General features: G+C 52.0%; 1 protein-coding gene and 2 long non-coding RNA genes across 3 annotated transcripts; 2 read left to right on the top strand and 1 right to left on the bottom strand.

Moving 5' to 3' along the window:
• Window positions 1–21,398: 21,398 nt before the first annotated feature.
• On the top strand, window positions 21,399–23,035 carry LOC135290007 (uncharacterized). The gene is made up of 3 exons (XR_010352765.1): window positions 21,399–21,499; window positions 22,030–22,116; window positions 22,967–23,035. It is a non-coding gene; the product is annotated as an uncharacterized LOC135290007 (long non-coding RNA).
• A 1,466-nt stretch (window positions 23,036–24,501) lies between these two features.
• LOC135290458 (uncharacterized) lies at window positions 24,502–27,835 on the bottom strand. Its single transcript, XM_064404376.1, has 5 exons — window positions 27,771–27,835; window positions 27,567–27,659; window positions 26,789–26,914; window positions 26,275–26,425; window positions 24,502–26,134 (listed from the first exon to the last, which is right to left on the bottom strand). Exons 1-5 carry the CDS (start codon window positions 27,796–27,798, stop codon window positions 25,822–25,824), a joined length of 711 nt encoding a protein of 236 aa, XP_064260446.1. The 5' UTR covers window positions 27,799–27,835; the 3' UTR covers window positions 24,502–25,821.
• A 17,584-nt stretch (window positions 27,836–45,419) lies between these two features.
• Window positions 45,420–46,382, top strand: LOC135290880 (uncharacterized). The gene is made up of 4 exons (XR_010353703.1): window positions 45,420–45,493; window positions 45,582–45,662; window positions 45,750–45,851; window positions 46,281–46,382. It is a non-coding gene; the product is annotated as an uncharacterized LOC135290880 (long non-coding RNA).
• The last annotated feature ends 23,537 nt before the right edge of the window (window positions 46,383–69,919 follow it).

Genomic DNA, 69,919 nt, shown 5'->3' with positions numbered 1-69,919 from the left:
GGAAGACAAAGCTCTGTTCTGTCAGACTTGTCTCCCAGGTGTGCTGTTGCTTCCACAACACCTTGTGCTGGGATAACCGCAGTGAACGGGGCAAAGAAGAACTCTGCTAGGGGGACTTGGTGTTGATCTGTGCATTATATGTGTTACCAGGTAGCATAAGACTCGGTTTATTACATTGCATAATGCCTCTCTGACTCCTGCATATTGATTTCATTTTACACCCTCCTCAATTTTCTCCATGACTTTAATTCCTACTTTACTCTGTATTCTCATTGTTCTCCAATGCACCCCTCAGGACGGCCGTTTCAGATTCCTTCTTTTGCTTTTCACAACAGATCCCAAGTAAGACCGTGGCACAGTGTGTGGAGTACTACTACTGCTGGAAAAAAGAGCAGAAACTTGCCAGCAGCACTCTTGCTCAGGTGAGTGGGAAGAAAATCCAGACATGCCAGCAGGGTCAAGAAACTGGCAGAAGGGCACAAACCCTGCGGCAAGCCATGCCAGACACCGCTTTGCCTGGCTCCCTTGGTCCCACGCAGCAGGAGAGGCGCAGCAGGTGCTGCCCGGGGCTTTCTTGTGCTGCTGCCCTGAAATACAGAATTGTGGAGCATAACCTTGACCAAACGAAGCAGCACCGCCACCAAAATGGGCTTTGACTCTCTACAAATCGGTTTCTCAAAGGCTGGCACCCTCAGATTCCTATCAGACCCTTCATTCCCCACTGCTTGCTAACATCAGCCATCTGGGCTGCCTTCATGGAGATGCTGCCAAATTTTAGAGACCTTTTGTAGCACCCCAGCGTATCCTCAAGAAGGAGCTGCCGGTGCTATGGCACCTTTAATACTTTCCTTACCAGCAAACAGCAATTTGCTTCACAGAGAGAGACAGAGAGAGGGAGAGAGAGAGATTATTTTGGGTAGCAGAAAATGGGTAATCATGTGTCTTCACTAGTGTGATTGAATGTACAATCCATGCCCTAGACATGTGGGGAGGAAAACCAGAGATAAATAGATGTTAGGCAGAGAGGTAGAAATAAGACATGTAGAACTAGAGATAGGCACGTATTTATCCCACCCCCTTAGAGCTGTAGGAAAGGGGAGTATTTTCCTCCAAGTGCTGGGTTGGCAGCCTGCCGCAGCCCACTGCCATATCCAGCCCTTTTCTCAGCTCTTCGGGGTTTGGAAGAAATTGCTTAGGCCGATAGATTTTTGGGGTGGACGCTGTGAGCGTCTCAGCTTTCTGAGAGGAAGGAAGCACTGATAAGGATTCTTTGATTTCCAGACTGCGGGCAAACGGAAGAGGAGGAAAAGCCCTCCCAGGAAGGAGACTGGGGAGACAGGGAAGAGAAGCCGCAAGCGGGCTGGCAGCGCGGAGTGTCCCTGCTGCCAACCGCGCCAGCCGCCCCAGCCGGCGGGAGGCCCCTTTCCGTGCGGGCAGTGCCAACGGTGCGCAAGCTCCTCCTCCTTCTGCTCCCAGCTGCCCCTTTGGCCTAAAGCACGCTGACCCTTTCCAAAGGCACCACAGGGCAAGCTGAGGCCACTTGCAGGATGGCCCCTGGCAGCCCTGCTCAAGCTTACAGCCCACTTGACACCCAAACAGCTTCGTTCAAACCCAGCATTCCCAGTGAAACCTTGCCATGCCCCAACAAGACACAGCTGATACAAGCAGGAACACATGCATCAAAGCTTGCTTTGATGCTGCTGATCCAATTAAACCTAGGATGAAGCAAAAGGAGGAAGACATTTCAAAGAATTGAAACCAGAAAGATCAGACTCATGGTGCTGATCAATTTAATAAATACGTAACAGCCTGAAAAGATGGAAATTCATCCAAAAAGGGAGATCTCGGCGCTTGGCTTAATGGTGTGTATGAAGTTAACAATGCATGGTTTGTTTCCTGTCTTCCAGGGAGTTTGAAACCATCAAGGAAAGGAACAAGCACAGGAGAAGACATCGCCCACGCAAGGATGCACAGCCTCTCCCCAAGAAGAAAAGGCCAAATTAGCCCTGCATTTGCCCCAGGCTAGCAAGAGTTAGGCGTCAAGGGGACTAGATAGAAATAAGATTGTTTTTCAAGTTTTTAGGATTCTTTATTCTTCTTTTAGTTTACCTGTTAGGAATCTCTCTGTTTATTAGTTAAGATACTAATATTAGTTAAGATTAGTATTTTAAAGATGTATTAGTATTTTAAAGATGTATTAGTAGTGTTAGATTTAGCAATAAATGTAAAAGGTTTGGTGTTTGTTATGCTTCAACTTTCCCCTTTTTGTCTTTGTTGAGGCATGATCTGTCTATATCATTAAACCAAAGTTTGTTCCATTTTGCCTTCTTGTCTGTATTAAATTCCTGGAGGCAGTATTCCTTACATTTCCTTGGTGTTGGAAACACGGCATTTGCCCTGAGAGAGCAATGGGGGCACATGAGTCCCCCCCAGGCCCAGCCCCTGGCTCAGCTGGCAGCACTTCCAGAGGCGTGTCCCCATTACTGCCAATGAAATCATGGTGGAGCTTCCTCCTTTGACTCCTGAACATCTCAGCTGGGAGTGGCTGGGGAGGCTTTGCTGAATTCAGTGCACAGGATCTAAAGGAGTGCTCTTGTCTCACTGTACTTGCTGGGATAAAAGTAGGGGCTTGAGGCCTTTTTGTTGCCCAGCAACATAACTTTGTTTCATTTTGGGGGACAGATGGACTTGAGCACCTTGGAGGACTTTTCTAACCTCTCTGATTCTAGAAAAGAAATATCCACATGCACCACAAAGACACCAGGAGTTCAGATTCAGTTTTTCTTTAAAGGACCAGGCTCTGAGCCTCCAGTCATGTCCTTAGCTAAAGCAGAGCGGCTGTGAACCTGATCCTCTCCCTTCTCACAGCTTTGGTATTTGCGCCAAAGAAGAATCCAAGTCACTCTTTTACCGAGCCCAGCAAATGGCTCTGCCTAGCAAGGCTTTGGCAGCAGGGGCTGTGGAGGATGGCGAGGGGGCGAGGCAGGGGGGAATGGCCAGGCTGCTTCTGGGAAGCGACCAAAGCTTGCCCTTGCCTGCTGGAGCCAGTGCAGGTGGGATCTGGAGCCTACAAAGTATCTGCCTTGCAGTGGGCCCCGTTCAAGATGTTTTCCCAGCAGGTGGCTGGTGTGGGTGTGAACTGGTTTAGGACAAATTAGGGAAAAAATCTCCAAAGGAGCCCCTTATAGGAAACAAAGCCCTCCGCACCTTCCCCCCTCCCCACCACTGGGTTCGGGAAGAATTTCTTCAGAGGGGAAGTGGAAAAACTTGTTTATTAAAGAACAACAAAAAAACACTCCCAGCACAAGAGAAATAGCCCGAGATGGCAACAGATGTTTCACCAGTCCAAGGGGTCGAGCCGTTTCTCTCTTCGCTGCGGATGGTACGAAGCTTCTCTTGCAGACCCCGGACAGAGCCCCTTGCCCGGCGCCGGTCCGATATCTTCGGGGGGGAAAAAGGTGGGGGGGGGAAAGGGAAGGAAGGGAACAACAGAAACCGGGGAAAGGAGAAAAAAAAAAAAATGGCGAAAAAACAAGCGAGCTAAAAAAGCAAGAAAAAAAAGAAAGAGAAGCAAAGCTAGAAGAGCAAGCAAGCAGCCAGCCGGCCAAGCAAGCATGCAAAAAGCCGAGCCCCAAGGCAGGGGGGGGGGAAGGACAAAAACGATAGACACAACAAACGGAGCAGGGGACAGAAACCACGATTTGGGATAATAAGCATGAAAATGTCCTGTCCCCACGACATTCCACCCCTTATCCCATATCGTGAACATGTTATTGAACAACGTAAACTTTCTTCTCACTTGCTCCAACCTTCCACACTTACACGTTTTCTTTCATTCTTACTTGCTCAGACCTTCGACACTTTCATATTTCCTTCTGTTTCATGTCTGTATGATCTAATGTACAGACAATGGTGGTCACGCTTAACAAACAATGATATCATCCCACAATCAGATCTCCCTGAGGTACGCAACGGGTTGTCCCATCTTTCTGCATTATCCACCAGGTATAACCTGGTCCTTGAGCAAAGACAATCCCACGAATGGGTTTGCCTGTACTCGAGGCAGGATTAATCCATACTGTCTTCCCCAACAAACCTCTGACATGGGCCACTGGGACTTTATCTCCATCTACTATATTGAGGGACTCAGACTGGGCAGGACCTGCTCGGTTGGTGGAACCTCGAGTGTTAACTAACCAGGTGGCCCTGGCTAAATGCTGCTCCCAGTTCTTGAGAGACCCCCCACCCAATGCCTTCAAGGTGGTCTTTAACAATCCATTGCATCTCTCCACTTTACCTGCAGCTGGTGCATGGTAGGGGATGTGGTATACCCACTCAATGCCATGTTCCCTAGCCCAGGTGTTAATAAGATTATTTTTAAAATGAGTCCCATTGTCTGACTCAATCCTCTCAGGGGTACCATGCCTCCAAAGGACCTGCTTTTCCAGGCCCAGGATGGTGTTACGGGCGGTAGCACGAGACACAGGGTAGGTTTCCAACCATCCTGTGGTGGCTTCTACCATTGTGAGCACGTAGCGCTTGCCTTGGCGGGTTTGAGGCAGTGTGATGTAATCAATCTGCCAGGCCTCCCCATACTTGTATTTGGACCACCGCCCACCATACCATAGGGGCTTCACTCGCTTGGCCTGTTTGATGGCAGCACACGTCTCACAGTCATGGATAACCTGAGAAACACTGTCCATGGTTAAATCCACCCCTCGGTCTCGTGCCCACTTGTAGGTGGCATCTCTACCCTGATGGCCTGAGGCATCATGGGCCCATCGAGCTAGGAATAACTCTCCCTTGTGTTCCCAATCTAGGTCTATCTTTGACACCCCTATCCTTGCAGCCTGATCTACCTGATGATTGTTTTGCTGCTCTTCATTAGCTCTGCTTCTGGGGACATGGGCATCTACGTGGCGAACCTTCACAGGTAGTTTCTCTAACCTGGTGGCAATATCTTTCCATTCTTCAGCAGCCCAAATTGGCTTTCCTCTACGCTGCCAGTTAGCCCCTTTCCATCTCTCCAGCCAGCCCCACAGCGCATTGGCTACCATCCACGAATCAGTGTAGAGGTAGAGCTTTGGCCACTTCTCTCTTTCAGCAATGTCCAGAGCCAGCTGAACGGCCTTAAGTTCAGCGAGTTGGCTTGATCCACCCTCTCCTTCAGTGGCTTCTGCGACCTGTCGGGTGGGGCTCCATACAGCTGCTTTCCACTTCCGTTTCATTCCCACAATGCGGCAAGAACCATCAGTAAAAAGAGCATACCGTGTTTCTTCTGCCGGCAGTTGGTTGTATGGTGGTGCTTCTTCCGCTCGTGTCACTTCTTGTTCTTCTTCATCAGCGAGACCAAAATTCTCACCTTCAGGCCAGTTTGTAATTACTTCCAGAATCCCAGGTCGATTCAGGTTTCCAATACGGGCGCGCTGTGTGATGAGAGCAATCCACTTGCTCCATGTTGCACTGGTGGCATGGTGGGTAGAGGGAGTCTTTCCTCTGAACATCCACCCCAGCACTGGTAGTCGGGGTGCCAGGAGGAGTTGTGCCTCTGTGCCAATCACCTCCGAGGCGGCTTGGACTCCTTCATAGGCTGCCAAAATTTCCTTCTCTGTAGGAGTGTAGCTGGCTTCAGACCCTCTATAGCTTCGACTCCAGAATCCTAATGGTCGGCCTCGAGTCTCACCAGGCACCTTCTGCCAAAGGCTCCAGGACAGGCCATGGTTCCCGGCTGCAGTGTAGAGCACGTTCTTCACATCTGGTCCTGTCCTGACTGGGCCAAGGGCTACAGCATGAGCAATCTCCTGCTTGATCTGGGCAAAGGCTTGCTGCTGTTCAGGGCCCCAGTGGAAATCATTCTTCTTGCGGGTGACCAGGTAGAGAGGGCTCACAATCTGGCTATACTCCGGAATGTGCATTCTCCAAAACCCTATGGCGCCTAGGAAAGCTTGTGTTTCCTTTTTGCTGGTTGGTGGGGACATAGCTGTGATCTTATTGATGACATCGGTGGGAATCTGACGCCGTCCATCTTGCCACTTCACTCCAAGGAACTGGATCTCTCGAGCAGGTCCCTTGACTTTGCTCTTCTTGATGGCAAAGCCGGCTTTCAGGAGAATCTGGATTATTTTCTCTCCTTTCTCAAACACTTCTGTTGCCGTTTTCCCCCACACAATGATATCATCGATGTATTGCAGATGTTCTGGAGCCTCACCCTCCTCTAATGCAGTTTGGATCAGTCCATGGCAGATAGTGGGACTGTGTTTCCACCCCTGGGGCAGTCGGTTCCAGGTGTACTGCACGCCCCTCCAGGTGAAAGCAAACTGAGGCCTGCATTCTGCTGCCAGAGGAATGGAGAAAAATGCATTAGCAATATCAATAGTGGCATACCACTTCGCTGCCTTGGACTCCAGCTCGTACTGGAGTTCCAGCATGTCCGGCACAGCAGCGCTCAGTGGTGGTGTCACTTCATTCAAGGCACGATAGTCCACCGTCAATCTCCATTCCCCTTCAGATTTACGCACAGGCCAGATGGGGCTGTTGAAGGGTGAGTGGGTTTTGCTAACCACCCCTTGGCTCTCCAGCTCACGAATCATTTTGTGGATGGGGATCACGGCATCTCGATTCGTTCTATACTGCCGGCGATGCACTGTCGAGGTCGCAATTGGCACGAGCTGCTCTTCTACCCTCAGGAGTCCTACTGCAGATGGGTTTTCTGTCAGTCCAGGCAAGGTGTTCAATTGCTTAACATTCTCTGCCTCTACAGCAGCTATGCCAAAAGCCCATCTGAGTCCCTTTGGGTCTTTGTAATAACCGTTCCGGAGGAAGTCTATGCCCAGAATACACGGAGCCCCTGGGCCAGTCACAATGGGATGTTTCTTCCACTCCTTCCCAGTCAGGCTCACCTCAGCTTCCACCAGGGTCAGTTGTTGTGATCCCCCTGTCACACCAGCAATGGAAACAGGTTCGGCCCCCACATGTCCCGATGGTATTAGAGTACACTGTACACCAGTATCCACTAAAGCGTCATATTTTTGTGGTTCTGATGTGCCAGGCCATCGGATCCACACCGTCCAAAAGATACGGTTTTCCCATGCCTCTACCCGGCTAGAGGCAGGGCCCCTCTACGCCTGTTTATCCTTCTTTCCTGGGGCATATGTCTTGGAGGTTCCCTCAAGGGGATCAGACATGTCATCATCATCATCATACCTGGCTGTTCGGCTACGGGCAACTGGGGCTGCTTTCCTTTTCTTACCTTCCTTCAATTCACGCACTCGTTGTGCCAGAGCAGCAGTAGGCTTCCCATCCCATTTCCTCATGTTTTCTCCAGACTCACGTAAGAAGAACCACAACTCAGCTCGTGGGGTGTACCTTCTCTCCCCAACAAGGGAACGTCTGCGTTGGGTACCAGGGCCTCTAATTTGTACAGCTGAAATTTGGAGGAGGTCTTCCTTAATCTCTTCCCTGAGTTTCTTGCTGCTTTTCTCTATTTTGTCTTCTAGTTCCTGCAGTCGTGTTTCCACAGCTGCAATTCTGGCATGAGTCGGGCCATGTACAGCATCCGCATATGCCCGAAGTTTCTTCGCCATATCGAGTACAGTCTCATATACCTCCTCCCGCTTCATTATTGCTAGCGCAGAAGCATATTCAGGTGGCCCAAGTCGCACCAGTTTCCTCCACATTACAGGTGTGCATGGTACAAAGTCTGGATTCCTAGTTGTTACATCGTCTGAAAAAATGATCTCCACCACTGCCATCTCCCTTAGGCGTTGGATCCCCTGTTCTATGGTCTTCCATCGTGTCTGCTGAACATAGAGGTCATCGGCACACAGATATCTCTGTGCCACGCTGTCCAGGACCCGTTCCCAGAGGCTGTGAGGGCTAGCCCCCCTCATCATGCCTTGGTCGATGACGGGATCATGTGACAGGGATCCCAAATGCCTCGCTTCAGTGCCATCCAGAATGGTAGCCTCCCCTGCCGCATCCCAAAGGCGGACCAGCCAACTAATTATAGATTCATCGGGCTGTCGCCGATAATCCTTCCTTAGGCCTCGAAGGTCCTTCAGGGAGAAGGAATCAATAGTGGCCTCTGATCTTGTGCCAGTTGCTCTGACTCCTGATTTTATGTCAGGAGGTGTTGAGGGTCCTTCTCCTGCATCGTAATCATCATCATCCTCCACTGGTCGGTCAGTCTTGTCTGTGCACTTTCCACTTCTTGTACTAGTAGCAACAGCCCTTGGCTGAGGCTCACTGTCTGATTTAACTGCTGGCTTCGAGCCTGGGGTGTTAGCTGCAGCCTGAGTAACTGGGATAGCTGCTGATTTATCTCCCTGCCCCCCTGCCTCTGTCTGCTGCCCTACAGTATCTAGCAGGGTACGATAAGCATATGCCAGGGCCCAGCTCACTGCAAGGATCCTTTTCTCCTTAGGGTTATCCTGGCATTTCCCTTTCAGGTACTTCGCCACCTCAGCCGGGTTCTGAATTTGTTCAGATGGAAAGTCCCAGTCTACCGGATCAGAAAACTCCTTTAAAATTTGGCCCATATCCTCCCATTTCCCACACCACTCAGGACTTTTTACCCTTGGTTGTACCCCTAAATCAGGGGTCTCACCAGCCCCTCTAGAAATTGCAGCCTTCATCTTATATAAACTGCAGACAGTATAGAGCAAGGTTGTTAAATTAAATAACAGAAAGATGGTGTCCTTGGCAGTCAGGGAGAACTGAACATTTTCTAATAGAAATGTAAACAATTCGGAGGAGGAAAAGGAAAGCAAAGGCTGAATAACCTCCTCCCCCATAACAAATTTAACACACAGCCGCAACCACGAATTATACATTCCTGGAACCGATAACAACATTTTTATAAGCCCCTTGCAAAGTATCACACTCAAGCCCAGCCCGATGAATATTCTGGTTACTGCCCTTCTGCTACAAAAGCTACGTATTAGGGACAATACTGGAGCTATTTCTGGATAAGAAAATAACCCCAGTGACCATAAAGCTATGAAAACTTCAAAGAACTCTAATGACCAGAGATAGAGGCAGGCTTTCACTCCAAATGACATTACAACTTTAAAAGGAGACATACCAATATTCCCACAAACAGTTAAAGCCAAAAATATTATTAGAGTAAAGCTTTTTCCACTTCGTCCGGTATCCCCGTACGGGCCACCAAATTATTTGAACTGGTTTAGGACAAATTAGGGAAAAAATCTCCAAAGGAGCCCCTTATAGGAAACAAAACCCTCCGCACCTTCCCCCCTCCCCACCACTGGGTTCGGGAAGAATTTCTTCAGAGGGGAAGTGGAAAAAGCTTGTTTATTAAAGAACAACAAAAAAACACTCCCAGCACAAGAGAAATAGCCCGAGATGGCAACAGATGTTTCACCAGTCCAAGGGGTCGAGCCGTTTCTCTCTTCGCTGCGGAGGGTACGAAGCTTCTCTTGCAGACCCCGGACAGAGCCCCTTGCCCGGCGCCGGTCCGATATCTTCGGGGGGGAAAAAGGTGGGGGGGGGAAAGGGAAGGAAGGGAACAACAGAAACCGGGGAAAGGAGAAAAAAAAAAAATGGCGAAAAAACAAGCGAGCTAAAAAAGCAAGAAAAAAAAGAAAGAGAAGCAAAGCTAGAAGAGCAAGCAAGCAGCCAGCCGGCCAAGCAAGCATGCAAAAAGCCGAGCCCCAAGGCAGGGGGGGGGGAAGGACAAAAACGATAGACACAACAAACGGAGCAGGGGACAGAAACCACGATTTGGGATAATAAGCATGAAAATGTCCTGTCCCCACGACAGGGTGTAACATGCAGGCTGGGAAGGAAGCAAGATTTGCTTTTGCTTAAACCTTAGGCAGGAAAGCAGTACAAGTGGCTGGGTTTTGCCATATCTGGCACCTAATATTCCAACAAAGGTGAAGGCCATTAGTGTGGAAAAGAAATTCTCTTGGTGTTCCTTCCTTAGAGGAATGCCAGAGTAGTAGAGATGAACATTCCCCCTTCTTCAAGGGAGCTGGAAGAGAGACCTAGAAATTCTGCATGACCTGTTGACTACAGCAATGCTGGTGCACTGCCCCAGTGTGTGTGGCCCCATCAGCTCCCCTGCGAAACATCCCGTTTCTCCAAGTTTCAGGGAAGGAGTGTTGAGGTGAGAGACCAGCTCAGCTGGCCAAAGGAGGGAAAACATCAAGTGACATTATTGAGCACCAGACAATTGAGAAAGGGGGCAGGATGAATGCCGCCACTTGGAGAGAAAGCTTTGCACTTGGTTCTGCACGGAACAATTTGCAAGCTCTAGCTCCTCTCAGAGCCAGAGGAGAACATGTTTCTGCAGTGCAGGAAATGTGGAATGGGCCCTTGGACAGAGCCAGCTCCTGTGCCTGGTCAGCTGCAGGCACCTTACAGCGAAGCACAGAGGAGAGCCAGAGCTGTCCCAGCTCTGCTTTTCCATGTCCAGAGGACTGAGGGGAAAAGCCCCAATGGGGAGCTCCTCAGAGCAAACTTGCAGCAGAAGAAGTAGAAGGGGCAAAGTTGGCCTGTCCCTGTTTCTGTCCCATGGTTCCCCTGGGGTTCTGCATGGAATGTTGGGCTGTGCCCGTAGCAACTGCCCTTGTCTGCTGCTCCTGCGGCCGTTGGTGGAACACTGGTGGAGCAGCGCTGGAGCAGCAGCTGCAGCATCTGCTCCTGGGCTGTCCCTCAGCAGCCACCTTCTGCACTCAGCGCCACAGCTGGCCTCTGCAGCGACATCCTCATCTCCTCGTCTGCCGCCAGGCATCCCCACAGCACTTTGGCACTGTGCAAGGTAAGAAAATCCCCGTGGGCCCCAAAGCACTCACAGAACGGCAGGAGGCTCCAGCTGGCTCTGCCACCAACCACCACAGACACAGCGTGTGGTCACTTTCCCCAGATGAGGTTGCACATGAAAGCAGGCTGCAACTTCTCCAGGAATAATGCTGCCTCCAGGGGAAATACAGGCCTTTCCATAGAGGACGTAGGGAGCTGTCACGGTGCACTTGTAGATTCTCCTTTACTGATCGCCTGATTAGAAGTTCGTGGCACCCATTTAAGTCCTAAAACTACGTTGTGGTGACCCCAAAACCAACTGGTCATTCCGAAGGAATTCAGGGGTTCAGTGTCCACAAATCCTGTTATGCCCTCACTCTGGTCACACCTGCTGCAAAGCTTCAAAAACCAGAAGGATGGGACTTCTCCTCTGGGATGCCTGCCCATCAGAGCATGCAAGGAGTTTGCTGGGCTTGTCCTGCAATACTGGCTTTCATCCTCCAAAATGATCTGGTTGCAGCAATTCTTTTGTACTCACATACTTACATCACTTCCAGACACTGGAACAATATTCTATTTTCATAGTTTTTTTAATTTTTTCCCACCTGCCTTGCATCTCTTTTCCAGAGAGATATTGCTCTAGATTTGTCTGTGTTGTTCAATGTGTGTAGGGCTGGCTCTGCCTCACGGTCAGAGGCAGCTGTGAGATGCCCTCTTGAGTGGTGCTTCTCAGGAACACAATCACAGTATCACAGCATTTTCTGGGCTGGAAGGGACTCCCAAAGATCATGGAGCCCAGCACCTGGGTCTGCTCAGGACAGCCTTAAGAATCCCAGCCTGTGCCCAAGAGCAGTGTCCAAAGACTTTCGGAGCTCTCTCAGCCTTGGTGCTGGGAGCCCTTCCCTGGGGAGGCAGTTCCAGTGCCCAAGCCCCCTCTGGCTGAAGAACCTTTTCCTTCCATCCAACCCAAGCCTGCAGTAGTGCATCTTCCATGCTTTTCTCTTGGCTCTTCTCACTGGCCCCAAGACTCACGGCACTCTAGTGCCTGCCCTTCAGCTTTCCTTCTTCAGGAAGCTGCAGACTGCTAGAGGGACCTGCCTCAGACATTCCAAGTGAAAAACACAGCAATGACACCTAATGGAGAGGAGCTGGGACAGAGGAGCTTGGGGTTTTTCAGTGGTGAGGATGAGAAGCAAGGCTACCGACACATCTTGGCAGAATGAGTTTCATCTGGAGCGTTGTTTTGATCTCTTTCAGGTGGAAAGGAGAGGCACAATGAAAAGGAAAGCAAGAGTCCTCACTAAGCCGTGAGTTTTGGCCTAGGGTTAAAGGACAGCAAACTTGAGGAATGGCGAGCAGGACAACTGCTCTTTCAGAGTCAGGGTGGGATTGGTCCAAGGCTGTGGCTGCACACCAGGTGTCTCTTGACCACTTGCCTTTCTTACGTCCACCTCCTTCTTCCTCTAGACACATCAATGTTGGCAGTGACTTTCAGGCCGAGCTCCCTGAGCTGCAGACCGGGCCGCCAAGTGAGGATGAAGAGCCTGCAACCCTGGTCTGGAAGCCCTTGGAGGAAGATGACCCTGACCTGGAAAAACCGGACAGAGGTAGCTGTCTAGCTTTCCTTCCACTCCTGAGATAGTCAGGCATGTAAAATTCTGGTTTTTGGGTAAAAAGGCAGCTTTTGGCAGGCTCTGCTTCTCTCCTTGTCATGCCCATCTTCCCTTGTGGAAGTGGTAGGGGTAAGGACAATCCTCTGCTTCTGCAGCCGAGCAGGAAAAAGAGCAACTGTGCTGCTCTCCAAATGGTTCAGAGGCATGTGCCACTGGAAGAGCGGAGATTGGCCCCCACTCCTTATGCCAAAAGCTGCTTGGAAGGGAGAGGCAGCACTAGGTGGGCCCTAGCTTCAGCTGCCCCTTGCTTTGCTCTCCCTTTCGTGCTCTCCAAGCTGCAGGCTTTAGCTCTTGTGCTTTCCTTCTGCCTTGTATGGAAAGCCTTCCACTTTGCTGGCTCAAGACTGACTTTGGGTGGGTTTTTGTTGTGCTTGCAGTCAGAGAACTGTTGGACATGGCCAGCTCCCGTGGCCTTCCCGGGGCAGCAGCTCAGCTGGAGCTCGCCCTGCACTGCCTGCACCAGGCTCGCGGCAGCGTTCCGGTAGGAAGCGGCTGTTTGGGCGCGGGCAAGAGTGGGCAGGGAATTGATAAGGCCCGGGCAGCGGGACAGCCTTTCCTGGCTGCTCCTTGAAGAAGGGAGTTCACAAGCAGCAGAGCCCTCGCTGCCTGCTGTGTCTAGTCCAGCTGCGGCAGGGCTGAGCCCAAATGGCTCCAGCAGGGACAAGATCTCTCCTGGAGGCAGCGCCGCAGGGTCCTGTAGCCTGCTGCCTTGAAAACCTCCTGGAGATCTGTGTTCTCGAAGACATTTTGAGGGGCAATTCCCAGAAGCCGCAGGCAGCTGAGGCAATTTGGGGTGCAGGAGGAGCAAAATCATGGAGTTGGAGAGGAAAATGCTACCCTTGGGGAGCAGGAGCCAAGGGCTGGGCAGCAGAAACGAGGGACTGGGAGCAAAGCACAATCTTTGACCCATATGAGAGGCAGTGGCCTGAATCCTCAGCTGAAGAGGCAAAGCGGCTGAAAGCAGCATGGGTGGGGTTTGGCTCCTTTTTTGTGTTGTGGGGCAGCTCAAGCCTTTTTCCTTTGCATCTTGCAGGAGGCTCTGGAGATGTTGCTCTCGGGGGGGCCTCCAACAGCTCAAGACCATCCCTTGGCTGATTATCATTATGCAGGTAACCAAAGCCCAGCTTCTTCCTTCACTGACACATGCTGCCGTGCCCTTAATGGCCGTGTCAAGCATTTCTGCTTCAATTAGTTGTGCTTTAAACTAGCACAAGATCTCGCCTTCTCTGGGGATGGGGAAAGCACCAGCATCTACTCCTTCAGCTTGACTCGTTTTCCATGCTTTTTTCCCTGGGGAATGCCTGCTCTCGTCTTCATCCCCTTCTGAGGGAGCAGACACGCACACACGTGAATGACGGCTGGAGCCAGCTTGCTTTCGGCAGCCAGTGGGATCTGCTTCAAGTGGCTAGAGGGATCAATTCAGCTGCTGCTTTTTCTTGCCAGGCTCTGATAGATGGACAGCTGAGGAGAAGGAGGCCTTCCAAAAGGCTTTCCACACCTACGGCAAGGATTTCCATCTCATCCAGAAGCAGGTAAAGCCACAGGACATACCTCACCTTGGCAGATCATCAGAAGGGACATGTTAATTATTGCTGGTACCAAATACTGCACCTATGTCCCTCTCTTCTCAAGTACCAAAACTGTTAAAGTAGTCACAGAACAGGACATGGAAGGCCTGCGTGAAAATGGTGATCCTGCCTCTGCAGCCCTTCTCTCCAGGCTGTTTTGGAAGACAAAGCTCTGTTCTGTCAGACTTGTCTCCCAGGTGTGCTGTTGCTTCCACAACACCTTGTGCTGGGATAACCGCAGTGAACGGGGCAAAGAAGAACTCTGCTAGGGGGACTTGGTGTTGATCTGTGCATTATATGTGTTACCACGTAGCATAAGACTCGGTTTATTACATTGCATAATGCCTCTCTGACTCCTGCATATTGATTTCATTTTACACCCTCCTCAATTTTCTCCATGACTTTAATTCCTACTTTACTCTGTATTCTCATTGTTCTCCAATGCACCCCTCAGGACGGCCGTTTCAGATTCCTTCTTTTGCTTTTCACAACAGATCCCAAGTAAGACCGTGGCACAGTGTGTGGAGTACTACTACTGCTGGAAAAAAGAGCAGAAACTTGCCAGCAGCACTCTTGCTCAGGTGAGTGGGAAGAAAATCCAGACATGCCAGCAGGGTCAAGAAACTGGCAGAAGGGCACAAACCCTGCGGCAAGCCATGCCAGACACCGCTTTGCCTGGCTCCCTTGGTCCCACGCAGCAGGAGAGGCGCAGCAGGTGCTGCCCGGGGCTTTCTTGTGCTGCTGCCCTGAAATACAGAATTGTGGAGCATAACCTTGACCAAACGAAGCAGCACCGCCACCAAAATGGGCTTTGACTCTCTACAAATCGGTTTCTCAAAGGCTGGCACCCTCAGATTCCTATCAGACCCTTCATTCCCCACTGCTTGCTAACATCAGCCATCTGGGCTGCCTTCATGGAGATGCTGCCAAATTTTAGAGACCTTTTGTAGCACCCCAGCGTATCCTCAAGAAGGAGCTGCCGGTGCTATGGCACCTTTAATACTTTCCTTACCAGCAAACAGCAATTTGCTTCACAGAGAGAGACAGAGAGAGGGAGAGAGAGAGATTATTTTGGGTAGCAGAAAATGGGTAATCATGTGTCTTCACTAGTGTGATTGAATGTACAATCCATGCCCTAGACATGTGGGGAGGAAAACCAGAGATAAATAGATGTTAGGCAGAGAGGTAGAAATCAGACATGTAGAACTAGAGATAGGCACGTATTTATCCCACCCCCTTAGGGCTGTAGGAAAGGGGAGTATTTTCCTCCAAGTGCTGGGTTGGCAGCCTGCCGCAGCCCACTGCCATATCCAGCCCTTTTCTCAGCTCTTCTGGGTTTGGAAGAATTTGCTTAGGCCAATAGATTTTTGGGGTGGATGCTGTGAATTCCAGCTTTCTGAGAGGAAGGAAGCACTGATAAGGATTCTTTGATTTCCAGACTGCGGGCAAACGGAAGAGGAGGAAAAGCCCTCCCAGGAAGGAGACTGGGGAGACCGGGAAGAGAAGCCGCAAGCGGGCTGGCAGCGCGGAGTGTCCCTGCTGCCAACCGCGCCAGCCGCCCCAGCCGGCGGGAGGCCCCTTTCCGTGCGGGCAGTGCCAACGGTGCGCGAGCTCCTCCTCCTTCTGCTCCCAGCTGCCCCTTTGGCCTAAAGCACGCTGACCCTTTCCAAAGGCACCACAGGGCAAGCTGAGGCCACTTGCAGGATGGCCCCTGGCAGCCCTGCTCAAGCTTACAGCCCACTTGACACCCAAACAGCTTCGTTCAAACCCAGCATTCCCAGTGAAACCTTGCCATGCCCCAACAAGACACAGCTGATACAAGCAGGAACACATGCATCAAAGCTTGCATTGATGCTGCTGATCCAATTAAACCTAGGATGAAGCAAAAGGAGGAAGACATTTCAAAGAATTGAAACCAGAAAGATCAGACTCATGGTGCTGATCAATTTAATAAATACGTAACAGCCTGAAAAGATGGAAATTCATCCAAAAAGGGAGATCTCGGCGCTTGGCTTAATGGTGTGTATGAAGTTAACAATGCATGGTTTGTTTCCTGTCTTCCAGGGAGTTTGCAACCATCAAGGAAAGGAACAAGCACAGGAGAAGACATCGCCCACGCAAGGATGCACAGCCTCTCCCCAAGAAGAAAAGGCCAAATTAGCCCTGCATTTGCCCCAGGCTAGCAAGAGTTAGGCGTCAAGGGGACTAGATAGAAATAAGATTGTTTTTCAAGTTTTTAGGATTCTTTATTCTTCTTTTAGTTTACCTGTTAGGAATCTCTCTGTTTATTAGTTAAGATACTAATATTAGTTAAGATTAGTATTTTAAAGATGTATTAGTATTTTAAAGATGTATTAGTAGTGTTAGATTTAGCAATAAATGTAAAAGGTTTGGTGTTTGTTATGCTTCAACTTTCCCCTTTTTGTCTTTGTTGAGGCACGATCTGTCTATATCATTAAACCAAAGTTTGTTCCATTTTGCCTTCTTGTCTGTATTAAATTCCTGGAGGCAGTATTCCTTACATTTCCTTGGTGTTGGAAACACGGCATTTGCCCTGAGAGAGCAATGGGGGCACAGGAGTCCCCCCCAGGCCCAGCCCCTGGCTCAGCTGGCAGCACTTCCAGAGGCGTGTCCCCATTACTGCCAATGAAATCATGGTGGAGCTTCCTCCTTTGACTCCTGAACATCTCAGCTGGGAGTGGCTGGGGAGGCTTTGCTGAATTCAGTGCACAGGATCTAAAGGAGTGCTCTTGTCTCACTGTACTTGCTGGGATAAAAGTAGGGGCTTGAGGCCTTTTTGTTGCCCAGCAACATAACTTTGTTTCATTTTGGGGGACAGATGGACTTGAGCACCTTGGAGGACTTTTCTAACCTCTCTGATTCTAGAAAAGAAATATCCACATGCACCACAAAGACACCAGGAGTTCAGATTCAGTTTCTCTTTAAAGGACCAGGCTCTGAGCCTCCAGTAATGTCCTTAGCTAAAGCAGAGCGGCTGTGAACCTGATCCTCTCACTTCTCACAGCTTTGGTATTTGCGCCAAAGAAGAATCCAAGTCACTCTTTTACCGAGCCCAGCAAATGGCTCTGCCTAGCAAGGCTTTGGCAGCAGGGGCTGTGGAGGATGGCGAGGGGGCGAGGCAGGGGGGAATGGCCAGGCTGCTTCTGGGAAGCGACCAAAGCTTGCCCTTGCCTGCTGGAGCCAGTGCAGGTGGGATCTGGAGCATACAAAGTATCTGCATTGCAGTGGGCCTCATTCCAGATGTTTTCCCAGCAGGTGGCTGGTGTGGGTGTAACATGCAGGCTGGGAAGGAAGCAAGATTTGCTTTTGCTTAAACCTTAGGCAGGAAAGCAGTACAAGTGGCTGGGTTTTGCCATATCTGGCACCTAAGTATTCCAACAAAAGTGAAGGCCATTAGTGTGGAAAAGAAATTGTCTTGGTGTTCCTTCCTTAGAGGAATGCCAGAGTAGTAGAGATGAACATTCCCCCTTCTTCAAGGGAGCTGGAAGAGAGACCTAGAAATTCTGCATGACCTGTTGACTACAGCAATGCTGGTGGGCTGCCCCAGTGTGTGTGTCCCCATCAGCTGCCCTGAGAAACATCCCGTTTCTCCAAGTTTCAGGGAAGGAGTGTTGAGGTGAGAGACCAGCTCAGCTGGCCAAAGGAGGGAAAACATCAAGTGACATTATTGGGCACCAGACAATTGAGAAAGGGGGCAGGATGAATGCCGCCACTTGGAGAGAAAGCTTTGCACTTGGTTCTGCACGGAACAGTTTGCAAGCTCTAGCTCCTCTCAGAGCCAGAGGAAAGGCAGCGGCAGGAGTCCTTGTGGTTCTGTAGTGCAGGAAATGTGGAATGGACCCTTGGACAGAGCCAGCCTCCACTGCCTGTTCAGCTGCAGGCACCTTACAGCGAAGCACAGAGGAGAGCCAGAGCTGTCCCAGCTCTGCTTTTCCATGTCCAGAGGACTGAGGGGAAAAGCCCCAATGGGGAGCTCCTCAGAGCAAACTTGCAGCAGAAGAAGTAGAAGGGGCAAAGTTGGCCTGTCCCTGTTTCTGTCCCATGGTTCCCCTGGGGTTCTGCATGGAATGTTGGGCTGTGCCCGTAGCAACTGCCCTTGTCTGCTGCTCCTGCGGCCGTTGGTGGAACACTGGTGGAGCAGCGCTGGAGCAGCAGCTGCAGCATCTGCTCCTGGGCTGTCCCTCAGCAGCCACCTTCTGCACTCAGCGCCACAGCTGGCTTCTGCAGCGACATCCTCATCTCCTCGTCTGCCGCCAGGCATCCCCACAGCACTTTGGCACTGTGCAAGGTAAGAAAATCCCCGTGGGCCCCAAAGCACTCACAGAACAGCAGGAGGCTCCAGCTGGCTCTGCAACCAACCACCACAGACACAGCGTGTGGTCACTTTCCCCAGATGAGGTTGCACATGAAAGCAGGCTGCAACTTCTCCAGGAATAATGCTGCCTCCAGGGGAAATACAGACCTTTCCATAGAGGACGTAGGGAGCTGTCACGGTGCACTTGTAGATTCTCCTTTACTGATCGCCTGATTAGAAGTTCGTGGCACCCATTTAAGTCCTAAAACTACGTTGTGGTGACCCCAAAACCAACTGGTCATTCCGAAGGAATTCAGGGGTTCAGTGTCCACTAATCCTGTTACGCCCTCACTCTGGTCACACCTGCTGCAAAGCTTCAAAAACCAGAAGGATGGGACTTCTCCTCTGGGATGCCTGCCCATCAGAGCATGGAAGCAGTTTGCTGGGCTTGTCCTGCAATACTGGCTTTCATCCTCCAAAATGATCTGGTTGCAGCAATTCTTTTGTACTCACATACTTACATCACTTCCAGACACTGGAACAATATTCTATTTTCATAGTTTTTTTAATTTTTTCCCACCTGCCTTGCATCTCTTTTCCAGAGAGATATTGCCATAGATTTGTCTGTGTTGTTCAATGTGTGTAGGGCTGGCTCTGCCTCACGGTCAGAGGCAGCTGTGAGATGCCCTCTTGAGTGGTGCTTCTCAGGAACACAATAACAGTATCACAGCATTTTCTGGGCTGGAAGGGACTCCCAAAGATCATGGAGCCCAGCACCTGGGTCTGCTCAGGACAGCCTCAGGAATCCCAGCCTGTGCCCAAGAGCAGTGTCCAAAGACTTTTGGAGCTCTCTCAGCCTTGGTGCTGGGAGTCCTTCCCTGGGGAGGCAGTTCCAGTGCCCAAGCCCCCTCTGGCTGAAGAACCTTTTCCTTCCATCCAACCCAAGCCTGCAGTAGTGCATCTTCCATGCCTTTCTCTTGGCTCTTCTCACTGGCCCCAAGACTCACGGCACTCTAGTGCCTGCCCTTCAGCTTTCCTTCTTCAGGAAGCTGCAGACTGCTAGAGGGACCTGCCTCAGACATTCCAAGTGAAAAACACAGCAATGACACCTAATGGAGAGGAGCTGGGACAGAGGAGCTTGGGGTTTTCAGTGGTGAGGATGAGAAGCAAGGCTACCGACACATCTTGGCAGAATGAGTTTCATCTGGAGCGTTGTTTTGATCTCTTTCAGGTGGAAAGGAGAGGCACAATGAAAAGGAAAGCAAGAGTCCTCACTAAGCCGTGAGTTTTGGCCTAGGGTTAAAGGACAGCAAACTTGAGGAATGGCGAGCAGGACAACTGCTCTTTCAGAGTCAGGGTGGGATTGGTCCAAGGCTGTGGCTGCACACCAGGTGTCTCTTGACCACTTGCCTTTCTTACGTCCACCTCCTTCTTCCTCTAGACACATCAATGTTGGCAGTGACTTTCAGGCCGAGCTCCCTGAGCTGCAGACCGGGCCGCCAAGTGAGGATGAAGAGCCTGCAACCCTGGTCTGGAAGCCCTTGGAGGAAGATGACCCTGACCTGGAAAAACCGGACAGAGGTAGCTGTCTAGCTTTCCTTCCACTCCTGAGATAGTCAGGCATGTAAAATGCTGGTTTTTGGGTAAAAAGGCAGCTTTTGGCAGGCTCTGCTTCTCTCCTTGTCATGCCCATCTTCCCTTGTGGAAGTGGTAGGGGTAAGGACAATGCTCTGCTTCTGCAGCCGAGCAGGAAAAAGAGCAACTGTGCTGCTCTCCAAATGGTTCAGAGGCATGTGCCACTGGAAGAGCGGAGATTGGCCCCCACTCCTTATGCCAAAAGCTGCTTGGAAGGGAGAGGCAGCACTAGGTGGGCCCTAGCTTCAGCTGCCCCTTGCTTTGCTCTCCCTTTCGTGCTCTCCAAGCTGCAGGCTTTAGCTCTTGTGCTTTCCTTCTGCCTTGTATGGAAAGCCTTCCACTTTGCTGGCTCAAGACTGACTTTGGGTGGGTTTTTGTTGTGCTTGCAGTCAGAGAACTGTTGGACATGGCCAGCTCCCGTGGCCTTCCCGGGGCAGCAGCTCAGCTGGAGCTCGCCCTGCACTGCCTGCACCAGGCTCGTGGCAGCGTTCCGGTAGGAAGCGGCTGTTTGGGCGCGGGCAAGAGTGGGCAGGGAATTGATAAGGCCCGGGCAGCGGGACAGCCTTTCCTGGCTGCTCCTTGAAGAAGGGAGTTCACAAGCAGCAGAGCCCTCGCTGCCTGCTGTGTCTAGTCCAGCTGCGGCAGGGCTGAGCCCAAATGGCTCCAGCAGGGACAAGATCTCTCCTGGAGGCAGCGGCGCAGGGTCCTGCAGCCTGCTGCCTTGAAAACCTCCTGGAGATCTGTGTTCTCGAAGACATTTTGAGGGGCAATTCCCAGAAGCCGCAGTCAGCTGAGGCAATTTGGGGTGCAGGAGGAGCAAAATCATGGAGTTGGAGAGGAAAATGCTACCCTTGGGGAGCAGGAGCCAAGGGCTGGGCAGCAGAAACGAGGGACTGGGAGCAAAGCACAGTCTTTGACCCATATGAGAGGCAGTGGCCTGAATCCTCAGCTGAAGAGGCAAAGCAGCTGAAAGCAGCATGGGTGGGATTTGGCTCCTTTTTTGTGTTGTGGGGCAGCTCAAGCCTTTTTCCCTTGCATCTTGCAGGAGGCTCTGGAGATGTTGCTCTCGGGGGGGCCTCCAACAGCTCAAGACCATCCCTTGGCTGATTATCATTACGCAGGTAACCTAAGCCCAGCTTCTTCCTTCACTGACACATGCTGCCGTGCCCTTAATGGCCGTGTCAAGCATTTCTGCTTCAATTAGTTGTGCTTTAAACTAGCACAAGATCTCGTCTTCTCTGGGGATGGGGAAAGCACCAGCATCTACTCCTTCAGCTTGACTCGTTTTCCATGCTTTTTTCCCTGGGGAATGCCTGCTCTCGTCTTCATCCCCTTCTGAGGGAGCAGACACGCACACACGTGAATGACAGCTGGAGCCAGCTTGCTTTCGGCAGCCAGTGGGATCTGCTTCAAGGGGCTAGAGGGATCAATTCAGCTGCTGCTTTTTCTTGCCAGGCTCTGATAGATGGACAGCTGAGGAGAAGGAGGCCTTCCAAAAGGCTTTCCACACCTACGGCAAGGATTTCCATCTCATCCAGAAGCAGGTAAAGCCACAGGACATACCTCACCTTGGCAGATCATCAGAAGGGACATGTTAATTATTGCTGGTACCAAATACTGCACCTATGTCCCTCTCTTCTCAAGTACCAAAACTGTTAAAGTAGTCACAGAACAGGACATGGAAGGCCTGCGTGAAAATGGTGATCCTGCCTCTGCAGCCCTTCTCTCCAGGCTGTTTTGGAAGACAAAGCTCTGTTCTGTCAGACTTGTCTCCCAGGTGTGCTGTTGCTTCCACAACACCTTGTGCTGGGATAACTGCAGTGAACGGGGCAAAGAAGAACTCTGCTAGAGGGACTTGGTGTTGATCTGTGCATTATATGTGTTACCACGTAGCATAAGACTCGGTTTATTACATTGCATAATGCCTCTCTGACTCCTGCATATTGATTTCATTTTACACCCTCCTCAATTTTCTCCATGACTTTAATTCCTACTTTACTCTGTATTCTCATTGTTCTCCAATGCACCCTACAGGACGGCCGTTTCAGATTCCTTCTTTTGCTTTTCACAACAGATCCCAAGTAAGACCGTGGCACAGTGTGTGGAGTACTACTACTGCTGGAAAAAAGAGCAGAAACTTGCCAGCAGCACTCTTGCTCAGGTGAGTGGGAAGAAAATCCAGACATGCCAGCAGGGTCAAGAAACTGGCAGAAGGGCACAAACCCTGCGGCAAGCCATGCCAGACACCGCTTTGCCTGGCTCCCTTGGTCCCACGCAGCAGGAGAGGCGCAGCAGGTGCTGCCCGGGGCTTTCTTGTGCTGCTGCCCTGAAATACAGAATTGTGGAGCATAACCTTGACCAAACGAAGCAGCACCGCCACCAAAATGGGCTTTGACTCTCTACAAATCGGTTTCTCAAAGGCTGGCACCCTCAGATTCCTATCAGACCCTTCATTCCCCACTGCTTGCTAACATCAGCCATCTGGGCTGCCTTCATGGAGATGCTGCCAAATTTTAGAGACCTTTTGTAGCACCCCAGCGTATCCTCAAGAAGGAGCTGCCGGTGCTATGGCACCTTTAATACTTTCCTTACCAGCAAACAGCAATTTGCTTCACAGAGAGAGACAGAGAGAGGGAGAGAGAGAGATTATTTTGGGTAGCAGAAAATGGGTAATCATGTGTCTTCACTAGTGTGATTGAATGTACAATCCATGCCCTAGACATGTGGGGAGGAAAACCAGAGATAAATAGATGTTAGGCAGAGAGGTAGAAATAAGACATGTAGAACTAGAGATAGGCACGTATTTATCCCACCCCCTTAGAGCTGTAGGAGTATTTTCCTCCAAGTGCTGGGTTGGCAGCCTGCCGCAGCCCACTGCCATATCCAGCCCTTTTCTCAGCTCTTCTGGGTTTGGAAGAATTTGCTTAGGCCAATAGATTTTTGGGGTGGATGCTGTGAATTCCAGCTTTCTGAGAGGAAGGAACCACTGATAAGGATTCTTTGATTTCCAGACTGCGGGCAAACGGAAGAGGAGGAAAAGCCCTCCCAGGAAGGAGACTGGGGAGACCGGGAAGAGAAGCCGCAAGCGGGCTGGCAGCGCGGAGTGTCCCTGCTGCCAACCGCGCCAGCCGCCCCAGCCGGCGGGAGGCCCCTTTCCGTGCGGGCAGTGCCAACGGTGCGCGAGCTCCTCCTCCTTCTGCTCCCAGCTGCCCCTTTGGCCTAAAGCACGCTGACCCTTTCCAAAGGCACCACAGGGCAAGCTGAGGCCACTTGCAGGATCGCCCCGGCAGCCGTGCTCAAGCTTACAGCCCACTTGAAACCCAAACAGCTTCGTTCAAACCCAGCATTCCCAGTGAAACCTTGCCATGCCCCAACAAGACACAGTTCATACAAGCAGGAACACATGCATCAAAGCTTGCTTTGATGCTGCTGATCCAATTAAACCTAGGAGGAAGCAAAAGGAGGAAGACATTTCAAAGAATTGGAACCAGAACGATCAGACTCACAGTGCTGATCACTTTATAAATGTGTCACAGCCTGAAAAGATGGAAATTCATCCAAAAAGGGAGATCTCGGCACTTGGCTTAATGGTGTGTATGAAGTTAACAATGGATGGTTTGTTTCCTGTCTTCCAGGGAGTTTGAAACCATCAAGGAGAGGAACAAGCACAGAAGAAGACATCGCCCACGCAAGGATGCACAGCCTCTCCCCAAGAACAAAAGTCCAAATTAGCCCTGCATTTGCCCCAGGCTAGCAAGAGTTAGGCGTCAAGAGGACTAGATAGAAATAATATTGTTTTTCAAGTTTTTAGGATTCTTTATTCTTCTATTAGTTTACATGATAGGAATCTCTCTGTTTATTAGCTAAGATATATAAGTATTATTCAAGATGTATTAGTAGTGTTAGATTTAGCAATAAATGTAAGAGGTTTGGTGTATCTATGCTTCAACTTTTCACATTTTGTCTTTGTTGAGACATGATCTGTCTTTATCATTAAACCAAAGTTTGTTCCATTTTGCCTTTTTGTCTGTATGAAATCCCTGAGGCAATGTTCGTTACATTTCCGTGGTGTTGCACACACGGCATTTGCCCTGAGAGAGCAATGGGGGCACAGGAGTCCCCCCCAGGCCCAGCCCCTGGCTCAGCTGGCAGCACTTCCAGAGGCGTGTCCCCATTACTGCCAATGAAATCATGGTGGAGCTTCCTCCTTTGATTCCTGAACATCTCAGCTGGGAGTGGCTGGGGAGGCTTTGCTGAATTCAATGCATTGGATCTAAAGGAGTGCTCTTGTCTCGCTGTACTTGCTGGGATAAAAGTAGTGGGTTGAGGCCTGGGGTAATCGGCGGAAGAAATGCGGCACTTAATATGAGTGATCAGCAAATCTCAAAACTTTATTGATAGGCACCTACATTTATATTTGTGTTAATGAGGCCAATACGTATTGCAAAAGACAAGCTCATTATTGGTTAGTTACTTATCAGCTAACTACGCCTACCTTAGCATTCTTGTGGCTACTATGTTGCAGCTGTCCACATCTTTTCTTCATATTTCTAACTAACGATCCTCTCCCCCATCCTGATGTTGCACCAAGGGCACAGTGCCCTTGCCAGGTTTGGACATTGACTGCTGACTCCTATCCTCATCTCCTTCTTGCTTAACTAACGCTATTATATCAGTGTGACCTTTGTCAACTAGCTAGCTGTTCACAAAATCCTCCACAAAAGTTCTCTGTTGCATTCCAGCTCTGGGCTTTTTTCCCATACTGCGTGCGACAAGACTGTAATTTTTATTATAATTATATTCACTGTTATCCATCTAATTTTTAAGAAGGCTCCTGTGATTGATAGGACATTCCTTCCCCTCTCACACAGCCCGGCTCCAGCCTTCTGCTCCTTGATGCTCCTCTCTTGAAGCTCTTCAGGGAGGGACTGCCACGACCTAAGTCACCACCTCGGGTCTCCTTGATGTGCTCACTGCTGGACAGCCATCCCTGGCAGAACATCTTTCCCTCTCTGCCCAGACCTTCCTGATTCAGGGCAGCATCCCAAATGAGCTCCCAGAGAAGTTTCTGCATGTCACTGCTAGCCAGCGTGTCCCCGTGCTGGTGCAGGAAAGCTTTGTGAACGGCCACTGCTGGGAAAGCAGGCTGAGGTGGCACAAGCAGCTCCTGTACTGCAGTGCAAGTTTCTCAGAGCTCCTTGTCACAGCCCCAGCCCTGCTCCCAGCTCTGTGCGTTCTGCCCCAACAGAAACAGCCGCAGCAGGCAAGAACTTACTGCTTTTGGAAAAATATTTATTTATCAAGATCAAGAAAACAATCATTGTCTGCTAATACCAAGTATCACTATCACTAAATGTACCACTATCACAAAAACAATCACCATCCTCCAATATTAACAATCACTATCGCTAATACAATCACTGTCCTCTAATATCAAAGAACGCTATCATTAAAACAATCACTATCCTCTAATATTAACTATCACTATCATTAAAACAACCACCACCCTCTAATATCAAGTATCCCTATCACTAGCACTAAAAGAATCACTACCACTATCACTATTTATGACTATCACTATCACTAATACAATCACCCTCCTCTAATATCAAGTAACGCTATCATTAAAACCATCACTATCCCCTAATATTAACTAACGCTATCATTAAAACCATCACTATCCTCTAATATTAACTATCACTATCATTAAAACAACCACCACCCTCTAATATCAAGTGTCCCTATCACTATCACTAAAAGAATCACTACCACTATCACTATTTATGGCTATCACTATTTATGGCTATCACTATCACTAATCATCATCCTCTAACAGATAGTAGTCCTGCAGGTATTGGTAGGAGGGCTAAGAGGATGCTGTGGGCTGAGGTGACTCCAGGGAAATCCAGTGGTCCCGTGAAGAGGCGTTGTCAGCCAGAGCACAGAAGGAGCAGGTGGGCAGAGGTGACGGGTATGCGCTCATGTTCTTGTACAGCTGGGCGAGCTCTGCTGCAAAGAGCTCAGGAAACAGGTGGCAGCTGTCCCTGAACCCGTTGCCTTGGGCTCTCTCGCCGCTTCCCGCTCCTTCTCCTGACTCTGCTTCACCTCTAGGCTGACCACAGCTTTCCCAGGAAGAGTCCCAGTCCTGTCCTGTTGCCTCTTTGTCCTCCTGGCTCCTCCTGTAGAAACAGATTTCCAAGAAGACTCCTCACAGATAGGAATTTGGAGCACAGTTTCCTCAGAGCCCTGCTAGGAGCCGCCTGGGCACTCCTGCATGCTGCAAAGACTTCCTTGCCAATGGCAGCAATTAATAACTCACCTGTCTCTCTTCAGCAGCTGATGCATGACTAGATAGCCAGACACTGCCCCAAGCAGAAGCAAAGCTGAGGCTGCTACTGTCCCTACTAGGATGTAGTACTTGCTCGGGTCACGGTGTCCAGCAGTCTGGGCTTTTTGCCCACCGGATGACCCTGGCAGGAGAAGAGACAATGCAAGAGTCAGCGTTTGTGCTCTGCACTAGGCATAACCCCACAGTGTGCTTCAGATGCCCAAGGACTGGCACTGCTAGTGGATCAGAACTGACATCTGATGCTGTCTTCAGAGATGGCTTCCTCTGGCTCTGGTGTCTTAGCATCAGGGACCAAGAGGGATCCCATCAAGCTCTCATGCACAAGAGCCCAGGGTGTGCCAGGGAGCAGCACTGCCCCATCTAGTCCTCCGGGCTGCAGGCCCGGGCTGTGTGCTGGGCACCTGCAATTCACCCATGGAGAGCACTGCAGGGATGCAGCAGAAATGCTGCTCTTTGCCCAAGACAGCACCTAGCAAGCACTCACCTGAATATTCCTCAGGCTCAGCAAGTGTCCTGGTGTCCTCTATTGGTTCTCTTTTTTCATGTGAGCCTGGCACACTGTCACTTTCTTCCACAGCTAAGGTCTCCGGCACAGTCTCAGAATCTGTCTCTTCAGAAAAAAAAAACATTGCACACATTAACCAGAAGCCACTGCCCCTCAGCACAAGCAGGGTACCATGGCCTGGGCATTCCGGCAAGCAGCGCTGACGAGGCCGCTGTCCCCCCCCAAGACAGGAGGAATCGACAGCTGGATTTTCTGCAGTGCAACAAGAAGTGCAGACCCAAACCAGCCAAGACTTAATCAACCAAATGACCCACAGAAGGAGTACCTTCAGGTTCCCCCTCACCCTTGGACTCCAGCTTCAAGCCATCCCTGAGCCTGAGCTTTGCAAGGGGCAGCCAAGGCTTGCTCTGATGTCATTGCTGCTTCCATGCTGTGCTGAGCGTGTGGCGAACCCAAATTCAGCACTGGCCTTTGCCCAAGATCTGGATGCCAATGTCTGCACAGAGCAGCCCTGGCCAGGAATGCTACAACTGCAGCAGCAGCTGGAGAAGCCCCTGGCAGTCATCTGGAAGCACAGCTGCGAGCAGAGGCTGTGCTGGACCATTTCTAGGGCTCCCTGCAGGAGGTGTGAAATGGAGTGGGCCTGCAGCAAGACTCTGACTGAGTGCTTCTGGCTGTCCAGGATACAGCACATGCCTACAGGAAGCAAAAGCTCAGCTTCCCGGCTGCCAGGGTTAACAGAGTGGGATATACTAACCAGATGGGGCTTCATGCAAGGCTGCCAGGAGCTCCTCTGGAACATCCGGCAATCCTTCAGGGAACTCTTCAGGAACCTTGTCATCGTTCATCCCTATTGTCAGATTTACAAAAGCACGTTAACCTATGACAGTATTTTTCTCGTGAATAAAACAGGGAAAAGGGGCGCTCCTTTTTGTAAAGGCAGGACAGACTGACTACTCACGCTTGAGGTACCAGCTCGGAGTCAGCATGGTATCTGCCCCTCGCTCAGGGGCTGAAAGAGCACTCTCTGTGTCCACAACTACAACCAAAGTAGTTACAACCCACAAGAAGTTACCATCACGTGCACTGCCCTGATGGGCACACCTCAAGGCCTGGATGTGGGAGGCACTGCTCGGGCACGCTCAGGCAGGTCTGCATCCTCACAGCTGCAGGGGGGTCTGGCTGCCCTTGGGACACTGAGCTGGCAGCTCCCACATGAAGGGAAAAGCTGTGGCGTGCCCACACGATCTGTGTGCGGGTCAGCCCTGGAGCCGGGCCAGAAGGCTGGACAACCAGAGCGGAGGGACGGACAGCCACTGCTGAGTGATGGAGAACTGGTGCTGAGCTTCCGGGCCTGACCCGACCCTCCCCACATCCTTGCTCCTTAGGAAGCTCTCTCCATGCTGCACCCTAAAGCAGCTGCAGCCCCTCACACCTCCCCTGGAGCCTCTGCCCCTCTGCCTGCCCCGTGCTGCCTTCCTGGCTCAGCCATCCCTGCTCCCGGCCCCGCTGCTGCCAGCCAGGGCTGTGTGCTGGCCCCTGCCTGCCTACCTGCTCCCTGCCCAGCTGCTGCAGCACTCTGGGCATTCTGGGCTGGCAGGGCCACGAGAAAGAGCAGCAGGAGGTAGCGGCTCAGGACCATGATCCCCCCTGCTAGCAACACTCTGCTGCTGCTGCTGCTGCTGCTGCTGCTGCTGCTGCAGTGTTGCCCAGAGCGAGCACTGAAGAGCACAGTGGGGCTCTGGAACGTGACATCAAACAGAGCTCTGTGACCTCATAACAAAGTGATGGCTGTGAAGGCCCCAGTGTACACCCACGTTGCCTGTGAATTCCTGCACCTCCCCTCTACTGAATTTCCTTCTTCTGCACAGGAATGGAAGGAGCCAAATGGAGAAGGGCTGGAGTATTTTGGAGGCAGCATTGTGCATGGGAATGCAGAGGCACTCATGTCTTATTCCTCCGAAATTCCCTAGAAGAAGACCTGGATGAAGGCTGCTGTAAAAAGCCCAAATTCAAGAGTGTTTCTTTGGTAGTATTTTTGTCTGAAAGAATTGTGGCAAAAACCTGCTTTTCCCATGACTTCTGCTACACTTTCATGACCCTTGATGGCAGCACTGCTTCCATCCTCCACTGTCACGCAAACATGGCTGTGCAGTGCTGACGCATCTCCCCCGTCAGCCTGCTTTACTCCCTTTTCCACTTCCAATGCTACTTAAAGCTCTCTCAAGGAGCCCTGCTAACTCTGGAGCCAAGAGCCTTTTTCCCTTTGAGGCCGATGTAGCCCATGTGCCACCATCAGGCCTGCTGTCCTGTAGAGTAACCCACGCTCAAACTCCCACACTGTTGCTGGGAACACCAGGCTGCCGGCCATTCACCTCTAGAGCCTTCCTGGGTCTGGCTCACTGCACGTGGCGGAAGAAAATACCACATGTGCCCCAGATCCCTCAAGCAGTCATCCAGAGCCCCTGAGCTCCCTCTGCCTTGTCCTCGGACACCATCAGGCACCGCCACGGGACACACACAAATGTCTTGGTTGCTGCAGATATCAGGTAACACTGCTGGCCTTTTAGCCGAGCAGCTCTTCTGGCAAATAAATATGCATGACTTATGTGTGCCAGGCAACCTACGCTCAGAAGCTCTTGGACAGCCTTCTAGAGCACCTTTGGTACAGTTGTCCCTGAAGCACCACTTAACCCCCAGGTGTTTCCAGCTGCAAGCAAAGAGGCACTGACAGATTTCCACCCTTCGGGTCTCTCTCCAAGGCTCGTAAGAGTCCTATGCAGCTGACAAGCTGCAGAAACTCGGCCCATGGAATCTGGAATCTCGGCTCTGGAATCAAGCACACATCACTGCCCACCGTGAAGGCCGCAGCCCATAATGAGCAGAGGGCCAGAGCAGGCTGGAGGGTGTCTTGGTGACATCTCCTTCCTACGTAGGACCCAGGCAGGCTGCCCAGCTGCCTCGGCCTTGGCTCTGAACACCATCTCGGGCCCTCCATTCCTGCCCGAGGGGAGGCACCGATGAACACGGCCCTCCTTTGTTCCTTGAGGGGCCACACGCCCAGGCTCTCCCTTACCCCACTCCGCGCCACTGTGCTGCTCGGCGGCCCGTCACCAGCTGTGGCACCAGTGTCCCCAGAGCTCCTGTGCTGCTGCTGAAGCCGCCTGCGGCGTGTGGCCCGGCGGGGCGGCAGCGCTGCCCGCAGCCCGCGGCCTCCTCGTCCCCTGCTGCCGCCATTGCGCACGGGGCCCTGAGGGGCGGGCACGGGGCTGCGGAGCTGTGCCGGCCCCGCTTGCCGGGCCTCAGCCCCAGCTGCTGCCGCTGGCTGGCAGCGACCACTGCAGCAGGAAAACACCTCGGGCTTTACTGGAGTGCATACAAAAACTGCCCCTGGGCTTCTCCTTGTGTGTTGCTCTAGCCACTTGCCCGTCCCTTGCTTGCCCGCTATAGCCCTGTTCTTCGCCACTCGCTCTCTATTTTGTTGTCCCTCCAAAGCTTCTTCAACAGTCTCCATCCCGCCCCAGCCCAGCGTTCGCTCTCTCCTGCTCCCTCCTGCTCATTCTGCGTCTCTTCCTCTGTCCCTGCTGCCCCTTCCCGCAGCTCCGGCCCCGTTCCCTGGCCCTCTTTTGCTCCCCTTGTCTCTCCGTTCTGCTTCCTGCCCCTGTCTCTTGGGTCTCTATTTCTCGGCTCCGCTCCCTGGGCCATGCTCGCTTCAGACTCCCAGGCGAACCGCCCCGGCAGCCGCTCTCTGCAGCCGGGACACGGGGGGGAGCTCTCCTGCGGCGGCACGACAGCGGCCAATGGGGCCCGGCACTGGCGCCTCGGCCCTGGCGCCGGAGCGGGGCCGCTCCCAGGCAGCGGCGGCAGCTGGAGCTGTGGCCCGGGAAGCGGGGCCGGCACAGCCCCACAGCCCCGGGCCCGCCCCTCCCGGCCCCAGTGGCAGAGAGCAGGGATGAGGTGGCAAACCAAGGCACTGGCCACTGGACAGAGCAACACGCAAGGCAAATGCCAGGCACGCTTTTTGCCGGACCCCATTGAATCCAGAGGTCTTTTGCTGCTGCAGTGGCACGTCAGCTCCCTCAGAAGCAGCCGAGGCCTTTCAGAAAGGGCACTGCAGGGCATGAGCATGCATATGTCCCACAGCTCTCAGTTGTGCATCTGGAAGGCTGCAAGTGTGGGTGTCTATATGAGAAGAGTTTGTGAGGCTTGCTTCAAGGCTTGAGGCACAGCTCTCTTCTGAACAGAGCCTTGGGCTGCCCTCTCAGGAGGTGGCTATCTCAGAGCTGCTGCTATCTCAGACAGGCCCATGAGAGACAGCGCAGAGGCGCAGCCAGAGCTGCTGTGGAGAGCAGAGGAGAGGAACAAGGCTGAGGAGCTCAGTGGTTCCTCTTCATCACTTCAAAGGGAAGAGCATTGTCTTGGGACAGTCTTTACCGCCCGAGCAAGAAGTAGAAGGACCCCCCCAAAAGCCCACTGTCCAGAGATGCCTTCAAGCATCTCTCCGGCAATTGCTGCCGGCAATATCCTCCCCACACACTGCAGGCAACAGTCAGCCTCAACAGCAGCTGTGCTGCGTTCCTTGGACAGCAGCTTTGCTGCACTCACACCTCCAGCTTTGGCTGCAGATGGCCCAGCTGGAGCAGGCATGGGCAAAGGCCTGCAGGACCACCGTCAGTCAGACTCGTGAGCCCAGGACAGCAGTTCCCTGGCATGCTGGTTTCTTGCAGTGCCTCGCTTTCTTCATCTGAGACAGGCACTCCGTCACTTCTTTCCACCTGGAAGGCCTTCCTACATTCCATCACTTGAGAAATCCAGCAGGAAATACCCCCATCTATATTGCCTGAGTCTTCATCTCCCTGAACTAAAAGTTAAGTCAAGTCCAAAAACAGGGATAAAGGAGCCTCCAACTGCCACACTCTCTCAAGCAAAAGATCACATCAAAGTTTGTGGTAATTGGCGGAAGAAATGCGGCACTCAATGAGTGATCAGCAAATCTCAAAACTTTATTGATAGGCACATACATTTATATTGGTGTTAATGAGGCCAATACATTGCAAAAGGCGAGCTCATTACTGGTTAGTTACTTATCAGCTAACTACGCCTACCTTAGAATTCTTGTGGCTACTATGTTGCAGCTGTCCACATCTTTTCTTCATATTTCTAACTAACGATCCTCTCCCCCATCCTGATGTTGCACCAAGGGCACAGTGCCCTTGCCTGATTTAGACACTGACTGCTGGCTCCTATACCCATCTCCTTCTTGCTTAACTAACGGTATTATATCAGTGTGACCTTTGTCAGCTAGCCAGCTGTTCACAAAATCCTCCACAGTGGAGAGCTGAAGGGGGAAGCTTTGCCCCTCAGCCTTGAAGTCTTGTTGAGGAGCTGCTTCTTCTCTGAGGGATGCACACCAATGATGTTTATCCAAGCCCTGCAGATTCATTCCTGAGCTTCCTGACTCGCCACAGAGACTTTGAGGCTGTCATGTTGGGGCACAAATTTAAGTCTGGGAACTTCTTGAAATGCTTCAAGTACTCTGTTTTTGTTTGGGTTTTTTTTTTTAGGGTTTTTTTTTGTTGTTGTTGTTTGTTTGGTGGTCTTGTTTAGACTCGGTTCCCTTGGACGAGGACACGAGGCTTGACTCCATTTTCATCAGAGGGCTGATTTATTATGATATATATTATACTAAAATACTACATTACAACTATACTAAAAGAACAGAGAGAGGAAGATCATAAGGCTACAAAGACAAGAATAGAATAGGAATGAAATAACAAAAACATGTGACTGCTCACAGCCTTGACACAGGTGGCTGTGATTGGTCACTGATTGAAAACAATCCACATGAACTAATGGAAGATGCACCCGTGGCACTCCACAGCAGCAGATAGTTATTGTTTACATTTCTTTCCTGAGGCTCTCAGCTCCTCAGGACAGGAAAAATCCTAGCAGAGGCTTTTTCTCTAAAATATCATGGCAACATCTCACCCTTTTAAATTTATTAAATTAAATAGAAAAAGAAATGTTTGCAATCTCTTCTACTGGGGCTTTGCAGAAGAGAGAACAACACCTCTTGAGGTTCATCTGTTGCCAATCAAAATCTCAATCATCTGCTGATGTGGAATGGTCAGGGAAATTCTTCACCTGTAAAACATTCAGGGAAATTCTTCACTTAACAAACATCAAATTCTATCATATCACTTAAACAATCTTAAAATATAAGAAAATGCAAAAACTCATGCAAGGAAAGTTCATTGTTTCAAGTCCAAGCAGCTGAATTTCAGGACAAAGTCCATGGACTGAAGATGTTCTTCTTTGACATCTCTGGAAGTCCCCTTTGGTCCTGAAACAGGCTTGCAGAATTCTGAAACAAAGAACTGCTAAAGAAAACAAGAGTCATCAAACAATTCATTGACAGTCATGAAACAATTGAGAGAGAAAATTCTGGAATGCCCTGGCCACAGCCCTTCACTGAACCACTTGGGCTGAGGCTAATTTTTGACTTTTCAATGCTTTTGAACTGCTAGCTCTTTCCACTTTTCTTTTTTTTTTTTTTTTTTTTTTTTTTTTCAAAAGAAGAGAGAAGAGCAACAGCAGCAGCAGAGGGTCTCTAGGACCCTTGGGTGGCCCTGGTCCTGGTGGGCGGAGCAGAGAACCCAGACCTGGCTCACAGAATGGTGGCCCAGGTCCCTGTGGGGAAAGCAAAACCAGCACTGGACGGGGCAGTGGCCCCGGCCCAGGGAAATGAGCCAAACGGCCCAGAACCAGCCTGTGAGGCGTGCTCTGCATGCTCAGAACCTGGCAGGACCATGCTGCCAGTGTCTTCAGAGCAGAAATGACCCAATGCTTCCTCCCCCCAGCAGCACCGCTGCACACCGGCAGCTCGGGAAGAGAAGTTTTCTCAGGAATTGTCATCCCAGATCTGAGGGTTTCTTGTCTCCAGAGCAAGCGAGCAATGCTTGCTTTGCTCTGTTTCCCTTGCTCCTGTAATGCAAATGCCACTTCTCCTGCATTCTGCCCCTCGGCACCACCCCCATCCCCACTGGGCTAGGAACCAGAGGCAGATGCCACAGGAGCCAACTCCCCCACGCTGCTGGGGCGCTCGGGGGAAGGCAGGCACCCCAACTCCCAGGGAGAAGCCCCCGACCACACGCGAAGTGACCCAGAAACCATACTGATTTTAAACACAGCCAGCCAAACTGCTCCTGCAGTCAGCTGGAGGGCCACGCTTCCTCCACGGAAGGACAGGCTCTTCGCAGGGTCTGATGCGACTGATGGAGCTTCGGAAACCAGCGGGACAACTGGGGTGGGCGGTGCGGGCAGCACGGGCGCTGGTGTTGACTCTTGAGTCGATCCCATGGGCTCAGCACTATTCTCAGCAAGCTCATGCACTGCAATTGGATCGGCAGGGAGCGGCGGGACAGGCGGGGGCGGCGGGCTCGGAGCGGGGTCGGCCCGCGCAGGCGCCGCCTGCACCGTTGTGAATTCAGTTGCCGGCTGGGATGCAGAGGGAGAAGACACGGAGGCAGCTCCTGCAGCTCCCGGGAACAGCAGCACAGCCGGGGAATCACTGTTGTTGATCGCGTTGCCTGGCAACACGGGCGGATCGGCGGGAGGCGGTTCCGGGTGCCGCGGCGCAGGCGCAGTTATCAGAGCCGGCGGAGCTGGCTCGGGCGGCTGCGGGGCCGCGGGCGGAGCCGGCTGAGGCGGAGCCGGCTGAGGCGGAGCCGCCGGCTGAGGCGGAGCCGGCTGAGGCGGAGCCTCCGGCTGAGGCGCCTCCTGCGGGGCTGGCTGAGGCGGAGCCGGATCTGCTCCCTCCCGGGGTGGGGGAAGTGGAGAATTTCGCGGCGAAGCGGGCGGGGCCGGCCCGGAAAGCGGCGGGTTTGGTTTTTCATCCCCCCCAGGAGAAGGAGCAGGGGGGGAAGGTAGATCTGTTTGCTCCAAGGGAGCGGAGAAAAACTTTTGTTCAGCTGTGGGCAATGCGGGGGGGCTGCAAACCTGTGGTTTGTCTTCTTTGAGAGGCTTTTTTCGTGTTGAAGCTGGCGGGGACAGAAAGCGACTGCGCGCCCGAGCCAGGATGTCTCTCGCATTGTGCTATCTTTTCAAAATAAAGAAATAAATCTGTACGTGTATTTCATACATCATTGGGGATGAAACACGCTGGACTATTGTCCACGAAAAGGCAGCGTCTATGAATTTTCATAGATGTAAATTAAGGGAGTATATGACATTTGTAAAAAATCTATGAAATTTTGCCCATCTGAAAAATTCATAACACTCTCTTTCTCACATATGATGAGTATTTCTGTCTTCGCGTCTCCATCTGCACTAGAATTTAATAACTTTCTTCTCTGACAAGTAAACGGAACCTGACCTTTCGAACGTACATTTTTCTAACTTCCTTCCCACCTTTTGTGAATGGTAGGATTTTCAGGAAGGGAAAAAATAACAGTACCTTTAGACAGTGTTTTTGTGGATCTAGCTGTGCAGCTCTGCTGCTCTGCGGTCTCTGGACACAATGTCCAGGAAAGTCTAACAGGTTCTCCTGTTTGCCTTGGCTGTGAACTCTGCTTAACTTCAGGGTTTCATTTTTTCAGCTCTAGGCCAGATTCTATGGTCACTCTTGGAGTGATTATCAGTTTTACACGTTTAGGGGTCACCAATTCTTGTTTAAACTTGGGCCCCTCGGATGAGGACACGAGGCTTTTTCCCTAAATTATCATGGCAACAAGCCCCCAAGTCAGAAATACAATTTATTAGGAAAAGGGGAAAAAAAAACCAAAATACATGCAATAATACAAAAGAAAAACCACTGACAGGGTCAGAATACAGCCTGACACCCTGCTAGTTAGGGTGGTGGTAGCAGTCCAGATGAAATGGACTTGTGGAAGTGGTGATCCTGTCGAAACAATCTGGTAGCTCTCATCCTCTGGAAAAGCAGTGGGTAAGGGCAGCGGTTCCTCTGGGAATCCAGTGGAAAGACTGCTTGTTGTGTCCCAAAACCCAGATTATATCCAGCTGGGGATGCTTAGCTCCTCCCCCATGGGCAGAGCATCTCACAGTGGGCTGATATCATTCTGCCTCATGCTGTGGGTCCTTGATTAGCCATGAAACAGAAATGGCTCTGGGAGGGAGTTATCTCTGAGTCATGTGGCAAGACATTGATGGGCCCATGAACAGGAGATAAGGAAGAAACAATGCCCCTCCTGGTTTCAGCAGCTCTTCAGGATGGCATTAGAATACATCTTTACACTGCAACCCAGGACAAGCGGTCACCCCAGTGTCCAGGTGGCAGCAGCAGCAAAGCCCACCCAGCACCAGCACTGACTGAGCTCCATGCCCAGCAGGAGCCGTGGATGCCCACGGTGTGGGCAGGCAGAAGCCAGGCAGGGGCTGCTGTTGAAATGGAGGTTTTGGGGGGTTCAATTAAGTTAGCAATATGGACTAAGCATTTAAAATTTAAATTGTAGAATTATGTGTTGAATTTTAACCTTCTACTTAAGAAAACTCTGCCATGGTACAAAGGGCATAGGAAAATGCAAATTTCTGAAGCTTCTTGCTATGAAGGACAATACCAGCGTAATAAATAGGGCAGGAGATCTTTCTCCTTTTTAATGCCTTTATTAAAAACATTCAGCTCAGGTTGGGGAGAAACGACAGGTCGCCCACACCCCCGCTGCTCCCAGGAGTGGCACGGAGGAGGAGGATGATGCAGCTGTGTCCGCTGGTATGCAGGCAGAGCTGAGGCTTCCATCCTCGAGGGAGTAGTGGGAATTCCGCTTTTTTGGACTAACATTCCAGGTCCTCTTTCTAGCTGACATCCTTTCAGGTTAGGGTGAGGAGTAAAAAGGATCTTAGCAGATACTGGATTAAGTTCCTCACCTTTAGACCTTACTTAGGTTTCATAATTCCATGTTGGCTTCTTGGTTTTAGGGGTTTTTTCCTGGAAAATTGCAAAATTTGGTGAAATGCATTCTCATCTGCATACTAGCTCTGATGTCACCTCCTCCTGCTACCTGCAGGCTCCTGGGAAGCAGCAGGGGGACAACTGCGCTTGATTTCTAACCATTAACAGGTAATTGAAGAAAAACTATTAACAAGAGGTGATTGCAACATGAAGCTATCAACAACAAATAGTCAACATTTCAACTCACAACAACTGGCCCAACCTGTTTAACTTTGCAGCCTTAAAAAAAATGGATAATTTGTTGGGGCAACCACCCCAGGTGTGGAGACACGAGACTTGACTCCATTTCAGAAGGCTGATTTATTATATATTCTATTAAAATACTACATTAAAACTATACTAAAAGAACAGAGAGGAAAAAATGACCAGAAGGCTACAAAGAAGAAGAATAGAATGGAATGCATAACAAAAATCTTGTGACTGCTCACAGGCTCAACACAGTTGGCTGTGATTGGTCATCAAGTGAAACCAATCCACATGGACCAATGGAAGATGCACCTCTTGCATTCCACAGCAGCAGATAGTTATTGTTTACATTTCTTTCCTGAGGCCCTCAGCTCCTCAGGAGGGGAAAAATCCTAGGAAAGGATTTTTAATAAAATATCATAGCTACAGATAACTTTTTTACTCATAACACCAGGAGAAGACCAGGGAATGCAGGAAGGCTAGACTAAGGAGCTCCTCTGTCTCCAAGCTGATCCAAACCAACAGACGTACTCAGATAAGCACCAGGGGACCACAGTGCACGCACAAAGGAGAAAAGTTCAAAAGTTCAGTCATGAGCAAGACCACAGCCTTCGGCCTCAGAGACCACCAAAGACCCCAGTGTGACCACCACAGGAAACAACGCGTGCCCAGAAGGGCGTGGATCTCATCGCCATGGGAGGGGAGGACAGGCGGGGCCAGGGGTTGAATGTGCATGAAGAGATTGTGTAATGCATTGCATATGGAACAGGTTTGTGAACAAAGATGTGGCTCGGACCAGGGCTCGGGGCACAAGTTTTCACGAGAGCCATCTCACTTGTGCCAGGCCCTGACACGCATACCCACTTCATAACTACATCAGGTTGTGGAGTGTCGCTATAGGACATGAAATAAAACAACGCAGACACGCATCTCTCCAAGGTAGAAAAGGGGGCAGTTGAATTTCTGACTCCAACATTTACAGATTTCCAAAAGTGACAGTGGATTGGAGGGTGAAAGTGCCACCTCTCCAATGACACTGGACAAACCAACAGTCCATGAAAGTTCTCCTCCTGCAGAAAAGAATGCATAACAATACGTTATTTGCATAAAGTCTGTGAGAAAGTTTGTTACAAGAATGTAAACATCAGAAGGTTTAGAAAAACTTGTCCTAGGGTGAGGTTATGATGCTTGCATCCCCAATCGTGTGTTTTGTTAATGCTGGATATTACGTACTGTGCCTTCACGACTGGCCCTGAAGAGCAAGGTTTGTTTTGGTTTGTTATCAGCCTGCTCCCCCACGGCTGGCAGGACAGACAGACGGTGCAGTTCATAGTGCATCTTTTGCTTTTTGCTTTGCTTGCTGTTGCTTGCTTTGCTCTTGCTTCTGCTGTGCTCCCGCTTTGCTTTTGCTTTTTGGCTTCTGCTTGTTAGTTAGTTTAGCTAAGCAGTCCAAATTTTTCCCTGGACTGTTATTCCTTTCCCTTTTTGGAACCACTCACACCTGCTCCAGACTGGGACCTGGGAAACACCGAGAGTTTGCATCCTGTGGCTGCAGCAGCTATCCCCAGCACCGGAGGGAGCGACAGCAGAGCCACCACTGCCAGGAAAGACTTTCTGAATTTGTCATCCTTTTCAGATGGGTGAAAGCATTGTCATCTGGTATTGTTCATTTTGTGTGCTGGGGGTGTTTTGCCTGTCAAATAAACAGGTTCTTTCCACTTCTCTGCAAGGAATCCTACCCGAACTGCTGGGGGGAAGGGGCCATGTGGGGTTGCTTTCTGGGGGGCCCCTTTGGAGGTTTTCTCCCAGAGTGACCCTAATCCAGGACAGAACATTAAAAACCAGGGCGACAGTGGAGTCTATTTATTCTGCATATGGCTTCACTGTGACCAGCGGTGGGAAGGGAAGGGAAGGGAAGGGAAGGGAAGGGAAGGGAAGGGAAGGGAAGGGAAGGGAAGGGAAGGGAAGGGAAGGGAAGGGAAGGGAAGGGAAGGGAAGGGAAGGGAAGGGAAGGGAAGGGAAGGGAAGGGAAGGGAAGGGAAGGGAAGGGAAGGGAAGGGAAGGGAAGGGAAGGGAAGGGAAGGGCTGTGTAGCCTTGGAGTCTGACAGGGCTGGTGAGCAGCCCCAGAGACACAACAACCCAGGTGCAACCAGACTTGATTTCCAGGTCGAAACACTCGGCATAGCTGGCCTGGACTTCCCTGTAGGGCACGTGGGGGCTTTGGAGTCCCCCGTAAGGTGCACGAGGGGGTGGGGTCTCTTGTGACACACCCAGGGATATTTTAGGTTTCCTCTGAGGCATGGAGATCATCGGGGTCCACTTCAAGTCATGCAAGGGATTTGGAATCCTGTGTGAGGCATGCAGAGGGTTTGGGATCTCTCCCAAGGTGTGCAGGGTGCTGGGATCTCTCCTGAGGCACGTGTCACGGTTCTGGGGTCTCATTTCACATGTAGAATGGGCTGTGGACTCTCGTAAGCGTGCAGGTGCTTTGTGTCCCTCCTGCTGCACACAGTGGGGCTGGAGTGTCTGCTGAGGCACGCAGGGGACGGGGACCTCCGGCAGTCCCTCCCGGGCCCGTGCGGCTCGGGGCTGCCGCGGCCCAGGGCCAGCCGCCGTGCCGGGATGGCGGTGGCGAGGCGCCGAGGCGGAGCTGCCCCGCCGGGTCACGCTGCACCGGCACGGCACGGGCGGTGCTGAGCGCCGGGCAGTCGGCACCACCAGCCCAGGGGCCACAGCCCCGGCCCTGCCTCTTTTGGGGCCAGGCACAGACAGCCCCGTGGGACGGGCACCGCTCAGCGCCTGAGGGGACGGAACAGATGCCAGAGGAGCCCCAGGAGCCCTGGACAGGGCCCTGGTGTTGCCCGCCCGGCTCCCCCGGGCCTGTGGCCATCCCGGGCAGCAGGGGCTCGCTCTGGGCCGTGCTCTCCCCGGCCAGCGGGACTCCGGGCCAGCACCCCGCTCCTGCCACTGCCCTGAGAATGCTGACGGGCTTTCAGGGCAGAACTGAACTTGACAGGGACAGAATTCATAGGAGACTTGTTCTGGCCTTTTACAAGGTTAACTGAGAAACAACTTAAAATCCCAGGCTAAATCGTCTGCTTTAACGTGTGGGGATTCCTTCAAGACCCTTCCTAACTCCCGTGGTGCCGGGCCGGGCCGCGTCCCAGCGAGCACCAACACCAGCAGCTCGATGTATGCAGCATGGCTGGCACCAGGGAATTGAGTCTGTATCCCTATATCTGCCCGCTCTGCCTGCACGGCTGTCACACAACAGCAATGTTACAGAAGGAACAGGCATTTTTACATCCTCACGACCGTGTGATCTTTGGTCCTGGTGGTGGATCAGAGAGAAAAGCCAAATGTGACATAGTAAACGTGACTCTAGGAGAGGGATGCCTCAGCAGAGGGTCTAGGGACCTGTGGTGCCAGCCAGTGGCCCGGCACTCGGACACAGCAGCAAGACCCCAGACTATCACACTTCACCTGGGAGGGTAGAAAATCTCAGGGGTTCTTTGTTCAAGGTCCTCCAGAGGCACCAGCTGAAGCTGCCACAGCTCCACCTTGATAAAATTGTTTAAAAAGATCCAGAGGTCTGACACTCTGCTGTGGAGGACATTCCACATGTTATATTTGCCAAATTTTCCAATCAAAAAAACCAAAGAAACAAACCCAACAAAATTAAATAAAACAGCAATTTTAATTATGTAACTTAATATATATACAATTGAATAAACTCAAAACACTGACTATATAATTTGGTTTAAATTACGAATAATTTGGTCCTGATAATAGCGTATAAGCAAAACTAACCATGCGGGGTATGCGTGGGGTACGGAGTGCAGGGCTTTTGGACCCCCGTCACCTCACGGACTAGCTTGTCAAGACAAAATTCCCCTTTTTATGCTGTATGTCATTACCATCTCCTCCCATTTTCAATTCGTCACACTTGTATTACCGCACTCATCATCACCTTTACCACTCATGCTCCACACTTCTTTAAGTAAGTTGTACCACTCTTTGGGGATCTTCTTTGAGGAAGGCCTCTCCTCTTCCTCCATGTCCTGTAGTTCATCTTTTGGATTACACATGCGCACCAAGCTGGTACTGTATAAGCCAATATTGTGTTCTAACATTAAAGCAGTGGATCTCATATAATCAGCATTTTCCTGGTGTCCAACCAAATTCTCCTCTCTAAATTCAGTCATTGTTATCTCTTGCTTCTTCCTGTTCTGAACAGCTGCAGGAGAACGGTGGGGAGAGGGATAAACCCTCCTCTCCCTTTCTTGCTTGGCATTACACCTTTAACTGTTTTATTATTTCCAAATATTAATTACTTTATTAATATTACTCTTTCAAATTGTTATTATTACTCTTTCAAATTTGTCAGCATGAATCATATCTATTTACCACACACAGTTCTCATCTTTTGGGCATTTAGGAGCTTTTCATTTTGCTTCGCACCCAAGAAAAATATACCCCCAAATGTGCACAAAAAACTCCTTTAGCATGTCCTCCTTTTCAGCTGGTTTTTCCATTGTTCTCTGCTATCTTGTCCTCATCTTTCCACAATTCCTGTGCCTATTCAAGTCCAGCCTGGGACCGTGCACACATTTGCTTTAGTTCTGTAGTGATTTATGCCCAGCCATCCTGCCAACCACACCCATTTCAATGTTGCAACAACCTAACTCTGGGCTGCAGTATGTGAATCACACTCTGCTGTGTGAGATGGCAGAGCACCAGAGCAGGCACTGAAGAAGGGGCATTCGGTACATTAGTGAAGTGAGTGCTGGAACCTGGGCTAGCTCTTAGAACTCCGGCACTACGGCAGGAGTCGGGAACTGCCTCGCTATGGGGATTTACCAGAGGCAGAACCTGTAGTGCCACTTGCTCTCCAGTGCCAGACACAAGCCACGACAGGGACGAGGCACAGGAGAAAGGAGGAGGCATCCCGTATTCAGGTTCCGCAAGGAACAGCTTAGTCCAGGTGTAGAGAACAGGATGAAAAGCCCCTAGCTGTACTGCCCAAGGGGTTTTGTACACATACAAGTCATGGGGTGGATGCAAACAATGAACCAATAGGGAATGCTCAGGAGAGGAGTGAGGGGATTACATCAAGTGTCTGGGGCCAGTTGGGGTAGGAGGGTGGAGAGGATGGGTCACAAGGGCCAATGGGGCTCCCAGGAGTAGGGGAATTCCAAAGGGGAGTTGCAGTCAGGGATTGGCCCAAAGGTTTGGGAACCAAGGGGCTGGGTTGCCTTGACAGGCAGGGAAAGAGCTGGAACAAGGGGTGGGGAAGGGCACGAGGGACAGTTTGGAGGGAGGGTAAAACCCACAGGTGAACCAAGTCAGGAAAAAAATGGGGGATAACAGAGCCCTTAAACAACACTTAAAATGAAATCAATAAAATAAATTTGAACTGCAACAATAAGAGCATCTTGAGGGACGCAGCCTGACCAGCAATGTCAGCAGGCAAAAGAAAGGTTTTGCTTTGCAATGGCCCTTTGATGAAGCAAAACATTTACAATCAGGGCAGTCCATTCATGCGGACGGGCGCACACTCTGGGGGTACAGCTGAGGCCATGAGGTCACAGCAGGGCTCTGGGGTCACAGCAGGCTGAGCTCTCAGCAGGCCCTGAGGTCACAGAGGTGCCAGAGGTGCCAGAGCTCCGTGGTGGCACAGCAGCACAAGGAGCCAGCGCTCAGTCCCTGAGCACAACTGTTGCGGCAGCAGCGGCGGTGGCAGCAGCGGTGCTGACGTTGGGACAGCGGTGTCGGGACAGCGGTGGCAGCAAGAGCTGCGGGACTGGCGGAGGACAAGGCACCATGGCCCTTGCTCTGCGCCTCCTACTCCTGCTGCTCCTGGCCGTGGCCCTGCCTGCCAGGGCTGCCCAGGCTGCTCCGCTGCAAGCGCGGCGAGCAGGTGAGCCGGCAGCCTGGCTGCCCTTTCGCGGGACAGCGCTCCCGGCTCCCTGGGAAGCGCTGGGGATGGTTTTGCCCAGGGCTTTTGGGAGGGTTTCCTCTGTGGGAGGGAGAGAGACCCCACGGGCCCTGGGCTACTCCAGCCACCCCTCCAGAGATGTTGCAAAGGGCCTGCAAAGAAGTTGGAGAGTGACCAGGAGCCAGCCCAGAGCTCCCCAGGCCCCTGTGCACCTTTGGCCATGTCCATTCACATCTGGCTCCCACAGCCTTACCCAACACCCCTGCATTGCCCAGTTCCCTGTGGCAGAAGGGGATCCCAGCACACCATGGAAATGGTTCTGATCTCTGCTCCCTTCTAGCCTGGAATCGTGACATGGGTTTTCAGGAAGTCCTGATGAATGATGGTTTGAAGTTCCTGGAGGATGCTGGAGGCAAGTTTTCATTCTGCCTTTCCTTAGTGAATAATAAGGGTCAGTGCAACAGAAGCTCACTTATAAACCATTTCCCTTAACAAAATCTTAAGATTAAAAGAATCTGGAAACCTTGCCCTGCTCCCTTCTGGAGGCCTGCGGGCTCCCACAGGATCACTGTCAGTGGGAGGAAGGAGCATTTAGCTTTCAATCTTCCTCCCGTGTGCTGTGCCAGTGTGTGCTTCCGTGTGCTCTGTGCAGTCACAGAGAAGAGCAGAGAGGGAAGGGGCCGGGCCCAGGGCTGTGCCCCGGGGCTGAGCCTTGTGGGCAGCCTGAGGATCTCCTGCAGTGCCACAGGAGCTGTTCTGTCCTGCCTTTCTTTGCAGCTGTACCTGTGGGTGAAGGTCCCACATCCAGGACTGAGGCTCTGGGAGATGCTGAGGGTAGGTCAAGGCCTTTCCCCTGGGAGAGCTGCCAGCTCAGAGCCCAAAGCTGGGCCAGGGAGGCAGCGCTGCAGGTGCCAGCACAGAACCATGCACGTGTGTGCCCTCGCCCTGCACGATCCCCTCACCGCTGCTGCGGCTCAGTGGTGCCCGTGCAGATCAGCAGAGATGGCAGAAGCTTCTGTGGCTGTTGAGTTACAGGTGTGTCTGCAGGGAAAACTTCTCAAGCTCCAGGGCTGGATGCTTGGCCCCAACCCAGCTCCCATGGCAGGGGTGAGTAGTGTGTCCCTGCTGACCCCACAGGCTGAGCCCTGCTTTTGTGGGATCCATTCCTGGGAAATGGAACTACTTTCTCTTAAGGTCCTACGACAGGAGAAACCAAAGACATGGCAGGCAAGAAATTCCAGGACCCATTAGTAATCATGTGGCAAATGCTGAAGGAACGTCTGCAGAGAAGACAAGGTGGGTGCATTTCCCTCATTCTTCCCCTGGGTCTCAGCAGCCGGGGAAGACTTTGGCTGCACATCTAGACACGCCGTGCCTGGCACAGCTGGAAGGGATCCATGGCAGCCTCGCTGCCCCGCTGCTGCTTTCACGCCCTGCAGGGCTGTTTGCCAGCCTGGCCTGGCTGCAGCTTCTGCCCAGCCTCTGCAGGAAGGCATTTGGCATCAGCTGACAGACAGCCCAAACTGGACCACCGGACATGCCCACCCTCAGATCCCCTGCACTTCCTGGTGTCCAGGCAGATCAGATGTTGGGGCTCTTTGGGGAAGGAAGCAGCCTTGGGTTGTCCCAAAATCCTGGGTGTTTTCTGATCCTTATCCATTCCTTTCACAAGTGATGCCTCCTGAAATTGTCCCCTTCCCCATTCCCAGTCAGGAATGTTTCCATCTGATCCAGCTGTCTCTTTTCCATTCTCCAGAAATGAAAGGAGAGCCTGTGCAGAAGGAAGCATTTCCCAGAGGAAGCAGTGGTTCCGTGCCAGCCTCTGCTGCAGGAAGGGAGGCCATGCCAGGCACAGACACAGGAGGTAATTGCTGTGCCTCTGGGCCTGAGCCCTGCTGAGGCTTGAGCTGCCCTCTCTGCTGCTTGGCAGTGCGGGCACAGCCTGGACTAGAGCGGCACAGCCCAGGGGAATTATCCCGAGCAGGCTCAGGGCACTCGGGTCCTGAGCAGTCCTGCTGGGGTCCCTCCTTGGGAGACATGTCCTGAAACCTGGCAGCGACTGCACGGGGTGCCCACGGTGGGGAAAGGACAGAGGGGGAGAGCAAGGCTCCAGTGTGTCCTGAGAGGGCCTGGCTTGTTGCCCTTGGGATCTGGGGGGTGTCCCCACAGAAGGAGGGCAGGAGGGACAGAGGGAGGTAGGGAGGCATAGCTGTGGCACTGCCTGCTGCAGTTTGCCCCAGGGCTTTAGGGAGGATTTCCTCTGTGTCTGAGGGAGAGAGCCCCATGGCCCTGTGCTGCTCCAGCCACTCCTCCCTGGGATGTTGCTGAGGGCAGGGAAAGGGTGTGGAGAGTGAGCAGGAGCCAGCCCAGAGCTCCCCAGGCCCCTGTGCACCTTTGGCCATGTCTATTCACATCTGGCTCCCACGGCCTTAGCCGACCCCCTTGCAGTGCCCAGTTTCCTGTGGCAAAACGGGATCCCAGCACACCCTGGAAAGTGTTCTCATCTGTGCTCCATTCTAGATGAAGTTGCTGGGAAGGCTTCTCCATCAGCTTGGATGAATAAAGTTTTGAAGCCCTTGGAGCTTCCTGCAGGTATGTTCTCAGTGTGCCACCAAGGAAGAATTGTAGACAAGCGGGCAGGAACCAGGTGACAGAAGCTTCTGTGGCTGTTGTGTTACAGATGTATCTACAGGGAGGACTTCTCCAGCTTCTCCAGCTCCTACCTTGGATGCTATACGCAAGCCCAGCTCCCATCACAGTGGTGAGTAGTGTGTCCCTGCTGACCTCAGAGGCTGAGCCTTGCTTTTGTAGGATCCATTCCTGGGAATTGGAAATATTTTTCTCTAAGGTACTCCAACAGGGAAAGTCCAAGATACAACAGATAAGATGTCCCTGCAACCTTCCAAACAGATGAGGCAAGAGCTGAAGGAACCCCTGCAGACAAGAGAAGGTGGGTGCATTTCTCTCATGCTTCCCCTGGGACTCAGCAGCCGGGGGCTTTGGCTGCACATCTGGACACGCCATGCCTGGCACAGTGGGAAGGGATCCATGGCAGCCTCGCTGCCCCGCTGCTGCTTTCACATCCTGCAGGGCTGTTTGCCAGCCTGGCCTGGCTGCAGCTTCTGCCCAGCCTCTGCCGGAAGGCATTTGGCATCAGCTGACAGGCAGCCCAAACTGTAACACACCCTGAGATCCCCCACTATATCCAGCCCTGCAGATTAGGAAAAGGGTGTCTGTTTGGAGGTGGAAGTGCTCACATCATGCCACTGTAATCTGGCCATTTGCCTTCTCCATAAATTTCACAAATATTACCTCTGATGCCACCGCCCAAGTGGGGAACAGCTCCATCTGATGCAGCTGTCTCCCTTCCTTTGTCAAGAGATGGACATAATGCTTCAGTGCAAGCTGGCATTTCTTGAAGGAAGCACTCCATCTTCGGTGCGAGCCCCAGCTGCAGGAAGGAAGGCAATGCCAGACACGGGCACAGGCACAGCAGGTAATTGCTGTGCCGGGCTCAGCCCTGGCCGGGGCTGTGTGGCAGCAGCTCTTCCCCCAGGGCCTGCCCTTGCCCGGCCCAGCAGCAGCCAAAGCTGGAGGTGCCTCGGCTTCCAGGCCTCTGGAGCTGGTTCAGAGCCCCGGGGAAATGGGACTGGTGCAGCAACGTCCCTGGCACTGCAGCTGCTGCGGAGCTGGCCCTGAGTGCCCAGAGGCCCAAGGCACAGGAGCAGCCCCGAGCGGGAGCCCTGCCGCCAGCCCAGGGCCAGAGCCAGCCCTGGCACACAATGGAAACAGTTCTCATCTTGGTTTGCTTCCAGACTGGGATGCTGGGAATGATTCTGCATTAGCCTGGCGCTCTGAAGTTGTGAAGCCCTCCGAGCATTCTGCAGGTGTGTTCTCACTGTCCCACCAAGGCGAAATGTTTGACTGACTGGTCAGGACCAGGTGACAGAAGCTTCTGTGGCTGTTGTGTTACAGATGTGTCTGCAGGGACGACTTCACCAACTCCTACCCTGGATGCTGCACAAAAGCCCAGCTCCTATGGCAGGGGTGAGTAGTGTGTCCCTGCTGAACCCTCAGGCTGAGCCCTGCTTTTGTGGGGTCCATTCCTGGGAAATGGAACTACTTTCTCTTAAGGTCCTACGACAGGAGAAACCAAAGACATGGCCGGCAAGAAATTCCAGGACCCATTAGAAATCATGTGGCAAATGCTGAAGGAATGTCTGCAGAGAAGACAAGGTGGGTGCATTTCCCTCATGCTGCCCCTGGGACTCAGCAGCCGGGGGCTTTGGCTGCACATCTGGACACGCCGTGCCCGGCACAGCGGGAAGGGATCCATGGCAGCCTCGCTGCCCCGCTGCTGCTTTCACGCCCTGCAGGGCTGTTTCCCAGCCTGGCCTGGCTGCAGCTTCTGCCCAGCCTCTGCAGGAAGGCATTTGGCATCAGCTGACAGGCAGCCCCTATTGCACCACAGTCCATGCCCACCCTCAGATCCCCTGCAATTTCCTGATGTCCAGGCAGATCAGAAGCTGGGGCTGTTTGGGGAAGGAAGCAGCCTTGGGTTGTCCCAAAATCCTGGGTGTTTTCTGATCCTTATCCATTCCTTTCACATGTGATGCCTCACCTTCCCCATTCCCAGTGAGGAATGTTTCCATCTGATCCAGCTGTCTCTTTTCCATTTTCCAGAAATGAAAGGAGAGCCTGTGCAGAAGGAAGCATTTCCCAGAGGAAGCAGTGGTTCTGTGCCAGCCTCTGCTGCAGGAAGAGAGGCCATGCCAGGCACAGACACAGGAGGTAATTGCTGTGCCTCTGGGCCTGAGCCCTGCTGAGGCTTGAGCTGCGCTCTCTGCTGCTTGGCAGTGTGGACACAGCCTGGACTAGAGCGGCACAGCCCAGGGGAATTATCCCGAGCAGGCTCAGGGCACTCGGGTCCTGAGCAGTCCTGCTGGGGTCCCTCCATGGGAGACATGTCCTGAAACCTGGCAGTGACTGCATGGGGTGCCCACGGTGGGGAAAGGACAGAGAGGGAGAGCAAGGCTCCAGTGTGTCCTGAGAGAGCCTGGCTGTTTGCCCTTGGGATCTGGGAGCTGTCCCAGCAGAAGGAGGGCAGGAGGGAGTGTAGGAGGGAGGCATAGCTGTGGCACTGCCTGCTGCAGTTTGCCCCAGGGCTTTAGGGAGGATTTTCTGTGAGTTTGAGGGAGAGAGCCCCAGGGCCCTGGGCTACTCCAGCCACCCCTCCCAGGGATGTTGCTGAGGGCAGGGAAAGGGTGTGGAGAGTGATCAGGAGCCAGCCCAGAGCTCCCCAGGCCCCTGTGCACCTTTGGCCATGTCCATTCCCATCTGGGTCCCATAGCCTTACCCGACCCCCTTGCAATGCCTTTTTCCCTGTAGCATTAGGGGATCCCAGAATGCCACAGATATGGTTCTGATCTCTGCTCCTTTTTAGACTGGAATCGTGACATGGGTTTTCAGGAAGTCCTGATGAAGGATGGTTTGAAGTTCCTGGAGGATGCTGGAGGCAAGTTTTCATTCTGCCTTTCCTGAGTGAATAATCAGGATCAATGCAACAAAAGCTCATTTATAAAGCATTTCCCTTAACATTATGTAAGGGCTGAAGGATTCTGAGAATCTTTCCCTGCTCCCTTCTGGATCCCTGAGGGATCCCACAGGATCGCAGTCAGTGGGAGGAAGGAGCATTGATCTTTCAGTCCTCCTCCCGTGTGCTGTGCCAGTGTGTCCTTCTGTGTGCTCTGTGCAGTCACAGAGAAGAGCAGAGAGGGAAGGGGCAGGGCCCAGGGCTGTGCCCCGGGGCTGAGCCTTGTGGGCAGCCTGAGGATCTCCTGCAGTGCCACAGGAGCTCTTCTGTCCTGCCTTTCTTTGCAGCTGTACCTGTGGGTGAAGGCCCCACATCCAGGACTGAGGCTCTGGGAGATGCTGAGGGTAGGTCAAGGCCTTTCCCCTGGGAGAGCTGCCAGCTCAGAGCCCAAAGCTGGGCCAGGGAGGCAGCACTGCAGGTGCCAGCACAGAACCATGCACGTGTGTGCCCTCGCCCTGCACGATCCCCTCACCGCTGCTGCGGCTCAGTGGTGCCCGTGCAGATCAGCAGAGATGGCAGAAGCTTCTGTGGCTGTTGAGTTACAGGTGTGTCTGCAGGGAGGACTTCTCAAGCTCCAGGGCTGGATGCTTGGCCCCAACCCAGCTCCCATGGCATGGGTGAGTAGTGTGTCCCTGCTGACCCCACAGGCTCAGCCCCGCTTTTGTGGGATGCATTCCTGGGAAATGGAACTACTTTCTCTTAAGGTCCTCCAAAAGGAAAGACCCAAGATACTGCAGCCAAAAAGTCTCATGACTCAGATGAATTCCTGAGACAAACACAGAAGGAAGCACCCGGAGGACAAGGTGGGTGCCTTTCCTTCATGTTTCCCCTGGGACTCACCAGCCGGGGGCTTTGGCTGCACATCTGGACACGCCGTGCCCGGCACAGCGGGAAGGGATCCATGGCAGCCTCGCTGCCCCGCTGCTGCTTTCACATCCTGCAGGGCTGTTTCCCAGCCTGGCCTGGCTGCAATTCCTCCCCAGCCTCTGCAGGATGGAATTTGGCAGTAGCTGATAGGGTGCCCCAACTGTACTGTGGGCCTGAGATCCCCTGCCATTTCCCAGTCTCTGAGAAGATCAGGCGGTGCAGCTGTTTGCACAAGGGAGTGCACTGGCCCAGCCCCAATTACCTGGGCTTTTTCCTGATCTTTACCTGTGACTTAGACAAGCATTGCCTCCTGAAGGTGCCACCTCCCCAGTGGGGAATATTTCCATTTGATCCAGTTGTCCCTTTTTTCCTTTGTCAAGTGATGGACCAAAAGGCTGTTCAGGAGGAGGAACACTCAGGGAGAAGCAGTGGCTCATTGGCAGCCCCTGCTGCGGAAGGAAGGCGATGCCAGACACGGGCACAGGCACAGCAGGTAATTGCTGTGCCAGGCTCAGCCCTGGCCGGGGCTGTGTAGCAGCAGCTCTTCCCCCAGGGCCTGCCCTTGCCCGGCCCGGCAGCAGCCAAAGCTGGAGGCGCCTGGGCTTCCAGGCCTCTGGAGCTGGTTCAGAGCCCCGGGGAAACGGGACTGGTGCAGCAACGTCCCTGGCGCTGCAGCTGCTGCGGAGCTGGCCCTGAGTGCCCAGAGGCCCAAGGCACAGGAGCAGCCCCGAGCGGGAGCCCTGCCGCCAGCCCAGGGCCAGAGCCAGCCCTGGCTCCCGACTGGGCAGGGGCTGCGCTGGGGCCTGACAGGGCCTGAGCCTGTCCCCTGGGGCTGGGGGTGCTGTCACGGGGCAGGGAGGGCCAGGGCTGGCATTGGCTGCTCAGGGATGGCTTTGGCCCGTGTCCCTGGCAGCAGCCACTGCCCAAGCAGCTGCGCTGCCCCCGGGCTCTCCTCCCAGCCTGCTGGGCTTTGTTGGCTGGCACAGCCTGTGCCAAGGGCCGGCAAGGTGCCTGCAGGCCCCAGCTCTGGGGGAAACAGAGAACGTCCTGCCCGTATCCACCGTGCTGCCAGCTCAGCAGTGCAGCACAGCACGGGCTCACGCTCCCCATCGCTCCCACAGATGCAGCCGGCACCACAAGACCTGTTACCGATGCCCAGGATGGCCTCGGAAGGGGTTTCTGTCAGGGAACAGTCTGCTGGCTAGGGTTACTGGGAGGCGTGCTTTCTTTGGAGCTTGTCTTCATGTTGGGCTGCTTTGGAATCGGGTATTCCTGGAAGAGAAAACAGTGAGTGTTTTGTTGCTCTCCCCCTCAAACAGCTTCTTTTGAAAGTCTAACGTGGTCAGGGAACATTCCCATTGAGACTGCAGTGGGGTTGTGGCCAGTCCATGATTGTCCAAATAACTCTGCTGAGGGTTCTGCTGCTGCCCAGTGCTTCCATTGGCTTCTCAATTGCTGGGCCTTGTCCTGGCGGGCCCGCTGGGGCTGCGGCCAGTGCTGGCTCCCACTGAGTCTGCCTGGCCAAGAGCAGCCCCAGGGGCACGGGGCAGAGGCAGAGGGAGGTGGGGAGGAGAAAGAGCAGGGCCGAGATTGCCCTTGAAAGGCAGAGGCGCTCTGGGGCCCGCTCCTGGCCAGGGAGCCTGCCCAGAGCCGTGCCCTGCTGGCCGGGGCCTTGAGGGGCAGCTGTCCAGTGGGGCCCAGCTGTGCCAGCAGCTCCAGCCGTGCTGGGGAGCCTTGCCAGCTCTGGGCCCTGCTGTGCACGAGGGTCCCTGTGTGCCACTGGCAGCTGGGGCCTCAGCCACCTCCTCTCTGCACAGGAGCGCCTTGGGACAGGAGTTGGAAGACAGTGGCTGCACCTCACACCGACAGCGTGAGCAGCTTCTCCAGCAGCAGTAACGGCCTGGACAGCCCTCTCAAGTGTTCTGTGAAGAGGACCCCAGAACAACCGTCGACAAGGAAGCCTCTTATTGCCCCGTAGATCCCACTGCCACCTGCTCTCCCCATTGGCCTCCCCAAGCTGCCTTCATTCCTTTTTTTATCTCAGTCTGTCCCATCCCAGCCAACCCGAGTTCCGCTAGGGACCCCAGGACCAGCCCAGCACCTTCCAGCACCTCCTCAGACCAACACATCCCTTCCCCTGCCCCTGAGCCCCCTGGCCTTGCCCTCTAGGCAATACTGAAGGTGACACCCCACCCCACCCCACCCCACCCCACCCTCCCCCCCCCTCCAACTCCCGCTTGCAAGATAGGCAATGGCCCATTCCTGTGTTGAAATAAAGAGATGGATTTGTGTCCTAGTTTGAAAGCAAAACCAGTGAGAGGCTCCAAGTCAGAAATACAATTTATTAGGAAACGGGAAAAAAAACTAAAATACATGCAATAATACAAAAGAAAAACCACTGACAGGGTCAGAATACAGCCTGACACCCTGCTAGTTAGGGTGGTGGTAGCAGTCCAGATGAAATGGACTTGTGGAAGTGGTGATCCTGTCGAAACAATCTGGTAGCTCTCATCCTCTGGAAAAGCAGTGGGTAAGGGCGGCGGTTCCTCTGGGAATCCAGTGGAGAGACTGCTTGTTGTGTCCCAAAACCCAGATTATATCCAGCTGGGGATGCTTAGCTCCTCCCCCATGGGCAGAGCATCTCACAGTGGGCTGATATCATTCTGCCTCATGCTGTGGGTCCTTGATTAGCCATGAAACAGAAATGGCTCTGGGAGGGAGTTATCTCTGAGTCATGTGGCAAGACATTGATGGGCCCATGAACAGGAGATAAGGAAGAAACAATGCCCCTCCTGGTTTCAGCAGCTCTTCAGGATGGCATTAGAATACATCTTTACACTGCAACCCAGGACAAGCGGTCACCCCAGTGTCCAGGTGGCAGCAGCAGCAAAGCCCACCCAGCACCAGCACTGACTGAGCTCCATGCCCAGGAGGAGCCGTGGATGCCCACGGTGTGGGCAGGCAGAAGCCAGGCAGGGGCTGCTGTTGAAATGGAGGTTTTGGGGGGTTCAATTAAGTTAGCAATATGGACTAAGCATTTAAATTTTAAATTGTAGAATTATGTGTTGAATTTTAACCTTTTACTTAAGAAACCTCTGCCATGGTACAAAGGGCATAGGAAAATGCAAATTTCTGAAGCTTCTTGCTATGAAGGACAATACCAGCGTAATAAATAGGGCAGGAGATCTTTCTCCTTTTTAATGCCTTTATTAAAAAAATTCAGCTCAGGTTGGGGAGAAACGACAGGTCACCCGCACCCCACTGCTCCCAGGAGTGGCACGGAGGAGGAGGATGATGCAGCTGTGCCCGCTGGTATGCAGGCAGAGCTGGGGCTTCCGTCCTCGAGGGAGTAGTGGGAATTCCACTTTTTTGGTCTAACATTCCAGGTCCTCTTCCTAGCTGACATCCTTTCAGGTTAGGGTGAAAAGTAAAAAGGGTCTTAGCAGATACTGGATTAAGTTCCTCACCTTTAGACCTTACTTAGGTTACTTAATTTTATATCGGCTCATTGTTTTTAGGGGTTTTTTCCTGGAAAATTGCAAAATTTGGTGAAATGCATTCTCATCTGCATACTAGCTCTGATGTCACCCCCCCCCACCCTGCTACCTGCAGGCTCTGGGGAAGCAGCAGGGGGACAATTGCGCTTGATTTCTAACCATTAACAGGTAATTGATGAAAAACTATTAACAAGAGGTGATTGCAATGTGAAGCTACCAACAAGAAACAGTCAAAACTTCAACTCACAACAACTGGCCCTACCTGTTTAACTTTGCAGCCTTAAAAAAAAAGGACAACTTTTTTACACATAACAGTCCCCCCTTTTTTTCTTTGATCAGGCTGAAGCTTAAGCTTGCATCAACTTGCAATTTTTGGCTCATTAGCATAGAATTTCTTATAATTTTTATATTGATTATAAAATTCCTGAGCACTTTGGTGATCATAGTTACTCAATTTCATTCCTTTTTTTGGTTTTTTTCAGGTTAATTTCTTTAGAGATCCGTAGGTTATTCTGTACGGCAGATGTCACTATTTTAAATAAGCAGGGAAATAAGAAGAGCAAACTAACATGTGTACACACTGTGAAGAAGGCTTTAGTTTTCCAACCTCTTTTGAAAGTCCATGGGTTATCCCACAAGTGGAATCCAGTGCAGGAGTCCTTTCTTGATTTCTTACATATGCTAGTTTTCTTATTTCGTTTAAGATGCTTCAAACGACTGCTACAACTAATTTGATTTGATAAATTACTGTTTTGGTTTAGGTGAGTTGGTCATTAATATGATTAAGAGCTAATGCGGTCTGATTAGATATTATCTCTAATACTGCTTGTAGCTTCATAATTTTGTTTACTATATATTGCTTCTTCCATTTGGTTTTTCTTAAATCGCTGTATATAGGAACTGTTCAACTTGATCCAGATTCTTTGGGTAATATAAAGAAAGCTTGTTTTCTAATCCTAATGATGCAACTGCCAGACCAGTCTCTTGGCAATTTAGTGGATGCTGTAGTAGCATAGATCCAAAACAGGTGTTTAGGGGTCTCCCGAAATGTATGATTAGTTTCTGTTGGGCCCTGCCAATATTTAGAAATTTCTTTCATTCTCCAAAAGAGGTTTATCTCTTTTTTATCATACTCATAAAGTCTATATGTTTTATTGTAAATGCACTTGTTCTCTTTTTTCTTAACAGGCCAAATTCTATTTGGATCTCTTGGGATCCACCGCGTAGCAGAGTCTTTTACTGCTAAATACCTTTTACAAGCCATTCTTCCTACTGGCGTACTGTACCCCTTCCTTTCCTTAACATACATTCTTCTCTTATTAGATTTTTACTTGGGGGTGTTGCTAAATGGTCTTGTTCTCTTCTTGCTTTTACTATTTCTTTTCCTCTGACCAGATTTACCAGGCTTGCTTCAGTAGCATCATGTTCAAAGTACCACCAGGCCTCTTCTACAGGGTGCTCTGCCAGGAGTTGCTGCCTAGAGGTGGCGGTGTTCCGGGCCATCCAATAGATTTTCTCATTCTCTTGATAAAAGATCAACTGGGAGAGGTTAACACAATTACGGCTTAAATTGGTGTGGACTCTCAACAAAGAACTTACTTCTTCTTCCTCACAGAGGGGTTGGTAGTACTCACTGCACGGCTCTCTTGGGCTCCCCAGAGCACCACTAGCAATGAAAGCCATTATTACTACCCTTCCCAAGAGTCCGGTATGGGTCATCTTGCACAGCCTGCCCACCCGGCCTTGCTTCTTGGGGATTTTACTAAGGAGAAGTTCCCAAGCTCTTTAGAGTCTCTTCTATTTGCTTCCCTGGTTAAACCTCTCTTGATCTGTCCTTACTGATTTGGTCTCTCTTAGGGGAGTACTCTGCAGAAGATTAACCCTCAGTCTTTGGTACTAAGTTGGGAGGACTTCACCAGAATTACCTATTAACAATTTTTAACTTTTACAAATCTCTTAAAACACTTTAGGATATGTTATGATTCTAATCTCTTTTCTTATGCAGTTCATCAGTCTTTTTGGCTCTTCCTTTTGAGTGTCAACTTTAAGTCTTTTGGTCCTTTTGCAATGGTATACTCAGCTGAATTAACTCCTGATGTGGCTGAATCCTGTCCTGAGTTAGGGGGTGAGGGTGGTGTGGAATCTGATCCAATACCAGAGGGAAACACTGACCAATCTTGTCCAATGCTGGCGGGTGGGACTGGTCCTTTAATTCTCGTGATGTGGGTCCAAGCCTTTTCTCTGGTCCGCACAGCTGAATTAGCGATGAGGAGTACCTGAAAGGGGCCTTCAAATTTAGGCATTAATGGTCTACTATTGCAGGATTATTTCAAAACCCAATCTCCTGGGTTAATGTTACGTGCTTTTCTGTCAAGAGGGGAGGTTTGGGGGAGGTATCCTCTTTTTCTAAGTCCTTCCAGGGTTCTTCCAATGACTTCTAAATATTTTCTGGTAGCTGCTTCTTCTTCCAAATAGTCTCCTGTGCTCCAGGGTGTTAACAAGAATGGCAGTCCAAGCATCATTTCATAGGGTGAAATCCCTATATCAGACCGGGGTCTTGTTCTGATGCGCAAAAGCATTAGGGGCAAACACTTTAGCCAATTCATTTTTGTTTCTTCGATCAGTTTAGTTAATACTAATTTTTGAGAGTTTTGTTCATCCGTTCCATCCTCCCAGAACTCTGGGGGTGCCACGGAGTATGTAATCTCCATTTTATTCCTAAAACTTCAATTATATTTTGCAATGTTTGGGCCACAAAATGTGGACCTCGGTCTGAGTCTATGGTATTCACCATTCCATATCTGGGGATGATGTTCTCCAAGATTACCCTTGCCACAACCTGGGCTGTTTCCTTTTTTGTCGGGAAGGCTTCTACCCAATGGGTGAGATGATCTACTATAACCAGTAGATGCTTCTATCCTTACTCTGGGGGCATCTTAGTGAAATCCATCTCTATGCTCTGGAAAGGCCTGAGAGTCAATTCCCTCCCTCCAGCTGCTACCTTTTTCATAACCTTCTGGTTCACTTTTTGGCAAATTAAACAGCCTTTTCTAATTGCTTTTGCTAGGTCATATACACTTATGCACAAGTTATTTCTTAGGAAATGATCACATAGTCCTTGGACTCCTCAGTGAGTTAAATTATGTGGTCCTGTTAGCACTGTCCCAGCAAGTGCTTTGTTTAGAAACACCCGTCCATCTGATCTTAACCACTCCCCTCGCTGCCCTTGGTGCAACTTTAAATCTTTTATAGCCTTTACTTTTTTTTTTACTAAATATAGGTTCTTATCTTCCTCCCTCCTCAGGCATGGTTTCTGCTTTAAAAACTTCTACCGGATCCCCTGGTTCTAAAGCTGCTTCCTTTGCTCTCCTGATCAGCTAGCCACGGTTTCACAACTTTAGGCTGAACAGTTTTGGGGGTCCAGTTGCTCCACAGTACCAGCAGCGCCTTTCGCTCAAAGGGGCTTGAGGCCTCTCCATTCCTCCTGTCCCTGACGGTACTGGCGTTTCCTTGCCTGCTCCTGGTGGTGGACTCTCCCACTCTTTTGTTACCTTGGATTGTAGGATAGAGTTGCTTGCCCCCCACATTTCCTCTAGCTATAGCGACCATGATACTAGCCTTGGCCTTTGCTTTTTCTTCTTGCCTCCTTAAATATACCTTCAATGCTTCTTTCAATAACTCATTAATGTCCTTCTCTGGCCAATCTTCAATCTTTTCCAGTTTTCTCTGTTTATCAGGCCAAGATGTAGTAAGAAATTGGACCTTTAGTAGCGCCTGACCCTCCTTGGTGTCCGGGTCTGTTCTGGAGTACAACTGGAAGTTCTGCTTTAGGCAATTAAGCCAAGTAGCAGGAGTTTCATCCTTCTCTTGTGCACTCTTGAATGCTAATTTTGTATTAGTTGCATTGGGAACTGATTCTCTGATTCCCCCTGATTATCAAAGACCTGTACTCTATCATGGCCTTCCTTGCTTCCTTCCTCCTGATTAGGGTTCCAATTGGGATCCACTAGTGGCAATTTTTCTGCACCTGATGGCACTTGGGGCCCTGGATGATTATCTTTGTCCCAAATTCTTATGCTAGCACCTCTAATAATTCGGAACTCTTCTGGGGAAAATAATATATTTAGAATGGAATTCATTTCCCCCAAGTGCAGATATTTAGACCTAAGAATTGATCCACTTGGTTTGCAATACCCACAGGGTCTTCAACTAAATTCCCTAACTCCCTCTTGAATCCTCTCACCTCAGAAGCAGTTAGAGGAGCATTCACAAAACCAACACCTCCTGCTACTCCTCCCATAGGAACTTCTCTAAGGGGAAAAAGTCTCTCTACCTTGGAGGTCATGGATCGGGTACCGCAGTGTGGCCCATCTTCAGACACAAAATTACTCATTTGAGGGCTATTAGCATTAACCTGGACCTGCTGTAGGCCAACAGCTGTATCTGGTGATAAGAGGTTACCAGGTAAGGAGGCATTTGTCTCCCAGTTAGGAGGAGGTGGAGGGACAGCAGTAGGAGGGGGAGAAGAGCTTGAGTGCATGTTAAGTGGAGCTGGAGAAGGGGTGGAGCATGCAGCAGCTGAAGTAGGCACTAGTGGGGGTGCAGAAGCAGCTAAAGGAGTCGAAGGGGGTGGTGAGGGAATGGCCCCCATGGCCGCCGGGGGAAGAGACGGATCTGCTATTTGAGGTGCCCGAAGGAGAGGGTTCTAAGGTGGAGGGGCATCAGGAGGCAAGTAGTCCAGGGGGTGCCACCTTTTACTAATCTCTTTAATTCCAGCATCCCCTCCTTCATTCCCCTCTTTTGTCCTCTGCACCTTACAAATTCGCACTCCTTCATCCTCGAAAGCACTCTTTAACCAACAAGCTACATATAATAATTGCTGGGGATCAGTATCCTCTCGAGCTGTCACACACTGACTCAGCTGTTGACACATCCACTTGTCTTTTGTCCCACACCAGAGCCATCCACCTTGCACGTCCAATTCTGGCCACGCTTCTGAACAGTAGTGAATCATCTTAAATTTATCTAAGCCCTCTGTGGCCTCTATAGAGTCCCATCTCTCTAACAGTTCACCTAGGGGAATATGGGGAGTTATATTCCCCAGTCTCTGGCCACTTTCCTTACTATTACACCCTTCCATTTTTTCGGGCCTCAAAAATTACAAAGGTGCTTCTGCTACTGACAGGCAGCTCAAAAGTAAATCCTATTTGTGAAGTCCCAGCCTCCTCTGCCAAAACTCCAATGTGCCTGACCCTTTTCGTCAGGACTTTGTTGAGACCTCGGCCTCCTTTGCCAAGACTCAACAAAAAAAACCTCAAGACCCTGGCCTCTGAGGCTGAGTTTGCCTGACGTCCTTTCGTCAGGACTTCGTTTGCCTACAGGACTTTTGGACTTGCCCAAATCCTACTCAGGACTTCTGAATTTGCCTGACGTCCCTTGTCAGGACTTAAAACAAAAGTATGGCCTGATTTTTAGTTTGCCTGACTTCCCCCTGTCAGGACTTACATTACCAGAGCTTTAAAAAACTCGGGATAGGCTTCCTCTGCCAGACCTTGTGCTTTGACTTCCGTCGTCAGGACTTAATAACAAAACTGCCTGATTTTCTAAATTGCGTAACTTCTTTCATTAGGACCTGTATCAGGGCTTTTGGGATGCGTGCCACTCACATACTATTTCCTCCCCATGCCCCGAGGGGGGTCCTCTTTACCCCTTTGGAGGCGCCTCAATCACCAATTCCACTCGCTTCCCCCTGTTCCCGGCCGGCCCCCTGGCGGGGGTGCGGAACCGCGGTACTGAGGGGTCCTCACTCGCTTCGAGGGCCCGAGCTGCCGGCCCTCGTCTCACTCACACACACTCGCTCGCCTCCCTCTCCTGCCGCCGGATACTCTCACCAGTCCGGCGCTGCTCCCTGTCACTGTCCCAAGCCGATCTTCTCTGATCCTGAGAGCCAGCTGTCCTGCAGGTCCAGGGCGGGCGGCCGTCCCAGTCCTGGTGTCCTCTTCAGGTGTGGATCTCCTGGACGAGACCCTAGCATAATAAATAGGGCAGGAGATCTTTCTCCTTTTTAATGCCTTTATTTAAAAAATTCAGCTCAGGTTGGGGAGAAACGACAGGTCGCCCGCACTCCCGCTGCTCCCAGGAGTGGCACGGAGGAGGAGGATGATGCAGCTGTGCCCGCTGGTATGCAGGCAGAGCTGGGGCTTCCGTCCTCGAGGGAGTAGTGGGAATTCCGCTTTTTTGGTCTAACATTCCAGGTCCTCTTCCTAGCTGACATCCTTTCAGGTTAGGGTGAGGAGTAAAAAGGATCTTAGCAGGTACTGGATTAAGTTCCTCACCTTTAGACCTTACTTAGGTTTCATAATTCCATGTTGGCTTCTTGGTTTTAGGGGTTTTTTTCCTGGAAAATTGCAAAATTTGGTGAAATGCATTCTCATCTGCATACTAGCTCTGATGTCACCTCCTCCTGCTACCTGCAGGCTCCTGGGAAGCAGCAGGGGGACAACTGCGCTTGATTTCTAACCATTAACAGGTAATTGAAGAAAAACTATTAACAAGAGGTGATTGCAACATGAAGCTATCAACAACAAATAGTCAACCCTTCAACTCTCAACAACTGGCCCAACCGGTTTAACTTTGCAGCCTTAAAAAAAATGGATAATTTGTTGGGGCGAACACCCCAGGTGTGGAGACACGAGGCTTGACTCCATTTCAGAAGGCTGATTTATTATATATTCTATTAAAATACTACATTAAAACTATACTAAAAGAACAGAGAGGAAAAAATGACCAGAAGGCTACAAAGAAGAAGAATAGAATGGAATGCATAACAAAAATCTTGTGACTGCTCACAGGCTCAACACAGTTGGCTGTGATCTGTCATCAAGTGAAACCAATCCACATGGACCAATGGAAGATGCACCTCTTGCATTCCACAGCAGCAGATAGTTATTGTTTACATTTCTTTCCTGAGGCCCTCAGCTCCTCAGGAGGGGAAAAATCCTAGGAAAGGATTTTTAATAAAATATCATAGCTACAGATAACTTTTTTACTCATAACACCAGGAGAAGACCAGGGAATGCAGGAAGGCTAGACTAAGGAGCTCCTCTGTCTCCAAGCTGATCCAAACCAACAGACGTACTCAGATAAGCACCAGGGGACCACAGTGCACGCACAAAGGAGAAAAGTTCAAAAGTTCAGTCATGAGCAAGACCACAGCCTTCGGCCTCAGAGACCACCAAAGACCCCAGTGTGACCACCACAGGAAACAACGCGTGCCCAGAAGGGCGTGGATCTCATCGCCATGGGAGGGGAGGACAGGCGGGGCCAGGGGTTGAATGTGCATGAAGAGATTGTGTAATGCATTGCATATGGAACAGGTTTGTGAACAAAGATGTGGCTCGGACCAGGGCTCGGGGCACAAGTTTTCACGAGAGCCATCTCACCTGTGCCAGGCCCTGACACGCATCCCCACTTCATAACTACATCAGTTTGTGGAGTGGCGCTACAGGACATGAAATGTAACAACGCAGACACGCATCTCTCCAAGGTAGAAAAGGGGGCAGTTGAATTTCTGACTCCAACATTTACAGATTTCCAAAAGTGACAGTGGATTGGAGGGTGAAAGTGCCACTTCTCCAATGACACTGGACAAACCAACAGTCCATCAAATTTCTCCTCCTGCAGAAAAGAATGCATAACAATATGTTATTTGCATAACGTGTGTGAGAAAGTTTGTTACAAGAATGTATACATCAGAAGGTTTAGAAAAACTTGTCCTAGGGTGAGGTTATGATGCTTGCATCCCCAATCGTGTGTTCTGTTAATGCTGGATATTACGTACTGTGCCTTCACGACTGGCCCTGAAGAGCAAGGTTTGTTTTGGTTTGTTATCAGCCTGCTCCCCCACGGCTGGCAGGACAGACAGACAGCTCAGTTCATAATGCAGCTTTTGCTTTTTGCTTTGCTTGCTGTTGCTTGCTTTGCTCTTGCTTCTGCTGTGCTCCCGCTTTGCTTTTGCTTTTTGGCTTCTGCTTGTTAGTTAGTTTAGCTAAGCAGTCCAAATTTTTCCCTGGACTGTTATTCCTTTCCCTTTTTGGAACCACTCACACCTGCTCCAGACTGGGACCTGGGAAACACCGAGAGTTTGCATCCTGTGGCTGCAGCAGCTATCCCCAGCGCCGGAGGGAGCGACAGCAGAGCCACCACTGCCAGGAAAGACCTTCTGAATTTGTCATCCTTTTCAGATCGGTGAAAGCATTGTCATCTGGTATTGTTCATTTTGTGTGCTGGGGGTGTTTTGCCTGTCAAATAAACAGGTTCTTTCCACTTCTCTGCAAGGAATCCTACCCGAACTGCTGGGGGGAAGGGGCCATGTGGGGTTGCTTTCTGGGGGGCCCCTTTGGAGGTTTTCTCCCAGAGTGACCCTAATCCAGGACAGAACATTAAAAACCAGGGCGACAGTGGAGTCTATTTATTCTGCATATGGCTTCACTGTGACCAGCGGTGGGAAGGGAAGGGAAGGGAAGGGAAGGGAAGGGAAGGGAAGGGAAGGGAAGGGAAGGGAAGGGAAGGGAAGGGAAGGGAAGGGAAGGGAAGGGAAGGGAAGGGAAGGGAAGGGAAGGGAAGGGAAGGGAAGGGAAGGGAAGGGAAGGGAAGGGAAGGGAAGGGAAGGGAAGGGAAGGGAAGGGAAGGGAAGGGAAGGGAAGGGAAGGGAAGGGAAGGGAAGGGAAGGGAAGGGAAGGGAAGGGAAGGGAAGGGAAGGGCTGTGTAGCCTTGGAGTCTGACAGGGCTGGTGAGCAGCCCCAGAGACACAACAACCCAGGTGCAACCAGACTTGATTTCCAGGTCGAAACACTCGGCGTAGCTGGCCTGGACTTCCCTGTAGGGCACGTGGGGGCTTTGGAGTCCCCCGTAAGGTGCACGAGGGGGTGGGGTCTCTTGTGACACACCCAGGGATATTTTAGGTTTCCTCTGAGGCATGGAGATCATCGGGGTCCACTTCAAGTCATGCAAGGGATTTGGAATCCTGTGTGAGGCATGCAGAGGGTTTGGGATCTCTCCCAAGGTGTGCAGGGTGCTGGGATCTCTCCTGAGGCACATGTCACGGTTCTGGGGTCTCATTTCACATGTAGAATGGGCTGTGGACTCTCGTAAGCGTGCAGGTGCTTTGTGTCCCTCCTGCTGCACACAGTGGGGCTGGAGTGTCTGCTGAGGCACGCAGGGGACGGGGACCTCCGGCAGTCCCTCCCGGGCCCGTGCGGCTCGGGGCTGCCGCAGCCCAGGGCCAGCCGCCGTGCCGGGATGGCGGTGGCGAGGCGCCGAGGTGGAGCTGCCCCGCCGGGTCACGCTGCACCGGCATGGCACGGGCGGTGCTGAGCGCCGGGCAGGCGGCACCGCCAGCCCAGGGGCCACAGCCCCGGCCCTACCTCTTTTGGGGCCAGGCACAGACAGCCCCGTGGGACGGGCACCGCTCAGCGCCTGAGGGGACGGAACAGATGCCAGAGGAGCCCCAGGAGCCCTGGACAGGGCCCTGGTGTTGCCCGCCCGGCTCCCCCGGGCCTGTGGCCATCCCGGGCAGCAGGGGCTCGCTCTGGGCCGTGCTCTCCCCGGCCAGCGGGACTCCGGGCCAGCACCCCGCTCCTGCCACTGCCCTGAGAATGCTGACGGGCTTTCAGGGCAGAACTGAACTTGACAGGGACAGAATTCATAGGAGACTTGTTCTGGCCTTTTACAAGGTTAACTGAGAAACAACTTAAAATCCCAGGCTAAATCGTCTGCTTTAACGTGTGGGGATTCCTTCAAGACCCTTCCTAACTCCCGTGGTGCCGGGCCGGGCCGCGTCCCAGCGAGCACCAACACCAGCAGCTCGATGTATGCAGCATGGCTGGCACCAGGGAATTGAGTCTGTATCCCTATATCTGCCCGCTCTGCCTGCACGGCTGTCACACAACAGCAATGTTACAGAAGGAACAGGCATTTTTACATCCTCACGACCGTGTGATCTTTGGTCCTGGTGGTGGATCAGAGAGAAAAGCCAAATGTGACAGAGTAAACGTGACTCTAGGAGAGGGATGCCTCAGCAGAGGGTCTAGGGACCTGTGGTGCCAGCCAGTGGCCCGGCACTCGGACACAGCAGCAAGACCCCAGACTATCACACTTCACCTGGGAGGGTAGAAAATCTCAGGGGTTCTTTGTTCAAGGTCCTCCAGAGGCACCAGCTGAAGCTGCCACAGCTCCACCTTGATAAAATTGTTTAAAAAGATCCAGAGGTCTGACACTCTGCTGTGGAGGACATTCCACATGTTATATTTGCCAAATTTTCCAATCAAAAAAACCAAAGAAACAAACCCAACAAAATTAAATAAAACAGCAATTTTAATTATGTAACTTAATATATATACAATTGAATAAACTCAAAACACTGACTATATAATTTGGTTTAAATTACGAATAATTTGGTCCTGATAATAGCGTATAAGCAAAACTAACCATGCGGGGTATGCGTGGGGTACGGAGTGCAGGGCTTTTGGACCCCCGTCACCTCACGGACTAGCTTGTCAAGACAAAATTCCCCTTTTTATGCTGTATGTCATTACCATCTCCTCCCATTTTCAATTCGTCACACTTGTATTACCGCACTCATCATCACCTTTACCACTCATGCTCCACACTTCTTTAAGTAAGTTGTACCACTCTTTGGGGATCTTCTTTGAGGAAGGCCTCTCCTCTTCCTCCATGTCCTGTAGTTCATCTTTTGGATTACACATGCGCACCAAGCTGGTACTGTATAAGCCAATATTGTGTTCTAACATTAAAGCAGTGGATCTCATATAATCAGCATTTTCCTGGTGTCCAACCAAATTCTCCTCTCTAAATTCAGTCATTGTTATCTCTTGCTTCTTCCTGTTCTGAACAGCTGCAGGAGAACGGTGGGGAGAGGGATAAACCCTCCTCTCCCTTTCTTGCTTGGCATTACACCTTTAACTGTTTTATTATTTCCAAATATTAATTACTTTATTAATATTACTCTTTCAAATTGTTATTATTACTCTTTCAAATTTGTCAGCATGAATCATATCTATTTACCACACACAGTTCTCATCTTTTGGGCATTTAGGAGCTTTTCATTTTGCTTCGCACCCAAGAAAAATATACCCCCAAATGTGCACAAAAAACTCCTTTAGCATGTCCTCCTTTTCAGCTGGTTTTTCCATTGTTCTCTGCTATCTTGTCCTCATCTTTCCACAATTCCTGTGCCTATTCAAGTCCAGCCTGGGACCGTGCACACATTTGCTTTAGTTCTGTAGTGATTTATGCCCAGCCATCCTGCCAACCACACCCATTTCAATGTTGCAACAACCTAACTCTGGGCTGCAGTATGTGAATCACACTCTGCTGTGTGAGATGGCAGAGCACCAGAGCAGGCACTGAAGAAGGGGCATTCGGTACATTAGTGAAGTGAGTGCTGGAACCTGGGCTAGCTCTTAGAACTCCGGCACTACGGCAGGAGTCGGGAACTGCCTCGCTATGGGGATTTACCAGAGGCAGAACCTGTAGTGCCACTTGCTCTCCAGTGCCAGACACAAGCCACGACAGGGACGAGGCACAGGAGAAAGGAGGAGGCATCCCGTATTCAGGTTCCGCAAGGAACAGCTTAGTCCAGGTGTAGAGAACAGGATGAAAAGCCCCTAGCTGTACTGCCCAAGGGGTTTTGTACACATACAAGTCATGGGGTGGATGCAAACAATGAACCAATAGGGAATGCTCAGGAGAGGAGTGAGGGGATTACATCAAGTGTCTGGGGCCAGTTGGGGTAGGAGGGTGGAGAGGATGGGTCACAAGGGCCAATGGGGCTCCCAGGAGTAGGGGAATTCCAAAGGGGAGTTGCAGTCAGGGATTGGCCCAAAGGTTTGGGAACCAAGGGGCTGGGTTGCCTTGACAGGCAGGGAAAGAGCTGGAACAAGGGGTGGGGAAGGGCACGAGGGACAGTTTGGAGGGAGGGTAAAACCCACAGGTGAACCAAGTCAGGAAAAAAATGGGGGATAACAGAGCCCTTAAACAACACTTAAAATGAAATCAATAAAATAAATTTGAACTGCAACAATAAGAGCATCTTGAGGGACGCAGCCTGACCAGCAATGTCAGCAGGCAAAAGAAAGGTTTTGCTAAGCAATGGCCCTTTGATGAAGCAAAACATTTACAATCAGGGCAGTCCATTCATGCGGACGGGCGCACACTCTGGGGGTAGAGCTGAGGCCATGAGGTCACAGCAGGGCTCTGGGGTCACAGCAGGCTGAGCTCTCAGCAGGCCCTGAGGTCACAGAGGTGCCAGAGGTGACAGAGCCCCGTGGTTGCACAGCAGCACAAGGAGCCAGCACTCAGTCCCTGAGCACAACTGTTGCGGCAGCAGCGGCGGTGGCAGCAGCGGTGCTGACGTTGGGACAGCGGTGTCGGGACAGCGGTGGCAGCAAGAGCTGCGGGACTGGCGGAGGACAAGGCACCATGGCCCTTGCTCTGCGCCTCCTACTCCTGCTGCTCCTGGCCGTGGCCCTGCCTGCCAGGGCTGCCCAGGCTGCTCCGCTGCAAGCGCGGCGAGCAGGTGAGCCGGCAGCCTGGCTGCCCTTTCCCGGGACAGCGCTCCCGGCTCCCTGGGAAGCGCTGGGGATGGTTTTGCCCAGGGCTTTTGGGAGGGTTTCCTCTGTGGGAGGGAGAGAGACCCCACGGGCCCTGGGCTACTCCAGCCACCCCTCCAGAGACGTTGCAAAGGGTCTGCAAAGAAGTTGGAGAGTGACCAGGAGCCAGCCCAGAGCTCCCCAGGCCCCTGTGCACCTTTGGCCATGTCCATTCACATCTGGCTCCCACAGCCTTACCCAACACCCCTGCATTGCCCAGTTCCCTGTGGCAGAAGGGAATCCCAGCACACCATGGAAATGGTTCTGATCTCTGCTCCCTTCTAGCCTGGAATCGTGACATGGGTTTTCAGGAAGTCCTGATGAATGATGGTTTGAAGTTCCTGGAGGATGCTGGAGGCAAGTTTTCATTCTGCCTTTCCTTAGTGAATAATAAGGGTCAGTGCAACAGAAGCTCACTTATAAACCATTTCCCTTAACAAAATCTTAAGATTAAAAGAATCTGGAAACCTTGCCCTGCTCCCTTCTGGAGGCCTGCGGGCTCCCACAGGATCACTGTCAGTGGGAGGAAGGAGCATTTAGCTTTCAATCTTCCTCCCGTGTGCTGTGCCAGTGTGTGCTTCCGTGTGCTCTGTGCAGTCACAGAGAAGAGCAGAGAGGGAAGGGGCCGGGCCCAGGGCTGTGCCTCGGGGCTGAGCCTTGTGGGCAGCCTGAGGATCTCCTGCAGTGCCACAGGAGCTGTTCTGTCCTGCCTTTCTTTGCAGCTGAACCTGCGGGTGAAGGTCCCACATCCAGGACTGAGGCTCTGGGAGATGCTGAGGGTAGGTCAAGGCCTTTCCCCTGGGAGAGCTGCCAGCTCAGAGCCCAAAGCTGGGCCAGGGAGGCAGCGCTGCAGGTGCCAGCACAGAACCATGCACGTGTGTGCCCTCGCCCTGCACGATCCCCTCACCGCTGCTGCGGCTCAGTGGTGCCCGTGCAGATCAGCAGAGATGGCAGAAGCTTCTGTGGCTGTTGAGTTACAGGTGTGTCTGCAGGGAAAACTTCTCAAGCTCCAGGGCTGGATGCTTGGCCCCAACCCAGCTCCCATGGCAGGGGTGAGTAGTGTGTCCCTGCTGACCCCACAGGCTGAGCCCTGCTTTTGTGGGATCCATTCCTGGGAAATGGAACTACTTTCTCTTAAGGTCCTACGACAGGAGAAACCAAAGACATGGCAGGCAAGAAATTCCAGGACCCATTAGTAATCATGTGGCAAATGCTGAAGGAACGTCTGCAGAGAAGACAAGGTGGGTGCATTTCCCTCATTCTTCCCCTGGGTCTCAGCAGCCGGGGAAGACTTTGGCTGCACATCTAGACACGCCGTGCCTGGCACAGCTGGAAGGGATCCATGGCAGCCTCGCTGCCCCGCTGCTGCTTTCACGCCCTGCAGGGCTGTTTCCCAGCCTGGCCTGGCTGCAGCTTCTGCCCAGCCTCTGCAGGAAGGCATTTGGCATCAGCTGACAGACAGCCCAAACTGGACCACCGGACATGCCCACCCTCAGATCCCCTGCACTTCCTGGTGTCCAGGCAGATCAGATGTTGGGGCTCTTTGGGGAAGGAAGCAGCCTTGGGTTGTCCCAAAATCCTGGGTGTTTTCTGATCCTTATCCATTCCTTTCACAAGTGATGCCTCCTGAAATTGTCCCCTTCCCCATTCCCAGTCAGGAATGTTTCCATCTGATCCAGCTGTCTCTTTTCCATTCTCCAGAAATGAAAGGAGAGCCTGTGCAGAAGGAAGCATTTCCCAGAGGAAGCAGTGGTTCCGTGCCAGCCTCTGCTGCAGGAAGGGAGGCCATGCCAGGCACAGACACAGGAGGTAATTGCTGTGCCTCTGGGCCTGAGCCCTGCTGAGGCTTGAGCTGCCCTCTCTGCTGCTTGGCAGTGCGGGCACAGCCTGGACTAGAGCGGCACAGCCCAGGGGAATTATCCCGAGCAGGCTCAGGGCACTCGGGTCCTGAGCAGTCCTGCTGGGGTCCCTCCTTGGGAGACATGTCCTGAAACCTGGCAGTGACTGCATGGGGTGCCCATGGTGGGGAAAGGACAGAGGGGGAGGGCAAGGCTCCAGTGTGTCCTGAGAGAGCCTGGCTGTTTGCCCTTGGGATCTGGGAGCTGTCCCAGCAGAAGGAGGGCAGGAGGGAGTGTAGGAGGGAGGGATAGCTGTGGCACTGCCTGCTGCAGTTTGCCCCAGGGCTTTAGGGAGGATTTTCTGTGAGTTTGAGGGAGAGAGCCCCAGGGCCCTGGGCTACTCCAGCCACCCCTCCCAGGGATGTTGCTGAGGGCAGGGAAAGGGTGTGGAGAGTGATCAGGAGCCAGCCCAGAGCTCCCCAGGCCCCTGTGCACCTTTGGCCATGTCCATTCCCATCTGGGTCCCATAGCCTTACCCGACCCCCTTGCAATGCCTTTTTCCCTGTAGCATTAGGGGATCCCAGAATGCCACAGATATGGTTCTGATCTCTGCTCCTTTTTAGACTGGAATCGTGACATGGGTTTTCAGGAAGTCCTGATGAAGGATGGTTTGAAGTTCCTGGAGGATGCTGGAGGCAAGTTTTCATTCTGCCTTTCCTGAGTGAATAATCAGGATCAATGCAACAAAAGCTCATTTATAAAGCATTTCCCTTAACATTATGTAAGGGCTGAAGGATTCTGAGAATCTTTCCCTGCTCCCTTCTGGATCCCTGAGGGATCCCACAGGATCGCAGTCAGTGGGAGGAAGGAGCATTGATCTTTCAGTCCTCCTCCCGTGTGCTGTGCCAGTGTGTCCTTCCGTGTGCTCTGTGCAGTCACAGAGAAGAGCAGAGAGGGAAGGGGCAGGGCCCAGGGCTGTGCCCCGGGGCTGAGCCTTGTGGGCAGCCTGAGGATCTCCTGCAGTGCCACAGGAGCTCTTCTGTCCTGCCTTCTTTGCAGCTGTACCTGTGGGTGAAGGCCCCACATCCAGGACTGAGGCTCTGGGAGATGCTGAGGGTAGGTCAAGGCCTTTCCCCTGGGAGAGCTGCCAGCTCAGAGCCCAAAGCTGGGCCAGGGAGGCAGCGCTGCAGGTGCCAGCACAGAACCATGCACGTGTGTGCCCTCGCCCTGCACGATCCCCTCACCGCTGCTGCGGCTCAGTGGTGCCCGTGCAGATCAGCAGAGATGGCAGAAGCTTCTGTGGCTGTTGAGTTACAGGTGTGTCTGCAGGGAGGACTTCTCAAGCTCCAGGGCTGGATGCTTGGCCCCAACCCAGCTCCCATGGCATGGGTGAGTAGTGTGTCCCTGCTGACCCCACAGGCTGAGCCCCGCTTTTGTGGGATGCATTCCTGGGAAATGGAACTACTTTCTCTTAAGGTCCTCCAAAAGGAAAGACCCAAGATACTGCAGCCAAAAAGTCTCATGACTCAGATGAATTCCTGAGACAAACACAGAAGGAAGCACCCGGAGGACAAGGTGGGTGCCTTTCCTTCATGTTTCCCCTGGGACTCACCAGCCGGGGGCTTTGGCTGCACATCTGGACACGCCGTGCCCGGCACAGCGGGAAGGGATCCATGGCAGCCTCGCTGCCCCGCTGCTGCTTTCACATCCTGCAGGGCTGTTTCCCAGCCTGGCCTGGCTGCAATTCCTCCCCAGCCTCTGCAGGATGGAATTTGGCAGTAGCTGATAGGGTGCCCCAACTGTACTGTGGGCCTGAGATCCCCTGCCATTTCCCAGTCTCTGAGAAGATCAGGCGGTGCAGCTGTTTGCACAAGGGAGTGCACTGGCCCAGCCCCAATTACCTGGGCTTTTTCCTGATCTTTACCTGTGACTTAGACAAGCATTGCCTCCTGAAGGTGCCACCTCCCCAGTGGGGAATATTTCCATTTGATCCAGTTGTCCCTTTTTTCCTTTGTCAAGTGATGGACCAAAAGGCTGTTCAGGAGGAGGAACACTCAGGGAGAAGCAGTGGCTCATTGGCAGCCCCTGCTGCGGGAAGGAAGGCGATGCCAGACACGGGCACAGGCACAGCAGGTAATTGCTGTGCCAGGCTCAGCCCTGGCCGGGGCTGTGTAGCAGCAGCTCTTCCCCCAGGGCCTGCCCTTGCCCGGCCCGGCAGCAGCCAAAGCTGGAGGCGCCTGGGCTTCCAGGCCTCTGGAGCTGGTTCAGAGCCCCGGGGAAACGGGACTGGTGCAGCAACGTCCCTGGCGCTGCAGCTGCTGCGGAGCTGGCCCTGAGTGCCCAGAGGCCCAAGGCACAGGAGCAGCCCCGAGCGAGAGCCCTGCCGCCAGCCCAGGGCCAGAGCCAGCCCTGGCTCCCGACTGGGCAGGGGCTGCGCTGGGGCCTGACAGGGCCTGAGCCTGTCCCCTGGGGCTGGGGGTGCTGTCACGGGGCAGGGAGGGCCAGGGCTGGCATTGGCTGCTCAGGGATGGCTTTGGCCCGTGTCCCTGGCA

Source organism: Passer domesticus, chromosome Z (assembly GCF_036417665.1).
Source record: "Passer domesticus isolate bPasDom1 chromosome Z, bPasDom1.hap1, whole genome shotgun sequence".
Taxonomy (NCBI): Eukaryota; Metazoa; Chordata; class Aves; order Passeriformes; family Passeridae; genus Passer; species Passer domesticus.
This window is presented reverse-complemented; position numbering and strand designations above follow the sequence as displayed.

Coding starts and splice junctions, on each gene's coding strand:
- LOC135290458 (XM_064404376.1), bottom strand. CDS start 27,798: ATGCTGACTCCGAGCTGGTACCTCAAGC. Junction 27,660..27,770: donor TCCGAGCTGGTACCTCAAGC/GTGAGTAGTCAG, acceptor ATCTGACAATAG/GGATGAACGATGACAAGGTT. Junction 26,135..26,274: donor CAGCTGCTGAAGAGAGACAG/GTGAGTTATTAA, acceptor CTGTTTCTACAG/GAGGAGCCAGGAGGACAAAG.